This window comes from Hylobates moloch, unplaced genomic scaffold (assembly GCF_009828535.3).
Source record: "Hylobates moloch isolate HMO894 unplaced genomic scaffold, HMol_V3 SCAFFOLD_5, whole genome shotgun sequence".
Lineage (NCBI taxonomy): Eukaryota > Metazoa > Chordata > Mammalia > Primates > Hylobatidae > Hylobates > Hylobates moloch.
This window is the reverse complement of record NW_026652280.1, coordinates 106022085-106094173: the sequence shown is the minus strand read 5'-3', so window position 1 is coordinate 106094173 and position 72089 is coordinate 106022085. Positions and strand designations below refer to the sequence as shown.

General features: G+C 42.6%; 1 protein-coding gene and 1 pseudogene across 1 annotated transcript; one reads left to right on the top strand and one right to left on the bottom strand.

Moving 5' to 3' along the window:
* Window positions 1–17607: 17607 nt before the first annotated feature.
* On the top strand, window positions 17608–60560 carry LOC116468009 (putative neuroblastoma breakpoint family member 8). The gene is made up of 19 exons (XM_058439359.1): window positions 17608–17802; window positions 18570–18710; window positions 20828–21095; window positions 26752–26850; window positions 40318–41066; window positions 41336–41405; window positions 44665–44874; window positions 46649–46751; window positions 47587–47801; window positions 48851–48923; window positions 49386–49591; window positions 50898–50949; window positions 54712–54875; window positions 55904–55955; window positions 56574–56746; window positions 57467–57518; window positions 58124–58290; window positions 59004–59055; window positions 59680–60560. The coding sequence occupies exons 6-17, from the start codon at window positions 41381–41383 to the stop codon at window positions 58248–58250; spliced, it is 1452 nt and encodes a 483-aa protein (XP_058295342.1). The 5' UTR covers window positions 17608–17802; window positions 18570–18710; window positions 20828–21095; window positions 26752–26850; window positions 40318–41066; window positions 41336–41380; the 3' UTR covers window positions 58251–58290; window positions 59004–59055; window positions 59680–60560.
* Window positions 34424–37032, bottom strand: LOC116467935 (profilin-1-like; annotated as a pseudogene).
* Window positions 60561–72089: the final 11529 nt, after the last annotated feature.

Sequence of the window (72089 nt, the reverse complement as noted above, 5' to 3'; positions counted from 1 at the left end):
ATCTACCAGCCAGCGAATGACAACTGAGTATAAATACTAGGACTACAGAACTGTGATAAAAGGTTTGTCCAAGGAAACGCCCTTTTACTATTGTTGTTTTCACAGTGTAAATTGCTATTTTTGATCCAAAGTTTTCTGAAACGCAGCAGTGAGTTCCTGGAGGGTGAGTTAGGTGCTTTGGACCTGGAGGCTGAGGCCAAGGCTTGTGTGGTCGATCTGCTGCCACCATGTGGTGAGGGAGCCTGGGAGAGTCAGTCTTTTCTGGCTTCACTTTCCTCATCAGTAAGGTAGGGGCTTATTGTTCCTCTCTGAGGTCCCTTCCCGCTGTGTTTTCTCTGAGTCTGAGGAACTGAGATGGTTTTTAATGCCACCCAGGACCTGCAGCTGAGACCTGACTCTGTGTGTCTCCTGCAGGAGCCTGAGCTGAGTCCACACACTGGAAGCCCAGAACTGAGGGAACAGATCGAAGAAAGCAAGTCAGCAGGTTTAGGGGATGAGAACAACCCACAAAGGACAAGCCATTGGTAAATGAAAACCAAAGAAGGGGGGAATAAGGACAAATTGGGACAGAAGCCTCAGGAGAAATGGGCAATGCCTGTCACCATCCAAACCCTCAAGGAGCAGCACGAGCTGAGCAGTGGGGACTGAGAGAGAAATTTACTCCACAGGAGTCTCCCGCCCCTGGCCAGGGAGAGCCACAGGGTGGATCAGATCTGGTTTATAGTGAGGGGCAGCAGCAACTCCAAGAGGGGGAAGGTGCGACCATGAGCCCCGCCCCAGACCCAGGAGCCTCGACCTTGGGGCTGCCATAACAGTGGATGCTCTTCAGGTCAGTGTGGGTTAGAGGGAATAACCATGCTGGGAGAAGGACTGGAGACATCCATTCTTACATAAAAAGCTCTGCCCTAGGTCAGGTGCTAGAGTAAGTGTCCCTTGCTAATATACAAAGCAGTAATACTTATAATATTCTTCTGTACTTACAGTTGAAGGAGGTTTCCAAATGATATCTCATAAATATTTATTGGATGTTTATTTTCTTTATGCTGTGTTAAACACTTGGGATTCAGATATTAATGTCTCCCCAAAGGAACTCAAGCCCATGAGAGAAAGAACAGAAACATAGCATTTTAAGAAAATATGGAAGTTCCCCCACATTGGGGTGCTGTGGTAACCCAGAGAGTGGGAGTTTAGGTGAAGACATTGCTCCTAATGACGGGGGAACCATAAGAGGACTCATTTTCCTCCAATGTCCCACAGAGAGGGATCCTGGGGCATGAATGGTGTAAGGCAAGGGCCGGTCTAAGGAAAGGGATTTGCTGCATCCTGGGAGAAATCTCAGCATCCCCGACAGGATATTTGGGACAGGAATGCAGGTGAGAGGAGGTTTGCAATTGCTTTTATTCAATAATTGATGAACACTCTCCTGAGAACTCCCTCAGTGCTAGACCCTAAGCTGGGAACCATGAACACAGAGATTAGTAAGATAGGATCTCAGCTTTCACAGAACTCTCAGTCTAGTGACCAGCGATTCATGAGAAGTATAGTGATGGTGGGTTCATTGGAACCAGTGGTCCATGCTCCATGGAGATGACCTCAGTGGATGGCCTGGTCTCTCTTCTGTTTTTTTCAAATAGCTGAATGACCTGTCCTGGGCCTGTGACCCTGGACTTCAGCCAGATGTCAGCATCTCAAGGTACAACCAACATCTTGGCTCCATGTTGGGTCAAAACAGTTAACACAGCCAAGGTATTCAAGGTATCAGTAGCTACTGACTATGTCTTGGCCAGCTGTGAAAAGAAAGAGGTGAGTTTAACAAGTATTCTAAAATTGTCCTTGACATAGTAATCACAGATGATCTATCTTCTGTCTGGTAATACATACATACATATATACATATATATATATATATATATATATACACACACACACACATACATATATACATATATATATATACACACATACATATATGTATATATTTTGTGATGGAGTTTCGCTCTTTTTACCCAGGCTAGAGTGCAATGGCATGATCTCGGCTCACTGCAACCTCTGCCTCCCGGTTCAAGCGATTCTCCTGCCTCAGCCTCCTGAGTAGCTGGGATTACATGTGCACGCCACCATGCCCGGCTAATTTCCTATATTTTTAGTAGAGATGGGATTTCACCATGTTGGCCAGGCTGGTTTCAAACTCCTGACCTCAGGTGATCCGCCCACCTCGGCCTCCCAAAGTGCTGGGATTACAGGCATGAGCCACCATGCCCAGCCTCTGTCTGGTAATTTAAATGCTTTGGAGACTCCAAGATTCACCCACGTCCAAAATAAATTCTATATCAGTCATAGTACTAGCATTTAGAAATTGTGTGTTCTATCCTCTAATTTTAGATTAAATACCTAAGGTGGAAAGGAGTAAAGCAGCTTCCATGAATGTAGTGAGAATGTAGGGGGGCCAGGGACTAAAGTCCTGCCTTAGGATTCCCCAGCAGTTGCCAATCACAGTTTTTGTACTCTTAGAAACGACAACAACAACAACAACAACAAAATGACAACCTGGTTTGTTCCTCCGCTTACCCTGTCCAATTCTCCACACCATAACATCTCTGCTTATCGAGACAACTTGGATTCTCAATTTGTTGAGCTCAACAAATGCATCTCCTGAGCCCCTGTGAGTAAAGCATTATGCTAGTTACGGCGGGTGATACAGCGGAAGCACAGAAGAGTCCTTAGTGACAAGAGCTTCAGATTTCTGCTCCCAGCTCAGCCTGAGTTGCCGGGAGGTGAGAAAATCAGTAGCCGACACCCACAGGTGCATTCTGGTGAAAGGGTCGATGATAATGAATAGTGGTTCTGACAGGGCTGGGCTCTTAACCTCCCAAAGATGCTGGTCAAACAGGATCTGGAGGATCTCTGCACATAGTGTCTGACTGCCGACTGTCATAAGTGAATGTCACCAAGTCTTGGCCTGGATCCCCTCCCTTTGTTTCATTTCACAGATTACATGCTGACAGCAGGAAAATCAACAGAAAGACCATGAGGCTAGACTCCAAAAGACTTAGTCATGCTGCTGGGTGGGCCATGAATTTTTAAAAACACATGAAGGGCCTTCTCAGAAGTGAAGTTTTAGGAAATATAAAATACATAGTTGGGATATATTGTAGTGTACTCATAGAAAAAATATTGTATATAGCAGCATCTGATAACTTCTGGAGGAAAAAATATTTTTCACATTACTCCAATTATGGCCTTATATGTCAAAAAAAAAAAAAAAGCCCTAGAAGAACCACTAACATCCACTGGTTTTGCAGAAACAGGACACCCTTAGTGCATTTAAAGTTGGAAAAATGGCTCTGCCTTTAGGGCCATGCAATGAAACAGACTGTGTGGTAGTTGACACAGGAAGAGCAGAGTGGAGTTTATAACAATGGCCACAAGACAGTGAAGAAAATGCTTTGGGGTTTTTAAGCAGCACACGAGGTGACTCAGAGGAATGTTAGACAATTGCAGAAAAGCAACTTTAGCAAAGTTTTCGATTCAGTGGGCACTGCATACTTAGTCCATGCTCTGCATCCGTTCTTTCACAGTCTGTCCCTTCATCGACTTGGGCCTACAATGACTTTTCTGGGAGAGGAGAGGGATCAACACAACAGCATGCACACACCTGAAATAAAGAATGAATTTCTAATTTTCCGATTTTAGTCTCTGACATAACCAAAGAAGTGACCACCATAGATGTTAACTATTTTTTTTATTACTATACTTTAAGTTTTAGGGTGCATGTGCACAACCTGCAGGTTTGTTACATATGTATACATGTGCCATGTTGGTGTGCTGCACCCATTAACTCGTCATTTAACATTAGGTATATCTCCTAATGCTATCCCTCCCCCCTCCCCCCAAATGTTAACTATTAATAACATAAATGATGCTCACAAATATGGAGATCTTATAATAACGAGGTAAAACAGCTTAAAAAATAGATGGTAGAACTGTAGTCCAGGGACACTAATAGAAGTGACCCATAACATTACATCATCTCCACTTCCAACAAAAATCAGGCAAAAGAAGGAAGGAGACTGGCAACCCAATGTACAGAACTATATATAACAGGCATACTAGTTATTGGTTGGTTATAAACCAGCGGGAATAAATCCTTTTATATACTGACTCTTGGTTTATCTCACAGAGGCACAGCATGGAACAATAGAAACCAGACTGTAAGATAAATTTATTTGAGTAACTGGACTTTTGTAAACCATTAGACAGACATTTGAGAAGCCAAATTTAAAGCTGTTTATGAGCCATGTTAGCCTTTCAAGGTTGAAATTCAGGAGAGATACATAATGACAAATAAATGCTTTTGTTTTTTGGTGACACAGTGATCTGATGCATTGGGAATGTGATCTTGTGAATCACTCAGGTGAGCAAGCCTGACGTGAGTGGGCATAAAGGTCAGTAACTGAAGAGGTACCAAAATGTGCTACATGTGTTGAATGTGACCTAAAGAACTGAAGGCATTCACCCTCCCTTGAAATAATGAAGCTGACACAGCAGGGGGCTGCAAATTCCACTGCAGATCAGGGTCTTGAAGCTGACACACTGAAGAGTGGACTCCCACCTGAGACACAGAGTAGGAACTACTGTTTCCTACGGCTACTGAATATCCCACAAACTAACCTCCTCAGCATGCCATTATTAATTATTTTAAAGCTCTTAAAGGTCTCATTTTATAATAGCTCACGTCAGAAATAAGACTAATAAGGATCAGGTACCAACTCATATTTGCTGGACATATCATTGCATATTATCCCAAAGTTTCTGGCACTACATAATGCTGGAGTAGATTCGTGAATATTAAATTTTAAACTAAGGGAGAATATTGGCTTCTAAATTTTACAACTATAGTATCGCAGCTAAACACAAGTGCAAATGGGCAGCCTTATAACTGCATGAGTAATCTTAAGGAAAACTTATTGGTGAACATACAGAACATTTCACATGCATTTATCTACAAAGTACAAACCCTTCCCAACCTCAGAACTTGATATGCGTTAGGACATTCCTCTCCCTTGGGCTGGTGATAAAGCTCCAATTGAAATGAGAAAGATTCTTCATACCTGGTAAATATGCAAGTTTCCAAAGATATCGCCACTGGCAGATCAAACCTGAATCCAAAAAGCATTTGTTTCTAGCAGGATATAAGATCAATATGCAAAAATAAATTGTATTTATGCAGTTGCACGGCAGAATTTAAATGTAAAAGGAATACCATTTACAATAATGTCAAGTGTATAAAATCCATAAATATGAATATGACTGAAAATTAGAGCATATTTCACGGAGAACATAGTGCAGGCCTAATAACTGGAAAGATATTGTTTGTTCATGTGTAAGAATACTGTTGAGATGTTCATTTCCCCTAATTTGATCTATGAATTCGATGCAATCCAACTCAAAATTTCGGCATGCATCGTTGGTAGAAAATGGCAGCTGATTCTAAAATTAACATGAACTAGCATAACCAAAATGCCTGTATAACGAAGAGCAAAATTGGAGGGCTAACTCCACCTGATTTAAAGAACAATCATAGAGTTGTAATGGCCACAACAGAGCTTTGGTATGTGATCAATTAAGTGGATCAAAAGAAAATAGAGTCCAAATATAAACGAACATATATATTGAGAACAGATTTTTGACAATCTTGAAAAAGTAATGTATTTAAAAATGCATAATATTTCAACAAATGATTGAGGATTTTCTTTTCAAGCAATGGATGTGACATATTTGTAACCATATAAAAAATAAACAAGTAGAAAAAATTGAATTCATGTGTCATTTCATATATTAAAATTAGTGGTTACAAGAGGCTGGGAAGGAGATAGGGGAGAAGGAAGAAAAGATATTGGTTAATGCGTATAAAATATAGTTAAATAGAAGGAATATGTTCTAGTATTTGATAGTATATTAGGGAGACTATAATTCAAAATAATTTCTTGTATATTTTAAAATAACTAGAAGAGAGGAATTGGGATATTCCTAACACAAAGAAAAGATAAAGTTTTGAGGTGACAGATATATACTACTCACACGGATTTGATCATTATAAATTGCATACATTTATCAAAATATCATGTGTATCCCCAAAATGTGTGCAACAATTATACATCAATTAAAATAGTGAAAAGTACATCTTAGACAAATTAAGAATGATTCCAGTCCCATCGAGTATCTTTTCTGACCACAATGGTATGAAACTAAAAATTTTTTTTTTTTTTTTGAGACGGAGTCTCACTCTGTCGCCCAGGCTGGAGTGCAGTGGCGCGACCTCGGTTCACTGCATGCTCCGCCTCCCGGGTTCACGCCATTCTCCTGCCTCAGCTTCCCGAGTAGCTGGGACTACAGGCGCCTGCCACCGCGCCCGGCTAATTTTTTGTATTTTTAGTAGAGACGGGGTTTCACCGTGTTAGCCAGGATGGTCTCGATCTCCTGACCTCGTGATCTGCCCGTCTCGGCCTCCCAAAGTGCTGGGATTACAGGCGTGAGCCACCGTGCCCGGCCGAAACTAAAAATTAACTACATAAGGAAAACTGGAAAATTAAAAAACACATGGAAATTAAACAACATGCCTCCGAACAACTGATTGATCAAAGAACAAATCAAAAAGGAAATTTGAAAATACATTGAGGCAAACAAAAGTGAAAACAAACATAACAAAATCTTTGGAAACAGCAAAAACAGCTCTAAGAGTCAAGTTTATAACCATAAATGCATACGTTAAAAAAGAAGAAAGACTTCAAATAAACATTACACCTTAAGAAACCAGGAAAAAAACAACAAAATAAATCCAAATCTCACCGAAGAAAGGAAACAAAAATCAATGCAGAAGTCAATCAACTGAAGAACAGAAATACTACAGAAAAATAAACAAAACTGAGTTGTTGGTTTTTTTTTTTTCCTTTTCCTTTCTCTTTCTCTTTCACTCACAAGAGTGAAACTCAGTCAAAACAAAACAAAACAAAACACAAACTAGAGTAGCTACATTAATTTGAGACAGAGCCGACTTCAGAGGGAGGAAAATCATGGGGATAAAGAGAGTCATTACATAATGATGAAGAGGTCACTTCTCCAAGAAGATATGACAATCCTTAAATGATATGCACCTAACAACAGAGCATCTAAATATCAGGGGCAAAAGCTGATAGAACTTCAAGGACAAATAGACAGATTCACTATTACAGTGGGAGACTTCAGCATCAGTAATTGACAGATGCAGCAGGCAGGAAATCAATAAAGATATAGTGAAACTGGACACCACCATAAGTCACCTGCATCCAACCGACTTTTTAGATTACTTCATCCAACAAGAGCAGTATACATATTGTTTTTAGGGTCACATGGAATGTTTACCAAGATCCACCACATTCTGGTCCATAAAACACACTTCAACACATTTAATGGGATAGAAATCATACCAAATATGCCCTCCATTCAAATTATGGAACTGAAGTAGAAATCAACAACAGATAGCTGGAAAACCCCCAAAACTGGAGATTAGACAACACACTTCTAATAACATATGGGTCAAGAAAAAGTCTCAGGGCAAATTACATATTTTGAGCTAAATGAAAATAAACATACAACTTATAAAAAATTTCTGGGTGCAGGAAAATTGGTGCTTAGAAAGAAATTCATAGTATTCAATGCATATGGTAGCAAAGAAAAAAGATGTACAGTCAATAATCTGAACTTACATTTTGGGAAACTCAGAAAACAAGAACAAATTAAATCCAAAGTGAGTGGAAAGCAAGAAACAATAAAAATTAGAGGAGAAATCAAGGAAATTGAAAACCAGAAATCAATAGAGAAAAATCCACAAACCAAAACATAGTTCTTTAAAATAATCAATAAAATTGATAAACATCTAGCTGGTGAACCAAGAAACAATGAGAGAAGATACACATTACAAATAACAAAATGAAAAGAAGGTCCTCACTACTGATCTCATGGATATTAAAAGGATAACAGATGAAGATTATCAACAATTCTCTGCTCACGAATTTGATAACTTGAAGAATTGGACCAAGTCCCTGAAAGACACAGTCTACCAAAACTCACACAAGGAGAAATATCTCACCTAAATAGCTCTCTATCTATTAATGAAATTGAAGCAACGATTAACAACCTTCCAGAACAAAGCACCAGGTCTACATGGTTTCACTACCAAACATTTAAGGAAGAAATGATACCAATTATCTCTAGAAAATGGAAGCCGAGGGAACACGTCTTATCTCTGGTCTAGGAGGCACTTTACTCTAGCAGCAAAACCAGACAAACGGTTTTGAACCAGGATATTGAACTAGCCTGCACTGCTGACCAGCGCCTGAAACTCAGCCCTGGAAGAACTGTACAAGCAAGAAGGAAACACGGCTTAGGGGACCTGTGAAAAATCATAAATCTCCCTTAGAGACCAAGGCGCTTTTGAACCGGTGTGTGTGGAAGGTTGATGTTCACAGGTAGGAGAGAGAAAATGACATAGAGAAAAGTGTTTTCGGTTCTGCTCTTGCTTCTGACTCCATTGCTTTGGGCCAACTGCAGCTCTTACCCCTTCATGAAAGAGATTTGTCAGCGGCTCTTTTTTTTTTTTTTGAGACGGAGTCTCGCTCTGTGGCCAGGCTGGAGTGCAGTGGCGCGATCTCGGCTCACCGCAACCTCCACCTCCCGGGTTCCAGCGATTCTCCTGCCTCAGCCTCCCGAGTAGCTGGGACTACAGGCGCGAACCACCAAGCCCAGCTAATTTTTTGTATTTTTAGTAGAGACAAGGTTTCACCGTGTTGGCCAGGATGGTCTTGATCTCCTGACCTTGTGATCTCCCCTCCTCGGCCTCCCAAAGTGCTGGGATTACAGGCGTGATCCACCACGCCAGGCTCTTAATCTGCCAGTGCGGCAGCTGCGATGTGACACCTGGACCCATATAAGCTTCCCTGAGGAAAAGAGTAGATGAAAACAGGGGAGGACAAACCAGATGATCCCGGGGCTTTCCTTTTCCAGGTTTCCTCCCCAAACCTCCAGAGCTAAGGATTGTCATGGCCTCCCCAGCACGATGCTTAAAGAGACAAAGAATCCCCTAGGCTGGGTGCAGTGGCTCACGCCTATAATCCCAGCACTTTGGGAGGTCGAGGCGGGTGGATCACAAGGTCAGGAGATCGAGACCATCCTGGCTAACACGGTGAAACCTGGTCTCTACTAAAAATACAAAAGCTTAGCCGGGCGTGGTGGCAGTTGCCTGTAGTCCCAGCTACTTGGGAGGCTGAGGCAGGAGACTCCAGCCTGGGCGACAGAACGAGACTCTGTCTCAAAAAAAAAAAAAAAAAATTTAAAACTTTTAGGAAAAGCCCTAAGAACAGCTTTTGTTAAAACTGTCTTCAAGAAAATAAAAGGTGTTGGGAAAAAAATTGTTGCCTTAATGTTTTCTAAGCAAAGGCATGATCAATCAAGGAGAAATATACTTAGGTTTTTTAAAGTTAATTTTTATGTTTTAATAATTCACATACAATCTTAAGAACTCAGAGAGAAATAGAGAGATCCCTTGTACCCCTTACTCAGTTTTCTCCAATGGTAACATCTTGGTAATATTTCCAAAATGGTAATATTTGCGTATAATGCAAATGTATTGCAATGCCACAGTACCGGGAGATTGACATTGATACAAGCAAGGTGCAGAACATTTCCATCAACACCGGGATTCATCATGTTGCCTTTTTATAGCCACGACCCTGTCTCTTCAGTGCTGCTCCTCCTTCCCTCCTTAACCCCTGGCAACTACTAATCTAGTCTCCATTCCCATAATTTATTCATTTCAACGATGTTACATAAATGAAATCCTACACCTAACCTTTGGGATTACGCTTTGTCTACTCAGATAATTCTGTGAAGGTTCATCCATGTTATTGTGGGTATCAATCGTTTGTTCTTTTTTAAAAAAAAAAAAATCATTGAGGACTATTTGATGCTATGGATATAAACCACAGTTTGTCTAACCATTCACCTCATGAAAGTTGTCTGTACATTGTTTCCCCAGTTTTGGCTATTAAAATAAAGCTGCTACAAACTTTAGTACATGGGTTTTGTGTGGACATGAATTTTCTATTTCTTTGCAATAAATGCAAGGAATGCAATTCCTAGGGGGTATGGTAGTTGCACATATAGTTTTAAAATGAAAAACTATACAGATATTCTCCAGAGTGGGCTGTAACAGTTTACATTCCCATCATCAATGTATGAGTGATTCAACTTTCTCTGAATCCTTGACAGCACTTGATGTGGTCATGCTTTTATTTTGGCCATACTCATAGGCATGTAGCAATTTCTCATTTTAATTAGTAAACCACTAGTGGCTACTAATGTCCTGATTCAACATATGAATTTTAGGGGGCTGGGCACAAAGCATCTCATAATAATGTGTATTCTGGTGTGGTTGGGTGTTCTAAAATTGTCAGTTTAAGTCCTGCCGGTTGATCATGCTGTTGGGTTCTTCTATATTCTTGTTGATTTTCTGTCTGCTTGTTGTATAAATTGTTGAGAAGGGGGGACATCGAAGCGAACAGCTATATTTGTGGATTAGTCTAGCTATCTCTTTAGTATTTTCAGTTGTTGCATAGACATTTATGACTTTTGTCAGGGGAGGGGTTGGTGGATTGGTCCTTTCATCATTTTATAATGTCCCTCTCTCTCTCTGATTAGTTTCTTTGTTCTGAAATATACTATATCTGGCATTATCATAGCCAGTCTTACTTTCCTTTAGCTAATGTTTGCATGATATATCTTTTTCCATCCTTTTGATTTCAACTTGCCTGTATCATCATATTTGAAGGTAGTCTCTTTGTAGCCAGGATGTAGTTGGGTCATGTCCATTAACCTACTCTGCCAATCTCTGTCTTGTAATTGGTGTACTTAGGCCATTGATATTTAATGTGATGATTGATATGGTAGGGCTTAAGTCTGCCATTTTATTTTTCCTTTTCTGTTTGTTCTCTCTGGTTTCATGTTCTGGATATGCTTTATTTTTCTTACCTGCTGTGGTGACTTGAGCATCTTTGAGAATGGTGTTTTGCCTTATCCATAGTATTTTTTAGTATATGTGTTTGTATAGCCCTCTTGGTTTTTCCAGGTATATATATATTCATATGTCTGTGCATCTATATCTTACCACACAGTATACTGGTGTCATTGTTTCACCAGTTGAGTGAACAAGAGACAAGCAACCTCCTATGTAGGTCTCTTTACCCTTCCAGTTTATCACTGTTTCCAACATTTTCTGTATGTAGAGTTAGAACCACATCGAATGGTGCTATGATTTTTTTCTGAAACCGTCAAGCATAGTTTAGAAAACACAAGAAGAGAAAGAAGGCCTATTTTGCTCACTGTTTTTTAAAATTTTCTTTCTGACATCCCAAGTTTCCTTCTTTAATCATTTCCTTTCTGTCTAGAGAACTCCCTTTAGCCTTTCTTTTAAGGCAGAACTGCTGGTCAGAGATTCCCTTAGCTTTTCTTAATCTGAAACTGTTTTGATCTTCCCCTTAATTCCTGAAAGATGTTTCTGTTGGACAGAGGAGTCTGGGCTGACAATTATTTTCTTTCATGGCTTGAAAAGCACTGCATAACTTCTTTCTGCCTCCCTGGTTTCTGATGAGAAATCCATCATCACCAGAATTGTTTTTCCTTTCTAGGTAAGGGGTCACCTTTCTCTGTTGTTTTCCGGATATTTTCCTTGTCTTTCTTTTCCAACCTTTTATTTTTTCACGTGTCTTCCCATAGACCTCTTTGGGTTTTATCCTATTTGGGGTTCTCACAGCTTATTGAGCCTGTAGGTTTATGTCTTTTGCCAAATCTAGGAAGCTTTCAGCCATTTACTTCTTTGAGTATGTTTTCAGCCTTGTCTTCTTCCTCTTCCCCTTCCAGACACTGATAACAACATGAAAGTGAGAACTTTTGAGGTAGTTTCACAGGTCCCTGAGGTTCTGTTCACTTTCTCCCCCAGTCTATTTTTTCCCTGTTAGGATTCTGTAATTTCTGTTTTTTTCATCTGCAGTATATGGATTTGTTTGCTCCGCACCATCCATTCTGCTGCTGAGCCTATCTGCTGGACTTTTTTTATTTTAGTTGTTGTATTTTTCACTTCTAATACTTCCATTTGGTTCTCATTTATGTCTTGTATTTATTTGCTGAGTCTTTCTACTTGTCCATTTGTTTCAAGTGTGCTTATAAGTATTCATTAAATCATTTTCATCAGGCTTGCCTGCTTTAAACTCTGTCAGACAATTCCAACACCTCTCTCATCTCATTGCCAGCGTGTATTTGCTGTCTATTTTCATTTAGTATGAGATTTTCCTAGTTCTTGGTATGATGAATGATTTTCAATTGAAACTTGGACTTTTGGGTATTATGTTATCAGAGTTTCAATTTTATTGAAATCTTCTGTTTTAACTACCTTTTTTTGAGTCTATTTCTGCAGGGGAAGCAGAGTGGTGCCATCTCATTGTAGCCAGGTGTGTGTAGAAATCCAGGTTTCTCATCTGACCGACCTCTGTTGACACCCTGAGTGGACGAGCTGCTAAGGTAGGGGAGGGAGTTCCAGCAGCCCACTCCTCCTCCACTGCTACCTCCCTGGCTGGGTGGGTAGGAGTGCTTCATTATTGCTTTCCACGTGGCCTCCAGTGACACCACAGGACAAGGGTGGCCTTGTTACTGCTGGGTGGTGATGAAAGTCCCGACTCTCCACTAGGACTCCTCTGATACCAGCCTAGCAGACAGAGGGAGAGGTGCCTCATGACCATCTAATGAAGTCTGGGCTCCAAATGTAGTTTCTATTGACAGGGAGGTAAACATATTATCTCCTGGCAGGGATGATGATGACAGCCCCAGCTTCCTCCTCTAACATCTGTCATTGAAATTGTTTTTCCCCTCTAGGTAAGATGTCATCTTTCTCTGTGCTTTTGAGGTATTTTCTCTGTCTTTAGTTTCCAGCATTTTAGTCATTGCGTGTCTCATGATAAATAAAATGCTGGAACCTAAAGAACCCCCGGGCAAGGTGGGGGTTTAGCATATGTCATTATACCTGTGAAAGTGTGAAACCCGAAGCCCCTCACTGGGATTTTGCTAGCTTTTATGTTGATATAGCCACAGCTTTTTTTCCATGGTGCTTGACCTGAGGAAACTGATGATCATATATAAGTGCCTTGTCTTGCTAGACTGCCCCTTTGCTGATCCTTTGCCTAGAGAGAGCAGGATTGTATTGGGGTTTGTTGGACCTGTAGCCGTTGGTATTTCTGGGTTGCCATCTCCTTTGGCTCTACATCTAGGATGTATGGGGTGGGGGGGCATGGAGGAATCCTGGGAACTCGTCTCCTGGCTTTCTGTGGGTCTTGAGGAAGCCAGATGGCCTCCTATCTTCTCTTTGCCCTTCAGTCTTCCTATGTTTGTTTTATATACAATGCCCAAGGTTTTTAGATGTAATGAGCAGGAAGAATAGGGCAAAGTTCATCTATTCCACCTTCCCAGTATATGCCTTTGATTTCCTTGTCTTGCCTTATTGATTTGGGTAGGATAGTCATGTGAAATATCAGTGGTGAGCATGGTCTTCCTTGCTTAGTTCCCAGTCCTAGAGGGAAAGCATGTAGTCTTTCACCGTGAGGTAGGATGTTAACTGTGAATTTTTTTGTAAGTGGTCTTTATCGAGCTGACAAAGTCCTGTATTCCTATGTTTCTGATAGTTGTAAAACATTCTCTTTCTTCCTTTCTTTCTATTTTTTCTTATTTTTTTGTTTGTTTTGTTTTTTTGAGATGGAGCCTTGCTCTATCACCCAGGTTGGAGTGCAGTGGCGTGATTTCGGTTCACTGCAAATTCTGCCTCCTGGGTCCAGGCAATTCTCTGCTTCAGCCTCCTAGTAGCTGGGATAACAGGTGCCTGCCACCATGCCCAGCTAATTTTTGTATTTTTAGTAGAGACGGGGTTTCACCATGTTGGCTAGTCTGGTGTCGAACTGTTGACCTCAGGTGATCTGCCCACCTCAGCCTCCCAAAGTTCTGGGATTACAGGCATGAGCCAAAGAGCCCAGCCTCCCTTCCTTATTTCTATCATGAATAGATGTTGAATTTGTCAAATGATTTTTCTTCATTGACTGATAAACTTTTTTGTGGTCTGGTTTTGGAGTTGGGGTAATCATAGCTTTACAGAAATAGTTGAGAGGTGTTCCTTCATCTTCTATTTTCTGGAAGAGATTGTATAGAATTGATGTTAATTCGGCTGGGCGCGGTGGCTTACGCCTGTAATCCCAGCACTTTGGGAGGCCGAGGCGGGCGGATCACGAAGTCAGGGGATCGAGACCATCCTGGCTAACGTCGTGAAAACCCATCTCTACTAAAAATACAAAAAATCAGCCAGGCATGGTGGCGGGTGCCTGTTGTCCCAGCTACTTGGGAGGCTGAGGCAGGGGAATGATGTGAACCTGGAGGGCGGAGCTTGCAGTGAGCTAAGGTTGCGCCACTGCACTCCAGCCTGGGAGACAGAGCAAGACTGCCCCTCAAAAAAAAAAGAATTGATGTTAATTTTTCTTCAACCATTTGGTAGAATTCTCCAGTGAAACCATCTGGACCTGAAGCTTTCCTTTCTGGAAATTTTAAAATTGGGAATCCAATTATTTTCATAGTTACAGAGCTACTCATATGACCTATTTTGCTTTAGGTAAGTTGTGGTAGTTGATAGTTATGATGAATTTGTCCATTTCATCTGGGTTGTCAAATATATGTGTGTACAGAAATTTAAATAGTTTTTCCCTTATTATTATCCCTTTGATATCTGCAGTCTGTAACGAGTGTAGTCTCTGTTTCATCCTGATGTTCATAAGTTGTGACTTCTCTTTTTCTTTGTCAAGTTTATTGATCTTTTCAAAGAGACAGCTTTATTTTCACTAGTTTCCCCTTTTTTTTTTTTGTTTTCAATGCCATTGATTTCTGCTATTATCTTTATTATTTCCTTCCATTTGCTTTAGGTTTTTTTTTTTTTTTTGTAGATTCAGTCTCATTCCCATGGCACAGGCTGGAGTGCAGTGGTGCGATCTCAGCTCACTGCAACCTCCACCTCCCGGGTTCAAACGATTCTCCTTCCTCAGCCTCCAGAATAGCTGGGATTACAGGCGGGTGCTACCACGCCCAGCTAATTTTTTTTGTATTTTTAGTAGAGATGGGGTTTTGCCTTGTTGGCCTGGCTGGTTTTGAACTCCTCACCTCAGGTGATCCACCCACCTTGGCCTCCCAAAGTGCTTGTATTACAGGCGTGAGCCACCATGCCTGACCTGCTTTAGGTTTCTTTTACTTGCCTTTTTCTTGTTTCTTGAGGGGGGAGCTTAAGTGTATTCATTTGAGACGTCCCCTCTTTTCTTTTATCCCTTTTTAAAACTTTTGTATATAATTATTATAGGAAGTTAGGCTTGGGCCCGCAAACTATGGAAGGACAGAATATACTAGGCCGCTGCTTTAATAGCTGGTGCCTGCTTGTCGCCCACCCCCACTCCCCCACCTTAGTTGCCTTGTCTGAACCAGAGTTCAGTCTAGAATGAACATTTACTAGCCTGCAAAATAGTTCACTACATCTATTCTTATCAGCTTGCCTGACTGCCCAGGTCATAAGTCAAATACTTGAAAAGCCCCCCGAGCTGACCATGATTGCAATGCATTATGGGCTGCAACAAAATACAGGAAGACAACCCTAAAAAAAAAAAAAAAAAACCTAAAAGTCCCAACCCAAGATCCAATAGGCAACATCCGGGAATATTGTGACTCCATAGTATTCAGCCTATGAGGAAATGGGGGAGGCACTTCCACACTAGGGGATAAATTGCTTGTTGTAAGCCTACTGGGTGTGCCTGCCTACCAGACACCCGATCTTGCAAGACTGTCATTAAAAGTCGCACTTCTGCTGTTTTCCGGGTCTTTGAGTCCATTCTTTAGGTTTGGACGGGTGAGTTTATTTCTCACAATTATTTCCAGGCAGGTCTTGCGCAGTGGCTGGCTCATGCTTGTAATCCCAGCACTTTGGGAGGGTGAGGCTGGTGGATCACCTGAGGTCACGAGTTCGAGACCAGCCTGGCTAACATGGTGAAACCCCGTCTCTACTAAAAATACAAAAATTAGCTGAGCGTGGTGGTGTGGGCCTGTAGTCCCAGCTACTCAGGAGGCTGAGACAGGAGAATCACTTGAACCCAAGAGGCGGAGGTTGCGGTGAGCCGAGATTGCGCCACTGCACACGACAGTGCAAGACTCCGTTTCAAATAATAATAATAATAATAATGGCATGACCTAAAGTTATGCAAACATTTGCCTTAGATAAAATTTCAAGTTTTCAAAGTTGTTAGCTGGGTGGACGGCATGGCTTTACTTCCTATTTCTTGGTATTTCCTAATCTTGTTGAAAAAGTTTTTCTTTTTCTCAAAGGCTTATTTCAGTGGAAGCCCATCTGCAAAATCTGTTATTAATTTAAATTAGAAAATAACTACAAGTGCCATTGACATGTTGGTTATTGTTTTTGCGAGTGACCTAAGGCCACCTCTCGGGGGAGCTGGGGGTTACCTTCCCACGTCTGCGCGTCTGCACCGCATGCCCTGGCATGGAAGTCAGACTCGGGGGCGGTGCGGCAGCGCTAGGCCCGCAGTACTAAGCGCGGGGTCGCTCCGGCCCCCGAGGGGGTGTGTCTTCTGTCCCTTTAACCTGGCAGAGGCGGTTCAAGTGGCCCGGGAAATCAGCGATTTGCAGGGTCAAGGGCTGGTGCTTTGAAAGAGAGGCGGAGGGGAGAGAGGGATTTCCCGGTCTCTGCTGCACTCGGTCCACCCGCTCGGTTACCCCTTTTCTTGGCCCGCGCGAACCCGCTGTGTGGTAGAGGCGGCCAGGTACCTTTAAGGCCCCCCTGCGCCTGCGCCTGCGCTTTGGGCTCTCCCGACCCGCCAAGCGGGACCCTGAGGAGCCAGCTGGCCGCAGGCTATGGGCTGGGCGGCGGTTGAGACAGCGGCGGTATTGGGAGGGGTAGGTGAGGGTCGCCAGGCTGCCTGATTCTGAGTGAACGGGGTGCTTTTGGGAACGCGGGACGGGCGACCTGTGGCACCAGGAGCGGGCCAAGGCGCGGCGGCCGGCTGCCATCTGGATGGGAAGTTACGGTTTACAGCGAAGTCCACCCACCGTTTCCGAGGTGAGGGCGTCGCGCCAGGCCCGGCGGGCGGTGAGTCCGGGGCCTGCGGGTACACAGCTGGGTCGAGCAGCGGCTGTCGCAAGTTTTGTTGCCAGTGGCGGAGGGCGAGGCGGGGTGGGGGGTTGGGGAGGCGTGTGTTCCGGCCCCGCCGGGGCTTAAGTTCCCTGCGCTCGATTCCTCGCTTGCCGCTGCCGCCCGCAGCCCTCATCTCTTGGGCGCTGGTGAAGAAACTCGCTGGCGGGTGTTCTATGGCATCCCAGGGGGTGGAGGGACGAGCAGCTTCGGGGGCACGTCCTCGTATATCCTGTGGAGGACACTGACCCTGCACCCCACCCTCGAGGTCAGAAATCGGTTCCCTCTGGGGACCTGAGAGGCGAGACCAGTCGCGCCCCTGACTTGCAAAGTTGGGGTCTTTATTGGCCTCCGGGATTCTGCTCCTGGCGGTTTCTCCAGGCTGGTGATGGGCAAGCCAGGTGTGCCAGGTCCAGCATGCACATGAGGAGCGTTTGTAGCCATCACTGAATCACCTCATGACTAGCGGGGCAAGCCTCAAATTCAGCGCAGGATTTCCGGTAGGTTGGATTGTGGGGTTGGTGTTTTTACTCCAAAGAGTTGCTGTGATTTCCCTGTGTCTGTCTGTCTTTCTGGCTTGTTAGATCATCTCATTTGGCGTCCTTTCTCGGAAGAGTTAACCAAGACGTTTGGTGTGGTTTCCTTGCTTTCCTCCTATCTTTTGCTGCTAGAGCTGCTTTTGAAAAGAAGTCTTTGCTTGCAGTGGTATCTTTTCTTTGGGTTACAGTGTTTCAATCTGTAGCTTGCCTTTTGACTCTTTTAATGGTGCTTATTCATGAATGGAGATTCTCTAACTTTTTTTTTTTTCTCTTTGAGACAAGATCTCACTCTGTTGCCCAGGCTGGAGTGCAGTGGCACAATCCCAGCTCACCGCAACCTTGACCTCCCAAGGCTCAGGTGATCCTCCTGCCTCAGCCCCCAAGTAGCTGGGACCTACAGGGGAGCACCACCACACTCAGCTCTTTTCTGTATTTTTAGTAGAGATGGGGTTTTGCCACATTGCATAGGCTGGTCTGGAATTCCTAGGCTCAGGTGATAGACCTGCCTCGGCCTCCCAAAGTGTTGGGATTACAGGCATGAGCCACTGCACCCAGCCTGAGAGTCTTAATTTTAATGAAATTATACTTTATCAATCTTTTCCTTTATGGTTACTGCTTTTTGTGTCCTGTTTAAGAACTTAATGCCTAACCTAGGAGTATGAACACATTTTTCTGTGTTAACCTTATAGCAATTTTATTTTCGTTTTTACATTTCTTTTTTTTTTCAGACAGGGCCTCACTCTATTGCCCGGGCTAGAGTGCCATGGCAGGATCTCAGCTCACTGCAACCTCCACCTCCTGGCTCAAGCGATCCTCCCACCTCAGCCTCCTGAGTAGCTGCGACTATAGGAGTGTGCCACCATGCCTGGGTAATTTTCAGATTTTTTGTAGAGATGGGGATTCAACATGTTTCCCAGGTTGGTCTCAAACTCTTGGGCTCAAGTAATCTTCCCACTTAAGCCTCCCAGAGTGCTGGGATTACAGGCGTGAGCCACCCCACCCGGCTATGATTCACTTTTTACTACATGGGTGTGTCTGCTTGATCCAGCAGCATTTATTGAAAAGACTATCCTTTTCCTTCTGCACCGTTTGGCACTTTTTTTCCAACATTTCGGCACCGTGCAGTCATTTTTTCCAACGTTTTGGCACCATACAGTCATCCGATTTATGAAATTAGTGTGGGTCTGTTTCTGTTTCTGGACCAACCTGGGCAACATAGTGAGATCCCGTCTCTACCAAAAATAAAAATAATAAATAAATGAGTAAAATTTAAAAAATAAGTGTGTAGAGCAGATGGAGTCATACGTGATAATTTATAAATGATTGTCAGTTTCTTGGCTACATATGGGTGTTGGTAATTCAGATGTGTTGGGCGTTCAGGCAAAATGTATTAAGTGAATTATATGGTGTTCACAGTGATTGCTAGATGTTCATTGTGACTTGAATTAGATGTTATTTGAGCCTCACAGAGCTACAGTTTTGACTCTTATTTATTTATTTATCTTTTTACAATTTTTACAATCTTCCTGTCAAGGCAGTAACTCTTTTATACTTAATTGTTCTTAGGCATACGTAATTACCGGGAAAACTATGCATCGTACCTAAATAAGTGTTAAGCCATTTAAAGGGCTGACATGATGTGATATAAACAATAGTATTCTACATAATAGTTTTAGGACTACATCGAATAATTTTTTTTTTTCTTGAAACAGTTTCTCGCTCTGTTGCCCAGGCTGGAGTGGAGTGGTATGATCATGGGTCTCTGCAGCCTTGACCTCTCAGGCTCAAGCAGTCTGCCCACCTCAGCCTCCTTAGTAGCTGGGTCTACAGGCATGCATCACTATGCCCGGCTAATTTTCTATTTTTTATAGACAGGGTTTTCCTGTAGTGCCCAGACTGGTTTCAAACTCCTGGGCTCAAACGATCCTCCCACCTTGGCATCCCAAAGTGTTGGGATTACAGGCATGAGCCATCACCCCTGGCCATTTTAGTTTTAATAATTTTTATATTTTTCTAATTTAAAAGATTTACTAAAATCTCTTACAGCTATTATTTATGAATATAGTATTCATTGTTGTTATTATGATTATTTTGTATGTGTTTAATCTCATTTTCAATATAAGCTCCTGGAAATTTGAGATTTTGTCTCTTTTATTCACCACTGTATTCTCAGTACTTGACCTTGCCTGGCATGAAACAGATATTGAATAAATATTTGTTAAATGAATGAATGAATGAACATACTAATACCATATTCAACAATCTCCAAGTGTCACAGTTTTCACCATCTAACAAATAAAATAGCTTGTATAGAGCAGAGTCACAGTCAACCTGCCATAAAAGGAAATGTCAATGAAAAATAAACCTTTGTATGTGTAGCTGCTAAGATTTTGGGGCTTTTGTTACTGTAGCATAACCTAGCGAAAGCTCAGCGAGACAGCCTATAGAATATACGTGTACAGATAGACTAGATAGACCAGTAGATACGATTCCAAAGAAGCATTAACTACACCCACACACTCTTAATTCCCTAACAGAAAGAATCAAATTCTTGTTCAGTAAGATCTGCCTCAAATATTCCTTCCTTTGTGAAAACTTCCCTGGCTACTCAAGTATTTAGTCAGGACTCTATTTTTTTTCCCCCGAGGCTGGAGTTCAGTGGTGCCATCACATCTCACCTCTAATTCAAGGCTCAAGGAATCCTCCTGCCTCAGCCTTCCGAGTAGCTGAGACTACAAGTGTGCGCCACCATGCTCGGCTAATTTTTCATTTTTTGTTTTCAGAGATAGGGTCTTACTATGTTGCCGAGGCTGGTGAGGACTGTTGGTTACATATGACAGGAACCCAACCAATTCTAGTTCCCCACCGCCTTTCAACCTGCTCCTCCCTGGGTCTTCCCTGTCTCCATAAATGGCAGCTCCATCCTTCAAGTTGCCGAAGCCCCAAATCTCAATGTTAACCTTGATTTCTCTCTTTTATCTCATAGGCAATCTGAGAGCAAATCCTGTTTAGACGCAGGCGAAGGTTCCTGGTGACCCAGGCTCTCACCTTACCGTGACTTACCGTCCTCCTGAGGGTGTCTGGAGCTTCAGTGCTGTGTGCTCTTGTCCTCCACGCTGGGGGTGCCACCGACTCCCACTGTCCAGGGCTTCCAGTGGACTCTCTGAGGCACTGATGTAGAAACTTCCCCATTCGGTGCAGCAAGAGCAGCCTCACATGGTGTGGGCTGAATGAAGAGCTGCCAGATCCCACAGGTAAAAACCCTGAGGCATTGCCAGCTCGATGCAGTCAGAGAGTCCTTTTTCTATTATGACTCAGATGTGAAGGGAAGATGCCAAGGGCCCTAAACATCGCAGGGCCTTGCCTGGCATGAAATAGATATTGAATTAATATTTGCTAAATGAATGAACAAATATTCACAGCGTGTGCCACCCTCAACCTGCAGTGCCGTGGTCAGGTGGAAGTGATTTTACTTCAGGAGAGGACAGTGTTCTCTCCAGGACTTTGCCTTAGTAGCTAGATCTGCATCCCTCTCCTCGCTCTTCCCCTCTTACCCCACATTCTCTGCCCCCATTTCTGTCTCTGTTTCCACCCTGCCATCCCCTTTCACCTGCTTTCTCCTCTTCAGCTTTCATGGCTCACCCCCTCCCTGTCCACCCACATCCCCCAGGCTAAGGCCCCTGCACTGTCCTGGGTGGGGAGATGTGTGTGGTTTTAGGCAGTGCCCTCTAGATGTGTCCAGGATGGGGAAACATGGCTCAGTTGCCAGTATAATGGGTTAAAAGAGAGGCCACTTTTGAAGGCCGTTCCCATCTCCCATTCCAGAATCCTACAGGACTTAGAATTTATGGGCCACAGTGGAATTCTTGGCTCCCCAGGACCTTGTGGTGGACGCCTTCTTTCACTGAGCATTCATGGGGTGACTATTAGGTACCAGGCCCTGCTCTGGGCTAGAGGCCCCATAATGAGTAAATCTCAGGTCATTACCCCACGGAACCCACCACTGCAGGCATTGAGAGGGGGAGAAAGAAAGGGGCATGGCCTGTTTGTGTCCTTCTCACGTGGCCGCCCACCAGGTCCTGGGGGAGTGGGAGCCAGTGCAAGGAGAGGAGAGAAATCCAGTGAGAATGGCAAATGGACGACATCAGACCCAGGGGCAGAGGCCCCCACCTGCATCCGGGCAGCTTCTGGAGTGGACAAGGAGCAGCAGGGAAGGTCGTGGCCTGGTGTTCTGGGGTCCACTGTCTCATCTCATTCTTGTGGGCACCAGAACTTATCCAAAGACAAGACTCAGTGTCTATGGCAACAGTGGGCCAGAGACAGAATGTGTTTCAGAGGAGGAAGAAGGGGTTGTACCCCATGGAAACAGTATATAGTTTTACAGTAGTGCGTCTCTCTCTAAGAACTAGTTAGCGTGTTCCTGTTAATGGAAAATACTGGTGGTGTAAGTTCCCCTGGATGTTCTCATCTTCATGTAAATTTGTTCATTTCCTTCCTTCCTTCCTTCCTTCCTTCCTTCCCTACTTCCCTCCCTTCCCTACTTCCCTCCCACTCTCTTTCTCTCTCTCTTTATTCTTTCCCTCCCTCCTTCCCTTCTGCTCTCCCTCCCTTCCTTTCTACCTCCCTTCCTGCCTTCCTCCCTCCCTCCCTTCTTTTCTTCCTCCCTCCCTTCCTCCCTCCCTCCCTGCCTTCCCCCCTCCCTCCCTCCCTTCCTTCCGTCCTCCCTCCCTCCTTCCCTCTCTCCATTCTTTCATTCCTTTCTTCTCTTTCTCTTTCTCTCTCATGCGCTCTCTTTTTCTTTCCTTTTCGTTCTACTTTTTTGAATAGAGCACACTGCACTGAAATCTACATTATTCACCAAAATCTCTGGAGCTGCTTCTGTCTTGCAGGTCCTGTAGCCCTTAGCTCCTCCCAGCCTCCTCCTCCTCTGATTTTTCGGTGCCACTGGGGCAGCTGCTGAGTCTCACTGGTTCCTAGTCTTCACCAAGTTCTACCACCCAGATGGTTTGTACCTGTCCTTACCAGAAGCCTGCTCTTCTAGATGACTGAGGCTGCTTCTACCTAACTGATCTGCTATCTGTGTTCCGGGGGCACCCCAGGGTTAGAGGTAAATGGCACAGGCATTGAAATCTCCAACTGCTCTGACTCCAGGCTGGTGCACTTCAATGCCAAGTACTAACCAAACAATAACAGGATGCCACCAAAACCTTGGTATGGGGCTGCTGCATCCTAATTAAAACAAAGTAATAGACATTATTTTTTAGAACAGTTCTAGGTTTACAGAAAAATGGAGTGGATAGTACAGAGAGTTCTAGACTCCCCTGTCCTCCAGCACACAATTTCCCCTATTAGTATGTTGTATTAGTGTGCTCCATTCATTACAATTGATGAACCACTATTGATACATCATTATCAACTAAAGTCCACAGTTTACATTAGAGTTCATTCTTTGAGTTTCACAGATTATGGGTTTTGGCAATTACGTAATGTCCTAAATCCCCAATAAAGCATCATGCAAAATAGTTTCACTGCTGAAAATTCCCTGTGCTTCACCATTTCGTGCCTCCTCGTCTCCTCCACCCCTGACAACCACTCATCATTTTACTACTTCTATCTTTTTGACTTTCCAAGAATGTCCTAGAGTTGGAATTGTACAGTATGTAGGTTTCCAGACTGGCTTCTTTCTAGCATTATGTACGTTAAGTTCCTCCTCGTCTTTTCATGACTTGATAGCTTGTTTTGTAAAATCACTGAATCAGATTTCATTGTATGGCCACAACACAGTTTGTTTATTCATTCACTTGGTGAAAGACATCTTGGGTACTTCCAAGTTTTGACAATTATGATAAAATTGCTGTAAGTACTTATGTGCAGGATTTTGAATGAACTTAAGTTTTCCAAAGTGACTGTACACTTTTGATTTCTACTAGCTGTGGAGAATTCTGGTTGTTCCTCATTTTGACAGCATTTGATGTGTTCACCTTTTTACGTTTTAGCCATTCTGATAGGTTTACAGTGAGATCTCGTTGTTTTAATGTGCAATTCCCTCACAACAAATGATTTCGAGCATCTTTTTCATGTGCTTACTTGCCATCTGTATATCTTATTAATGAGGTGATCAGATCTTTCACCTATTTTTTTTTTTTTTTTTGCTTTGTGTTGTTTAGTTCTCAGAATTCTTCATATATTTTGGACAGCAGTTTTTCCATCAGATTATTTTGTAAATATTTTCTGCCAGTCTGTGGCTTGCTTTTTGCATTCTCTTAACAGTGTCTTTCACAGAGCAGAAGTTTTTAATTTTAATGAGGCTCAACTTAATTTTCTTTATTAGTAGATTGTACTTTTGGTTTTGTATCTAAGAAGCCATCATTGAACCCAAGATCCCCGAGATTTTCTCCTGTGTTATCTCCTAGATTCTTATGGTTTTGCACCTTACATTTACATGTAAGATTTATTTTATAAAGGGTATGGCATGCATACCTGGATTTATTTATTTTTTTGCATGTGGTTGTCCAGCTGTTCTAGCACCACTAGTTGGAAAGGCTATCTTTGCTGTTTTAAATTGTCTCTAAACCTCCATGGAAGATCAGTGGACTGTATGTAGGCCTGCTTCTGGGGTCTGTATTCTTTTCCATGCATCTGTTTGTGTGTGCTTTCTTTTCACCAACTTCACACTATTTGGGTTACTGTAGCTTAATGTAAGTCCTGAAGTTGGTAGTGCCAAACATCAGTTTTTTTCTGAACTTCATCATGAGAACCTGGTTGAGATCATTGTAGTAAAACTTGGAAATGTGTGAGATTCCCCCTTAGTCTGGTCTTCCAGGAGTTTTTAATGCTCTAGCCAGGCTACCCTCAGCTTCTAGTAATCTGTCAATACCATTTAAGTGCTCCTCCCACTTGCTGTCCCCAGTAGCTTCTCTTCCCTGTGAGCTGTGACTCCTTGTGTGTTAGCCTGTGTTTCTCATTTTTAGGGTGGCAGTTTTCCCTGTGACCTCAATTCTCTGGTCCACCCTAGAAGGGTTGACTTTCAGTTTGTTCAGCTTTTTTCTAGCTGTGAGGACAAGTGGTGACTGCCTAGCTCTTTCCATGTTGAAATAGAAACCCAAAAGTTTGTTTAAAGAATTACTTGTTATAAAAGTCACCCACTGTCAGTGTACAACTCAATGATGTAAGTTGATTTATCAAATTGTGCAGCCATCAGCAGAGTTCTGCTTCAGCACATTTTGTCACTTCCCAAATTCCCTTGAACCTCTTTGTAGTCATTTCCTAATCCCTGGTCCCCATGACTGGGTCTGAATAGAATAAATATTTGGAAAGCAGACTTCATTTTATTTACATTTTCCTGTGTTTGGGACTTTATATAGTGGACTATTGTGTTCGTTTTGTGACAAGTAGAGAAGAGATTGCATTCTAGGGATAGTTTTGGGGGGAACATAATAGTAGTCCTGTTTATGGCTCTCCTTGAATTGCTTCATCTGTGCTGGTGACTGGTATTTGTTACCAAAGCTTGTCTGGTGAGCACAAGAAAAGGAATTTTTTAAAATCTGCTATTAAAATCGAGATGATACATTTTCACATAATAATATGTGGAGTTAAGTAGTGAACCTTCTTTATTTTATTTTATCTTATTTTTTTTGAGATGGAGTTATTTCTCTTTTCCTCGGGCTCGAATGCAGTGGCGCCATCTCAACTCACTGCAATCTCCACCTCCTGGGTTCAAGTGATTCTCCTGCCTCAGCCTCCTGAATAGCTGGGATTACAGGCGCCTGCCACCACGCCCGGCTAATTTTCGTATTTTTAGTAGAGACAGGGTTTCTCCAGGTTGGCCAGGTTGGTCTCTCACTCTTGACCTCAAGTGATCCACCTGCCTTGGCCTCTCATCTCGAAGTGCTAGGATTACAGACATGAGCCACAGCCTGACCTGAACTGTGGGGAAAAGAAAGAGATCAGATTGTTACTGTGTCTGTGTAGAAAGAAGTAGACATAAGAGACTCCATTTTGGTCTGTACTAAGAAAAATTCTTCTGCCTTGAGATGCTGTTAATCTGTAACCCTACCCCCAACCCTGTGCTCCCTAAAACATGTGCTGTGTCTACTCAGGGTTAAATGGATTAAGGGCTGTGCAGGGTATGCTTTGTTAAACAAATGCTTGAAGCCAGCATGCTTGTTAAGAGTCATCACCACCCCCTAGTCTCAAGTACCCAGAGACACAATACACTGCGGAAGGCCGCAGGGACTTCTGCCTAGGAAAGCCAGGTATTGTCCAAGGTTTCTCCCCCTGTGGTAGTCTGAAATATGGCCTCGTGGGAAGGGAAAGACCTGACTGTCCCCCAGCCCAACACCCTTAAAGGGTCTGTGCTGAGGACGATTAGTAAAAGAGGAAGGAACGCCTCTTTGCAGTTGAGATAAGAGGAAGGCATCTGTCTCCTGCTCGTCCCTGGGCAGTATATTCCCTGGGATGTATATTCCATCTACTGAGATAGGAGAAAACCGCCTTAGGACTGGAGGTGGGACATGCTGGCAGCAATACTGCTCTTGAAAGCATTGAGATGTTTATGTATATGCACGTCAAAAGCAGAGCACTTTTTTCTTTACCTTGTTTATGATGCAGAGACATTTGTTCACGTGTTTACCTGCTGATCTTCTCTCCACTATTATCCTATTGTCCTGCCACATCCCCCTTTCCGGGAAATGCCCAATAATGATCAATAAATACTAAGGGAACTCAGAGGCCATTGCCAGTGTGGGTCCTCCGTATGCTGAACGCCGGTCCCCTGGGCCCATTTTTCTTTCTCTATACTTTGTCTCTGTGTCTCTTTCTTTTCCAAGTCTCTCATTCCACCTAACGAGAAACGCCCACAGGTGTGGAGGGGCAACCCATCCCTTCACTGAACCATTTTTATTCTTTCAGAAATGTGATTGATAACAGTAAAGCCACACTCCTCACGTGCCTGAAATACCCCTCATTGTCTTCTTCAGGTGTCAAGGGCTCTGGAACAGCCACATAAAGGTGAGGGCAATATTTTTACTGTAGTTCTTTCATTGATTGATTGATTGATTTTTTTCTCTTAGAGGGGTTAGCATATATGTATCTGAAATTGAAATTCAAGAAGAGAGACAGGCACCTGTACTAGTTTTCTCTTGCTGCGTATTATCACATTACCACAAACCAGTGGTTTGAAACCACAGAAGTCTGGAATGAAGCGGCCGGGTTCTCTGGTCAGAGTCATGTGAGGCTAAAATCCAGGAATGGGCTGGCTGTATTTTTTTCCTAGAGCTCAAGCTATTTTTCCAGGTTCACTACAGACATTGAAAGAGTTCCTATTCTTGTTTGTGGGGGACTGAGGGCCCTTTTTCTGTGCTGGCTGTCAGCGGGGAGACACTCTGACTCCAGAGGCCACCTGCTTTCCTCCTTACTTGTCTGTTCCGTCTTTCAACCAATAATAACTCATGGAGTCCTTCTCAAGCTCCCACCTTCTCTGACTTCATCTTCTCCAACCAGCCACACAAAGCTCTGTCGTGTATGGAGTGATGTGATTAGATCCAGTTCATGCGGTAACCTCACCATCTTAAAGTCATATAACTGGCATATAACATAATCACAGGAATGGTGTCTCATCACCTTAACAGGCTTTAGAGACAAGGGTGTGGCTTGTTTGGGGACCATTTCAGAAATTCTGTCTACCACAGTAGGACACTCACATTCCCCCATCTACAAAATGCTTTCACCCTCTCCCCTAAGGTTTCCAAATTTCATGTCATTAAAGCATTAGTTCAACATGAAAAATGTCATGTAGACCACATCAGATCAAAAGTTTAAAATCCCATCTAAAACATCCACACCAGGTGTGAATGAGGCTTCTGAGGGTGTCCACTAAGTACAGATCCTTGACATAATTCCCTTACCTCCGTCGACCTGTGAAACTGAACAAACAATTTATCTGCCCCTAATGTGAAATGATGGGACAGACATAGAATAACAACTACCGTGATTCTAGTTCAAAATGAGGGAACATGGAGGGGATAAAGAAGTCACTAACCCAAAATAGTTTGGAAATGGAGCTGGGCAAAATCCAGCAGGAGTTTCTTAGTTAGGATCCACAGCCTGGGACTGACCCTGTGTCCTGTGGGTCTTTGCCTCTGGGCTCTCTGCTCTGCATTTCTTGAAACCATTATTATTTGTCATTTTTCTCACGCTCTTTTGCTTATGGCTCCTACTGCACTCAAAATGTTTTTGAGATTCATCCATGTTGTTTTGTGTGTCAACAGTTTGTTCCTTTAACCATTCCATGGAATGAATGTATCACAGTTTATTGATCCATTCTTGTATTGACAGATACTTGAATGTTTCCAGTTTTTCCTATTATGAATAAAACTGCTATGAACATTCTTGTATAAATCATTTTCTGGACATGTTTTAATTTCTCTTGGATAAATGCTTAGGAATTACTGAGTCATAGACTAGGTAGTTGTTTAGTTCTGTAAGAATATGCCAGACATTTTTTTCCCAAAGTGTTTATACTATTGTACATTCCAACCATTAATGTATGAAGGTGAGAAAGCTTTTGCTACTTCCAAAGAGGCCTCTGTATATCCATGTGATTTTTTCTAACTGGAGATAGGCTGATGACTTCAGGGACATGAGCATGGGCTACCCGTCATCACCATCACCATGAAGTTGGGATTCAGGAAGGAGGTTAATCATATAAAGAATCCTGTGACCAGTATGAGCTTCTGTCAGGCCACACAGGGCACTCAAGTGAACAGGGCGTGGGGCCCTGGGGTCATGGTAAGGAAGTGTCTCTTTGGTAAAACCTTTTCCTTTGGGAGGTAAATAAATTATTTGTTCCTTCTTGGTAGCCTTTGAAGATAAGGATGGTCAAACAAAATAATATACCTGGAGAAACTCAGATCTTGCTAAGATTTACTGGTTGGGAATCTAAAGTTAATGCCAAGAAGCAGCTGCCAGTTGGGATCAAATGTGAGCCTGTGGATCAAGGTGCGTACTCAAGCACAGAGAGCTTTTTGAAAGATGCTACCAGTAGTTTTTCCAGGGCAGAGATGGGTCCTTTATTTTTCTCTCTAATCTAGCCCATATGCTTAGCTGAGAAGTTTTCTTCATATCACTTTAAATGATGATGTCCCTTGTTCAACAATTTTCTAAACATTCTTTAGATAAGAATTTTATGGGCATTCTTTATTGCATTAGGCTTAAATTTAATGCATCATAAGGTTTTATTGCAAAATATTGCCTTGTTTCCTTTTTAAGATGATACAATTATAATATGCAAGTTTGCTGTCTGTCCCCTCCCTTTATGTACATAGAAAATGAACAAACATGTGGCCATGAAACAGATGGTCATAGAATTGGTTCAGTGGTTGTGAGTGCAGCAACCCAAGACTGTCTTGTCTGAAATACCACCAGGAATGACTGGACACAGTAGACAAAGGTTTTTCAACTGGATGCCTTAGGATACATGCTTCCAAAAACAAAGTAGCCGAAAAGAAACCAGAATCACAGAATATCAGAGCCAGAGGAACATTTGGAGGTAATTCAGTACCTCCTCCTTTTCAACCTACAGGGGAAATAGTGGAACAGAAGCAGGGATGGGTCTGCCTTCTGTGCCCACAATTCATTGGAGATTGTTGTGGTGAAGAATTTCTTTTATGATGAAGGAGAAATAAACCCCCGTCAGCTTAAATTCAGGCAGGTTTATTGAGAAGGTGAAGAAGCATCTTGCAGAAGCAAAGCGTGGCTGAGGCTTGTGGGCTCTGTCTGGACAAATGAGCAGCCGACAGTGGCTGATGCTGCCCCTGACTCTGGGGCCGTGTGGTCTGTGGTTCCCTGTGAGCATCTCTTCTATTCTCTTGCATCTTCCCTCAGCCTGACAGTCTCTGTATACTCTTCAACACATAATTGAGCGAGGCTGTACCAGCCCCAATGCCACATAGCACTTTATGTCAAATTAGAAAGGCGCGAAATAAACTGGCCCGTTATAATACAGCTGTTGGAACAACAGTTGAAAATAACAATATCTTGACTCCTGGTTGAGTGCTGTATGCTGAGCTTTCTTTTCTGAATACGAGCACAGACTTGGGGATATTAGTGTCACCTAGTGTTATTAGCTAGTATTCTCCTTTTGTTTCCCCATAACATCCCCTCCTCCTTCCCACAGATCCACCCTCCACTCATTTCCATCCTGTCTTATGCCACTTGGGGCTTGTCCCTTCTAGAATGCATCCCTGGCTCCCCTGTGTGCACACTTCTAGTTAGGTTTAGCAATGGGGGCACCTGATGGAGCCTGGAAGTGAGAGGAAGGTGAGGTCAGTATTTCTTCCCTCTCCTTCCCTGCTCTGGCACTGAGTATCTGGCAATAGCTGCATCTGTCTATTACTTCAGTGGCCACTCTCCCACAGCCCCAATTCTCAGTGGGTCCCATAGCATTATTTACCTTTGTTCTTTTGGCTCCCACCAAAGAAGATCCAGAGGCATTCTCCTCACCAAGGCGTTAAGAAATGCATGGGTGAGGGGAACAGCGGTGTGCGTGTAAAGGTCCTATGGTGCCTCTCCTCTGCAGGCTGGAGGTCATGGCGGGAGATGCTGCATGGATTTGCCCTCCCTGCTGTCAGAACAACAGGGTTCTGGAAGAGTAGAGGACAGGCCATGGGACTTGGCCATCTAGAGACAAGGTGGGAGGGATTTCCTTGAGAGGCAGGGACATGTGGTGAGGTGTCTGGGAATATAATGGATGGGAAATTTACTGAGAAGTCAACTTATGTAATAATTAGAAAAGCTCTAGTTCTGAGGACAGAGACCTGATGGAGTCACCATAGTGGGAATTTATGACCTGGCATCCAGTTCAGATACCTGGAGCTTCTTGACTGAGGGGAGATTGGATCCCTTGGGGAAGAGTGAAGCCTTCAATGCTGCCACAAGTGTGATCCGCCCACCTCAGCCTCCTAAAGTGCTGGGATTACAGGCGTGAACCACCACGCCCGGCCTTTTTTATATTTAAAAAATATAATTTTATATATTATCAGGGCAAAAGAGAAAAACCGTATGATTACCTTGTCATACACAGTAAAAGCATTTGGCAAAATTGAAAACTTTTTTCATGATTTATAAAAACAAACCCCAGAAAACGTTCAGCATGATAAGAACAGAAGGCAACACTTCCAACCCCTTAAGGGCAGATTTGAAAAACCCACAGGTAACATTATATTAAATGGCGTAAAATTGAATGCTTTTCTATTAAATCAGAGAAAAAAGTAGAATACCTGTTGTTACTCTTTTAATTCAGCATTATACTAGAGCTCTAAATCAATGCAATAAAATATGAAAAATAAAGTATTGAAAAGATTGAAAAGAAAGAATTGAAGCTGTCTTTATTCACAGATAATGACTGTTTATGGTAACAATCCTAGAAATCTACAAAAATCTACCTGAACTAATCAATGAGTTTGGTAGTGTTGCAGAATGTAAGCTCTCAATATAAGTGGTCTTTTGTATTTCTGTATATTAGCAATGAGCATTTGGAAAATGAAATAAGAATATAATTTCATTTAAAGTAGGATCTAAATACATGTTGTGCTTATAAATAAATTCAACAGACTGGGCACCGTGGCTCACACCTGTAATCTCAGCACTTTGGGAGGCCGAGGTGGGCAGATCCTGAGGTCAGGAGATTGAGACCATCATGCCTAACACAGTGAAACCCCGTCTCTACTAAAAATACAAAAAAATTAGCTGGGTGTGGTGGCATGTGCCTGTAGTCCCAGGTACCTGGGAGGCTGAGGCAGGAGGATCACTTGAACCTGGGAGGCAGAGGTTACAGTGAGCCGAGATCGCATCACTGCACTCTAGCCTGGGTCACAGAGCAAGACTCTGTCTCAAAAAAAAAAAAAAAAAAAAAGGAAAGTCAACAAAATTTATGTAAGGCCAGTACACCAAAAACTACAAAAAATTGCTTTGAGAAATTATGAAAGAACTAAATTAGTGGGGAGATAGACCTTGTCATGGATCAGAAGAGTTGTTATGTTTAAAAAGTCAGTTCTTCGTAAATTGATCTCCAGATCCAATGCAATTCTAATAAAAATTCCAACCGGCATTTTGGTAGAAATTTACAAGCTGATTCTACCATTTATATGGTAATGTCAATGACCAAGAATAATCAAAGAGCAATATTATAAAAGAATAATGGTGAATGAATTCTCTACCTATTTCCAGAATTACTCTACAGCTATGAAAATCAAGATCATGTGTTTTGGTGAAAAAAAAAAAATAGAATATATATCAGTGGAAGAGAAGACAGATTCCAGAAATAGATACTCACATATATGTCTAATGATTCTTAGGACATATATATATGTATACACACCCACACACACACACAAACATATACATGTATGTGTGTGTGTATATGTGTGTGTGTATATATATATATATGTATATATATTCACCGTTTTGAAGATTGTCATCTCCAAATAGGGAACATACACATATATATATATATATATATAAATACTGCAGTCTGATAAGATAAACAGCACAATGAAACAATTTCTCGGAAGACTTGAATAGATACTTCAGAAAAGAAGATACATGAATAGTCAATTAGCATAGGAAAAGATGCTCCACTGTTTGGTCATCAGGGAGATCAGTGCAACAATGAGATACCAGTACATATCCATGAGAATGGCTAAAATTAAAAAGGCTGAAAATAGCATATGTTGGTGAGGATATAAAGCACTTGGAAGTCTTATACTTGTAGGAATGAAAAATAATACGGCTCCTTTGAAAATCTAACAGTTTCTTAAAGGTTAAACATACACAAATCAGATAGACAGTCATTCCATTCCTAGGAATTTACAGACTATGTCTGCACAATAATCTGTATGTGTGTTTCCAGACCAAACTGAGGGGCGGGCTGCTATTTCTCGTGGCTCAGTAACAAGACGCAGATGAACTCGGGAGGAAGAGAGTTTTTACTTCTGCAACTGGTTACAGGGAAATGGCCTGGGAATTATCACCAGACCAACTCAAAATTACAAAGTTTTCCTGAGCTTATGTACCTTCTAAGCTGTATGTGTACGTGGAAGTGTGCATTCATCTAAATACATAAGTGATTAACTTCTTTTAATCTATAACTAAGTCTGAGTCCTGAACTCTGGAACCTCAGTAAATTCACTTAATCTAAAGGGGTCTAGGTGCTGGGGGTCCTTATCTTGTCTCCTGCTAAATCACAGAGGTTTGGGGAGTTCCTTCAGACCTGCAATAAACTTGTTTGTGGAGGCCTGGGGAGTTTCTTCAGACCCCCAATAAAACTCGTTTAATACTAAATTAATCCTGTTAAGAATGCCTTCGTTATTTCGTCATGCTTTAAGGCCCAGGAAAAGCCTAGACAAAACTCTTGGTGGGCTTTTGTTACATTCCAGCCTTTGTATAAGGGCACTGGCTTCTTTTTTTTTTTTTTTTTTCCTCTTAATATTTAACTGAGCCACTCAGTCGGTACTGAAACAGTTGTTAGGGAGGCCTGTGTTAGTGAGACCTGGCCTGCCATGTATGGATGCCCATGATAGTTTCTTCATAGTAGCCCAAACACAGAATGATAGAAATTATAGAAAAGTACAAACATACATGGTATAGCCACACGAAGGAATACTAGTCAGCAATTACAAGGCATTACGGATGGATTTTAAAATTACGTTGATGCATGAAAGAAGGCAGACACAAAAGAACACAGGTTGATCATTTCATTTATAGAAAATGGTTAAAAATGCAAACAGACCTGAAGTGACAGCGGCTCCTTGGGGCTGAGGGTTGAAAGACTGATGAACTGCAAAGGGGTACAAGAAACTTTGGGGCATAGGGAATTTCTATCTTGGTTGTGGCAGTAGTTCGTTAGTGTATACACTTGTAAACATGCATTGAATTACACATTTTAAAGTGGTGCAGTCTGTTGTACCGAAATTATACCTTTATATAAAGTTGATTTCATCATCTTAATTTCTCCATACTAGCAATTAGCAGCTAGAAAATGAAATTCAATAAAACATAATAGAGTTTAATAGCCAGAATCATTACATGCTTAACAATACATGCAATGAAGCAGGTACAAGGCCCCTAAAAGCAATTGGTGAGAAAAATTAAAGAAGACTAAATAAATATATATCATGTTCATTGATTGGAAGACTCAATTTTGTTAGCATATTACATCAACACAATTCTGATTAATATTTCTAGTAGGAGATTTTAGAGAAATTTAAAAGCTAATTTCAAAATGTATTTGAAAATCCAAGAACCTAGAATAAGCAAGTCGGTCTTGAAGAAGCAATAAGTTGGAGGACTTACTCTGCTAGATTTCAAATCTGATTTTAAAGCTACAGTAATTCAAAAACGTAGTAATGGTGTAAGTATTCATAAATATATCAAAGTAAAAGAATACAGATTCAAACAATATGCCCACATATGTACAGTTATTTATTTTTTTTAGTAGAATCTTTTTTATTCATAAAAAATCCCTCAAAACAAAAAAGTTTTCTAACCACACACAGGAGGGGTATGGGTAGGGGAAGGTGTCTGTCAGTATATCCCTGGTCCCCAGCCCATGTGGCTTTGGCAGCAATAAGGTGTGTGGGGTAATGGCCCCTGAAATTAAAATGGTGTGTGTATGAGAAGGAAATGGGGGCAAAGCTGTGGGGAGCGGTGGAGGGGAAGGAACAAAGGAGGTCAGTACTGGGAACGCTGAAGGTGGGAGGCCATTTCATAACATTGCTTGTTGATGAAACTGCCGTGGACACCTTCTTTGCCCATCAGCAGGCCTAGCGTCTTGGCAGTCATAGTGACAATGACGTTGAAGGTGGGGGCTCCACCGATGCTCTTCATATGAAGATCCACGGTCAATTCCCCATCCTGTAGCAGTGAGTCTGGGACCACAGTATATTTCTGGCCCCCCAGTGTCAGCCCATTCATGAAAAAGCTTGACCAGTCTTTGCCAACCAGGACACCAACCTCAGCTGGCGTGATGTTGATGAAGGTTTTCCCTGGGACGGCGGCCCAGATGGAGGGCGAGTCCTTGTTGCGCACAATGGCCGCGTCCTAACAGTTCTCATTCGCCACGAGGCTGTAGATGGAGGCGTCCACTTGGCCGTTGCGTTGCTGCAGGGGCTCCTCTGGTCGCTGCTGCTGGGGCCGCCTGGGCTGGCGGGCGGGGGAGGCGGAGAGCTCGATGCAGGTGCTGTCCTCCTCGCCCCGGCTCTGCTAGCTGTGCCGCAGCCCTCGCACCGCCACTTAAAAAAAAGAAAAATAATATATATATATATGTATATATTATACATTATACTTTAAGTTCTAGGGTACGTATGCACAACGTGCAGGTTTGTTACATAGGTGTACATGTGCCATGTTGGTTTGCTGCACCTATTAACTCGTCATTTACATTAGGTATGTATCCTAATGCTATCCCTCCCCCAGCCCTCACCCCATGACAGGCCCCGGTGTGTGATGTTGCCCGCCCTGTGTCCAAGTGTTCTCATTGTTCAATTCCCACCCATGAGTGAGAACATGCTCGCATCGCCACTTCTAAATGTTTTAGAAACAAAGACACCAATGCCCCTCATTGGGGAAATGAAAGACTTTTAAATAAAACGATTTTGAGTGAAATAATATTTGTTGTTTTAAAAAGTTAATATTAACCACTCTCCATCATATATTGAAATTAAGATGTGAAAGTTAAAATTGGAAACCTTGTAAAGGAAAAATAGGAAATAGTTTCATGAACTTGACATAGGAAAATATTTCTTAGACTAGATACTGTAGCACTCGCCACAATAAGAAATCAAGCGAATTGCACTTTATTTTTAAAAAGTTTCTGCTTATTATGTTGTAGTTTAACAACTTAAACGCTATCTGTAGACCAGGAATAATTATTTGCTATATAATATAGCAAAAAGTATGTATATATAAATGGGCTCATTCAAAATATATAAAGAACTCCTATAGATTACAAAGAAAATCACAAACAGCCCAGTATATCAATGAATATAAAAATTTGAGAAGATATTTTCCATAAGAAGATATCTAAATGAACATTAGGCATGAGAAAACCAAATTAGGATATCACTACACACCTGGTATAGTTTAAAAGACTGAAAATAGTAAGTGTGGGAATGTAGAGCAACTGGAAATGGCCTACATCTTTCATAGAAATGTAAAACAATACAAATACTTTGCAGAACTCTGTCCATTTTCTACCCGTTCACCAAGCAACTCCATCCCTAGCTATAGATACCCAGGAAAATAAGTATCTTCACAGAAATAATTGTATGGGAATATTCATAGTTACTTATGCACAGTAGTCATCAAACCTATCTCCCATCAGTAAAATAGATATTAAATTGTGTGATAATCATACAATCAATAGGATATTACTTGGCCAAAACAAAATGATACAAGGGAAAAACACAATCAAACAAATTAGTGGCATATATACCCACCTGAGTAAAGAGAAGTCAAAACAAGAGAACATACTAAATGATTCTATTTTTTTATTTTTTTGAGACGGACTCTCACTCTGACCCCCAGGCTGGAGTGCAGTGGCACGATCTTGGCTCCGCCTCCCAGGCTGAAGAAATTTTCCCTGCCTCAGCCTCCCAGGTAGCTGGGATTACAGGCACCTGCCACCACGCCTGACCAATTTTTGTATTTGCAGTAGAGACAGGGTTTTGCCATGTTGGCCAGGCCGGTCTTGAACTGCTGACCTCATGTGATCTGCCCGCCTCAGCCTCGAAAAGTCTTGGGATTACAGGCGTGAGCCACCAGGCCCAGCCAAAATGATTCCATTTTTATGAAGCACATGAATAAGCAAAATTAATCTATGGTGGCTGCTATAGTTTAAATACTGGTCCCCTCCAAATCACATGTTTAAATGTGGTCCCCAGTATTGGAGGTGGGGATTAATGGGAGGTGTTTGGGTCATGGGAGTGGGTCCCTCATGAATAGATTAATCCCCACCCTGGGAGAAGGTAATGAGTTACTTCCTGTAGGAGCTGGTTATTAAAAAGTGACTCTCATCTTTACTCTCTTTTGCTTCCTCTCTCACCATATGATCTCTGCCCCCACTGGTTCCTTTTCACCTTCTGCTGCAAGTGGAAGCAGCCTCAGGCCCTCATTAGGAGCAGATGCGGGTGCCATGCTTCTTGTGCAGCCTGCAGAACTCTAAGCAAAATGCACCTCTTTTCTTTATAAATTACCCAGCCTCTGGTATTCCTTTCCAGCAACACAAAGGGACTAAGGCAGTGACAACATTCAGAATATACTCTTCATTTGAGGGATGAGTATTGACTGGCGAGGACCACATCAGAACTTTGTGGCATGGCGGAAAATGTCCTCTGTCTTTAACTGGGTGTTATTATACAATGTATAGTTATATTAAAATTTCTTAAGCTGTACCTTCAGGTTTTTTTGCAGTATACACTATGCAAATTATACCTCAGTGAAGAACTGTTAGCACACAATAAAGAAAACAAACACTCAAAAATGTGAAAATTGACAGCAAATAGGTAGCAAATATTTAGTATATAAATAAGAGGGATCTGTTGAGAAGAAACCAAAAGCAATGGAATAGAACAAAGACAAAAAAGTATAATAAAGTTTTAAGTTTCAAAGTTTGAAATGATATTAAAGTGGCACACAGTTTCCTCGGGAAAATCAAGTGAGAACCACAAACTCTGAGACTAATTCCAGCAAAAGTATGTAAATCAGTTTGATCTAATGGTACACGGTTAGATTTGAAGGCCAAAAGGAACTGGTTTCTAATTCTTATTCCTCTGCTCGCTAGTGTTTTATGACCTAGGAAAATTTTGCAATCTTTCTGAGTTTGTTTTCTCATCAGGAGCAGGATAATATCTAAGTAACAGAATAGTTCATAGATTTTTTTTTTTTTTTTTTGAGATGGAGTCTCGCTCTGTCACCCAGGCTGGAGTGCAGTGGCTCAATCTCGGCTCACTGCAAGCTCTGCCTCCTGGGTTCACAGCATTCTCCTGCCTCAGCCTCCTCAGTAGCTGAGACTACAGGCGCCCGCCACCACACCCAGCTAATTTTTTGTATTTTTAGTAGAGATGGGGTTTCACCGTGTTAGCCAGGATGGTCTCGATCTCCTGACCTCATGATCCGCCCGCCTTGGCCTCCCAAAGTGCTGAGATTACAGGTGTGAGCCACCGTGTCCAGCCAGTTCATAGATTTAAATATGATTGCATGGCAGTGGACATGAACCACTAATTGTTAAGAATATATTTACACTGAGCTCTCCTTTATCCACATTAAAATTGTAGACAAACAACAATTGACAAAGAATAGACAAAAAGTTCTAACATAAATATTCTTCCTTTGTTTCTAGAAAGAAGTCACACATACAGTAAAAATAGAGAGAACCTAGTTCATTTTGAACAATCTTCCCCAAACCCTGAAACAGGTCTACTTTCTAACACCAGAAATGTCTTGAATGAGTCCAACCCCTGCAGTCCCCTCTGTCTGGAATAGACTGAGGAAGTTTGTTCCAGCCTTAGAACAGCATGGGCTGGCAAGCGTTCTCAGAGAGTCTCTCGACTTCAACTCTAAAGGCCCTAAGGAATATGTGCAACTGGGTCGGGTTAAGGCCAAGCTGAACCACATGACCAGGGCTCTCACCACCGCCAAAGTCAGTGGAAGGATATCAGTCCCTCCCCAGAGCTCTGTTACAGGCCATGGGATGCTCCATGGAGGGGTGGTGAGCATATGAATAACAATCAGCAGAAACATCAGTAATGGACTGGAGGCGTAAATAAACAGTGTCTGCCCTCCAGTAAAACTCAGGAAAGTTCTCATTCAAAAAGCGATGTCTTGAAGAAAACATAGGTACGAATCTTTGTGACTTTGGATTAGATATTTTTTAAGTAGGCACAAACAACCCAAAAATAGATAGATAAATGGACTTCACTAAAATAAAAAACTTATATGCTTCAAAGGATACTGTCAAGGAAGTGAAAAGATAATCCACATAATGGGAGAATGATTTCCAAATTATATATTTGACACGGGTCTAGTGCCTAGAGTATATAAGGAATTCATATAACTGAGCAATAAACGACAAACAACCAAATTTAACAATGGGAAAAAATCTGTGAGTAGAGGGTTCTCTAAAGCAAACACACAAATGGCCAAGAAGCACATGCAAAGATGTTCAATGTTTTTCATCATTAGGAAAATGTAAATTTAAACCAAAATGAGATACCACTTCACACCCACTAGTATGACTTAAGAAAAAAATAAAGACAACACAGGTTTGGAAAGTTATGGAGAATATGGAATTCTCATATATTACCAGTGGGAACGTAAAATGGCGTAGCCACTGAAGTTGGTAAACAGTGTGTGAGTTCCTTAAAAAGTTAAACATAAAAGAAAGTTAAACATAAAGTGACATATGATGCAGCAATTGCACTCCTAGGTTTATAACCAAGAAAATGAAAAACATGTTCACTCAAAAACATGTACAAAGCTGTTCATAGCAGCATTATTCATAATAGTTAAAAAGTGGAAACATATTAAACCACCATCAGTTGATGAATAAACAAAATGTGGTATAACCATATGGTGGAATATTATTTGGCCATAAAGAAGTTGAAGTACTGATGCAGGCTAAAACGGATGAAACTTGAGAACAATATGCTGAGAAGCAGATGCAAAATGCCACACTTTGTTATTCCATATAGAGGAAGTGCCCAGAACAAGTACATCTATATATAGAGAAAGTAGATTAGTGGTTGTCAGAGACCGCAAGAAGGGGGAAATTGGAGAGTGACTGCCCATAGGTACAGGCATGCTTTTTGGCATTATGAAAATATTCTGGAATTAGGTAGTGGTGATGGATGCAGAACTTTTGGAATATGGTAAAAGACACTGAAATATATGCTTAAAAATGGTGATTTTTGTGATACGTGAATTATACTATAGAAATAATAATAACAAGAGTAATAAAGCAAGGTGTCTTTCCACATCTCCATGTCTTGTATTTTCATTAAAAATAAAAAAGCATTTCAGGGCCAGGCTCAGTGGTTTACTCCTGTAATCCCAGCACTTTTGGAGGCCTAGGTGGGAGGATCGCTTGACGCCAGTAGTTCAAAACCAGCCTGAGCAACATAGCAAGACCTTGTCTCTACGAAAAATAAAAAATTAGCCAGAAATGGTGATGTGTGCCTAGAGTTCCAACTACTTGGAAAGCTGAGGCAGGAGGATCGCTTGAGCCCAGGCATTCGAGGTTGCAGTGATCTATTTTCACCACAGCACTCTAGCCTGGGTGACAGAACAAGACCCTATCTCAAAAAAAAAAAAAAAAAAAAGCATCTCACTTTAATAGTAAGTGGCCAGAATATGATGCTGGCAGCATGTTGTGAGGAAATGTATTAGATGAAAGAAGTTAAATTCCAGTTCTCCTTTTTTCAGAAATGAGGTATAGGGGAGAGAAACATGTACTTGGAAAGAACTGTCCCAGCTGAATTGGAAAATGTGGGAAGGGGATCGGGAAGAGGCTGCTTCACCTGAGATCTGGCTCCAGGACTTACAGCAAGGGGAACTTGAGCAAGTTACAGACTCTCTGTGCCTCAGTTTCTTCATCAGGAAAACAGAAAGAATCATCCTATAAACTATAAGGTCGATGGTATCAGCGAGTCCCCAAATTGACTGCACATCTGAGTCATGTTAACAAACACATTCCAGGCCCCACCTGAGCCCTCTGAATCGGAATCCCTGCAAGGAGGAGGATGAACTTGTATTTGCACTGACTTTCCCAGCTGTTTCTTACTCTGATCAACTTGGGGGTAAGACCCATTGAGCTGCATCACGTCATTCTAAAGCCAAAACACAACAGCAGAACAAGAATATTTTCAATGCAGTCTCTAAAGCAGAGGAGAAACTGTTGAGGGAACCTAGAAGTAAAGGAGATCTGGCTTGCTGGGCTCCATTTAAACTTTATTTTGAGTACAGCAGAGACACGAGCTCTTCGGGACACATGCCTGAGGCAGTGACAGTCCAACTTTGGAAGAGTGGAAGCCCTAGTTTCACATTCAAGCACGCTCTGAGTAGAAATTAAGTTTACCTCTTCTTGCACAGCAACATGGCCAATCTTTCCTAAGCTGCTCAGCTTACAAGAAAAGGAATCATACTGCTAAGAATTCAAACTTCAGCAGTCATGGGTAAGTAAGGAAGTCTTATAAACCTATTCTATCGACCTAACCAGAAACCCGAAATTTAGCAAGTTCTTTCACTTTCAGGACAGTAGTGTTCACTAGATCAGAGGCATTGAGACATGAAGAACAGACCCTTAAAGAGGGAAAGTATTGCCTTCAGTTTGAGGACATCACTGGAACATTGGGGAAGTGGGAACACAGCTGTTCACTCTACAGTATGGGTTGCCTTTGTGTCTGGAATGTGTCTGATGTCCTGATCCCTTTGCCCATTTCAGGGAGACTTGGGAGGACCCCGAATCACTGATGGAATTGGACAGTGCATGGAGATGGCTCAGCAGGACGAGGGTAAATGCAGGGGAAGTCCAGGTCATACTGAGAGACAATGAGTGGTGCTGATGGGGACAAAGATAAAATCAAAAGTTTGTGCTTCATCTTCAAAAACTCAAACTGATAACAAACTTGGCCTTATGAGAAATAATAAGTATTTTTCTATTTACATGAGAATTTAATCTCAAAACAGAAATCAGAAAAATATTAAGTCCAGGGCATAAAACCTAAACCATTGCTCACATTTATTCTTTCTAAATAGAGCAAAGTGTAAAATCTTCTCCATAAAACATACATTGTGGTTATGAAAAGGCAAAAGTCTTAGAATCATTGGTATTCCATAGAAGAGTGAATTAAACACAGCCAAGGGAAGACCCAGGTCTCATACTTCTCTTGTATATTCCAAAGTTCCAGGGAAATTCCAGGTGATAGAGGTTATTTCCCATACTGTTAAAGCAAGGTTGCAGACACTTCTGAATTTTGGTCCCAGTACTCTAGAAGGGCACAGCTCTGTCCTGCAAAATAATACAGGAATGAATACTCTTCCTGTGACTCATTCTGGTCATTCTTCCAGCATCACAAAAACCAAAAATGGAAATATGGCCAAATACATGATTAGCTATCCCTCATCTTCAGGTTTCTTACCTGTTACTTATGGATAATAGCATTATCTTAAGGATTATGATGAAGATACAATGTCCAAATATAAACACAGTTTTGAGCAAAATGCCTTGTATGAATAGGTCAATGAATAATTACTAAATAATTATGTGAATATTTACTGGATTACATGGATCCTATGAATAATTACTGAATAATTATTGTGATTGCTTTTATTGGCAGTGCTGAAAACTCATCCCTTTGTGACCTCAAGTAACCCATGTAACTTTGTGAACCTGCAGATTTTTCATTTAGAAACTTGACAGATTTTCATTCTGACACAGAATGTCAGGTCTCCCAGACCCCAGAAAATACATTGACTTAAAGCCTTTGATACATCTCAAAGCAGTATCCTTACCGTGTCATTGGAAGATGGTGTGGGCTGCAGAGAGGGATGCTTTCAAATGGGATTGACCAGTCCTCCTTCCTTCACTTCCACATGAATGCTGGGCAGCCCAGGGTCAACCCACTGCACCCTCAACTCAGGCAAGTCCAGCAGCCAATCTTAGGAGACCTGGGCTACAGAACAGTCTCCCAAGTTCCAGGCTTACAAAACCTAGGTGGGGATGAAAGCTGAGAAAGTGAAGAGGTGGTTCGTGGGATCACTCTTTCCTACTCGTTCCTCTCACCTCAAACTCACCTTCTACTGCACAGCAGCACTGAGGATCACCAACTAACCCTGACCATAACCTTGATCTTGCCATGTTCTGTTAGTGGAATGCAACCAAAAATCAATGGTGTTAGGTCATCTCAACAAAATATGTATCAAACCATATTCCATAAGAACTGCTCGTGGCCCTGTTCTTTTCAGTATATGGGAAAACAAAGTGGAAACAACAAAATAGCATCAGGTTTACAAAACTTCCCAAGAAGTTTTCTTGGTGTTTCGTACCTCTAGGCTGAGGAAGATAAACTCTGAAGACAGGCTCTATACACAGAAATTGGTTTGAATAAAAAACTACAATGGGTTTCTAAACGCACATATCAGGGAGTTTTTTTGTCCTATTCAGCTCATGTCATGCCTTTGTCTGCCAGTCCCCAGTATCAAGTTACTGGAACCCATGCAAGTGTGACAATCTCATAGTCACCTGAGTGTAGGAGGTGCACAGGAAGTATCTGTCAGGCCTCCTAGCTTTGATTCAGTATCTCTTGTCATCTGTGATTCAGTCTTCTGTCCCTGAACAATGTCCATGGAGTTTCTATGCCTGTTTAAGGAAGCTGGCAGCCTTGCCTTTGTATTTGGAAATATTGTTCCCAGCTTCACTGCTCTCAACTTTAATCTTGATCTCCTTTAAGTCAGCTTGCTTAGCTGCACAGTCACCCTGAAATCAGGACAGAAACTTTTCTTCTTTACTTTGCTGATATATTTCCATAAAGCAAGGCTGGACCCCGGTTCTCCACCCCATCAATGCAATGGCTGATCCAATATTTCTTTGTAGATTTTTTGTTTTTTTTTTTGTTTTTTTTTGTGATGGAGTCTTGCTCTGTCACCCAGGCTGGGGTGCAGTGGCACCATCTTGGCTTGGTGCAACCTCTGCCTCCCAGATTCAAGTTATTCTTCTGCCTCAGCCTTCTGAGTTGCTGGGACCACAGGTGCACAACATCACATCTGGCTAATTTTTGTATTTTTGTAGAGACAGGGTTTCCCCATATTGGCCAGGCTAGTCCTGAACTCATGACTTCAAATGATTCACCTGTCTTGGCCTCCCAAATCACAGATTCTTTTTAAAGCAAGAATTGTTCACATTTATCTATCAGTAGAGTTTCATGTATAGATGCCTCTAAACATTTAATGTCCATGTTACCTGGTGATATAAATCTGTATTGCAGCAACACTCCTAGAAAATTGTTTGACTAATTTTTGGAGATATTTTGGGGAAAATTTTTGCTTAACTTTGACTCAGGCAGGGAATATGGCATTATGGTCTACACGTAGAGGGAGATTTTGGCCTGTGGGTCTGGAAAGCAGGGTCATCTACTTCTCACCAGACTTAATCTAGGGCACCCTAGAATATTCCTGTCAGAATCCATGTTCTTGCATTGAGAATAATTATGTCCTTGTGCTATGACTGGACAGTGATTTGGTGATATGTGAAGTGTGAATTGCTTAATGTGACCTGCTTCTCTGAATTTAAACAGTGAGGAATATGCTTAGATGTATTGGGAAAGAGATGGGTCTGTGGCATTGTCACAAGGGTACACGAATACTGAGAGTGAATGCTGAAGGAATGATCCCCATTGGTGGTGACCCTCAAGTGAGACCAGGGTGCCTGTGTTTCAGCAAAGCCTGGGCAGTTGGAATGAAGGGCTCCTAAGATTCCATGACACCTCCACCTTCTAATTCCGTTATTGCAACCGCAGACGGTTACCTGGCACGCTGGCCACAATCTACCTCACTCTTATCAGAGTCTGAGCTACTGGCATTGCCTTCAGCTCTGAGTTCAGGCACCTCGAACCTTGTTTTTGTGGTTAAGGATCCTAAAGTGCTGTGGGGAGTGATCATGTTTTTCTCAACAGTAAGTTAAGAATTTCAGTTATGGACATCCCTCAGTCCTGATTATATCTATTTGATTTCACAGTTTTTAACCCATCATATGTTTGGGTTTCTCCTCCCCAGTCCCTGCCTCCACCTCTTCTGCCACAAATGTCAGCATGGTGGTATCTGCCAGCCCTTGGTCCGGTGAGAAGGCAGAGATGAACATTCTAGAAATCAACGAGAAATTGCGCCCCCAGCTGGCAGAGAACAAACAGCAGTTCAGAAACCTCAAAGAGAAATTTATTGTAACTCAAGTAGCCTGCTTCCTGGCCAACTGGCAGAAGAAATACAGTAAGATCTATAGTCTCACCGTCATGAAAGTAATGAATGATGTCCTGTCTTCTGTCTGAGACACTAAATGCTGTCTCCATCAAAAATAATTTCATCCTTCCCATACTTCTAGGAAAACAGAAATGGGTATTTTAACATTTTGTTAAAGTTGGAAGACAGAGGTACCAAAGTATTTAGCAACTTTCCATGTTTGCAGTCAGGTGGGGGTGGGACTAGAGTTAAACTCCCAGTTATTGATTTCTGACCCAGGCACAGAACGACCTGTTTTCTCCAAGAGGCTCAATCATGTTTTCAAGAATCCTCTCTGTACCATGTAAGATCCTGCAGACAAATAACATCTAGTCTGTTGTTCTAAATGTCTGAGACTAGTGAACTTTTATTCAGTTCAAGCTTCTGTTGAGGCCCAATAGGCAAAGCTCTGTTCTAGTGACTCTGAGGGAATCTTGGTGATAGCACCCAGTACTCGCTCTAAGGGGCTTCAAGAGGAGTCTGCTCCTAATAGAACCTGTGCTATCTGTAAGTGACATAATCAAGAGCAGGGAGTAGGGGTCATGCACGGTGGCTGACTCCTGTAATCCCAGCCCTTTGGGAGGCTGAGGCGGGCAGAGCACGAGGTCAGGAGTTTGAGACCAGCCTGGGCAACATGGAGAATCTCCGTCTCCACTAAAAATACAAAAAGTAGATGGAGGTGGTGGCAGGTGACTGTAATCCCCAGTAATCGGGAGGCTGAGGCAGGAGAATCCTTTGAACCCTGGAGGTAGAGGTTGCAGTGAGCCAATATTGCACTATTGCACTTCAGCCTGGGCGACAGGGCAAGGCTGGTCAAATAATAATAATTAATGATAAATGAAAATAAAAATAAAAAGCAGAGAGTATCTTGGTGAGAGAGAAGTCGTGCTTCCTGGGGCACAGGCTCTTGTTCCTAAAGAGGAAGAGAGATCACACCCAAGAATGTGTGGAAGCAGCAGTGCAGTGTGCAGAGCAGGGACCCTGGGCCTGTCTCCTGGGCTCCATCCAAGTTGCTTGTCTTGTCTGTCCCTCAGTTTCCTCATCTGTTCAGAGGGTACTACAATAACACCTACCTCTGTAAATTGCTGCAGTGAATTGCATGAGCTATTTCCTGTCAATCTCCTAGAACATTTATTGTCTCAGAGTAAACACTACCTATTAGTTCTTCATTCTGCTGTTTCTAAATTAACACAAACTTTATTAGCATTTGGGCATATTTCCTTCATGGCCTTATGGTCTTATGTCTCACACTTTATGCTTCAGATATGATTCTTAAAACCATATCTGAATATATGATTTAAAAATCAAATATTTTTAAAGTCCTTGACATATTTGTCCTTGAAATACCCAGTAAAAGGGAAACCATCAGTCCCATAGTCCTAGGGGCCTTCCCGACTGTACAAGAAATCACTACTTCATGCCCTAAGCAGTGTTTCAGAGGAGAGGTTGCAAGGCTTGGGAAAGTGGCCCCGCATTCAGAGTCAGACCTCAGGGGCTGTGAATTCTGACTCCACTTTGTTGTGGTTGAATCATCTTGTCAACTTCCTCGATGTGCCCTTGAGGTTCTCTTTCTTCCTCTTTAAATTTTGGAGGATCAGATTCCAGAAAGTCAGGAGACTGAAGAGTAAAGATGTGGAAATCCCTGCCTAGAGCCTGTTACTGGGGACAGTTTTGTCCTTGGGATGGATGTGGCTCCTGCCCTGTAGGCAATGACCACAGCAGCATGTCCAGCCTTCCGCTGAGGCAGGCGTGTCTCTTTTCTCAGAGTATGAAGAGTGCAAAGAGCTCCTAAAATCTATGCTGAGGAATGAGCTACAGTTCAAGAAGGAGAAGCTTGCAGAGCAGCTCAAGCAAGCTGAGGAGGTCAGGTGAGGGGGCCCCGGGGGGGCAGGCAGGTGGGCAGGTGTGTAAATCTCTGAAGTACAGCAGCTTGGCGGGGAGACGTAAGAGCTAAGCTGGGCCAGGGGAAGGGCAGGAATTGCCATGGCAGGCTCACAACACACAAATATTTATCCAACAGAGAACAAGGATAATAATAAGTTATGGGTTGCAGTTGCTTCTCAGAGCCTTGTTTTCTCTTTTTCAAACAAGTAATTGTTGAGGTGAAATTTACATAACACAAAATTAACCAAAGGAGTATGAACCACCCAGCAGCATGCCGTATTCTCAAAATGGTGTGCCATCACCACCGCACTTACCTTTAGTGAGAATCACCTCCTGACTGACTGCGGCTTCTCATTCTTCCACTCAATCAATGTTGCCTTCTCGACCCTCTCCTTCTTTTCTTCTTTCGTCTTTTCAGTTCACCACATCTGCACCTGGCCTCATTTCTATACATGACTTTGTATCTAGTGGTCGGAAGATGCACTATGTGTATTTTCACATGGAAATGTCCATGGCCAGAGTGAGGAACTGAAAGGATGTCTTTTTGAAACGGAATTAGGAAGATACCTACTTTTGTTTACAGAAGAGAAAGATGAATGGAACATCATTGAGGATCTTACAGGAGCCGTCTCTGATATAGAGGAAGCCTGTAAACCATTTTCTATTCTTTCACTTGGCCACAGATATTCCTTTAAACATGTGCTGACCTTCTGCTTGGAGGTCTCCTTGAGGACATTGTCTCAGAAATCTCTGTTGCAATATTAGAACAGATCAGTCATCCCTTTCCACTGTTAAATTTTCTCTACTGTCTCACCTTAGGCAATATAAAGTCCTGGTTCACTCTCAGGAACGAGAGCTGACCCAGTTAAGGGAGAAGTTACAGGAAGGGAGAGATGCCTCCTGCTCATTGAATCAGCGTCTCCAGGCCCTCCTCACTCCGGATGAGCCAGACAAGTCCCAGGGGCAGGACCTCCAAGAACGGCTGGCTGAGGGGTGTAGACTGGCAAAGCACCTTGTCCAAAAGCTCAGCCCAGGTAAGGTGGCCATAGGCCCTGATGACCCAGAACCTCAGGCTTATGAGAGACTCCAGACCTCCATACTTTCACAATGACAGTTGTATCAGTGGGGTTTTTTTCCACTAAGCTTACGTGGCCATGACATGACCAGGACTTCCTGGGTAAGAACAGAGATGGGAAACCCATGGGGTTGGAGGTCACAGTATTGCAAGTGTCCCTCCTTCCTTGATGGAAGGTGGTCTTTGGAGCAAGAGGCAGCATCTATCTAGTTTTAAAGGACAGGAAGGAGGCTGTGATGGGAGCGGGCTTGTTAGAGTGAAAAGAGCTCTGGACTAAGAATGAAGGTTCCCAGGTTGTCTTTTCAGCAATGTTCTTAGTAACTGTCAGTGAGTGAGTGATTTGTCCTTCCTGAGTTTCTCTCTCTCCATCTGCAAAGGCAGACAAATTGTCTCTTGCAAGGGTCTGAAGCATCCAAATATGGGTACACTTATGAGTGCTTTCCAAAATGAGATGAAGACCCTTGCCACGTGGTGTTGGAGAAGGCACTTGATGTGGGGGCATTTGGTGGTAGGAAGTGCTTCAGACTGGAGCACTCCCCATGGAGAGAATGTCCCTGAATAACACAGCAGAAGCCACTTGGAGGCTTGAAATCTCCTGATGAATTGAGGATTGTGGGACAAGTTTGTCCTCTCCTAAGAGAAAGAATTAGGTTTGAAATGCGAACTGTGACAGGACACCAAGCCTGTGCCTGGGAATCAGATCTGTGGTGGGATGGGGGAGACAGCTGCCGAAGTCCAGAGAGAGGCTGCACAAGCCTCCAGTGATATGGGGAGCAAAAGGTCTTTTCAATATTTGGCCACATCTTGATGGTGGCCCTCCAGATCAGAAATGCATTGCCTGATGGATCAGGAAACCATGCCAGGGCATTTTGTTAAATATAAAACAGGATAGCTTTCAGTTGAACGGTGACCCATGCCTCAATGTTCATGTCTCTGTGCACATTGGGCTGACTGTGCTTGCAGAGTGTGAAGTGGGAAATAACTGAAGGAACACTTCTGTATTTACAGAAAATGACAAAGATGAGGATGAAGATGTTCAAGTTGAGGAGGCTGAGAAAGTGCAGAAATCATCTGCCCCCAGGTAACACTGAATACTCAGGAGCAAGTAATGGGTGGTAACATACGAAAAGTCTAGGAGGCACACCCTCTCTGGCATCTATGATGGGCCTAAAGCCTGCATTCCTTTGGCCACAGTATGTGAAATTCTGCCCAACTTAGATGCAGATTGTGGCAGCTGTCATGTTTCTCTATGTGTGCCGAGTGTCATGTCTGCACCATACAGGGATAGCTGAGTCTTCATCCTCCTCAGCTCCTATCTGTCCAGTGCAATGAACACCAGCTGCTCTCTTCCTCTCTGGCTCCCATGGCAGCCATGCTCTGTTGCAGAGAGAAGAGGATTGCATGTTCCCTCTTAATGGGAACCTCCTGTTTGCTTTCTGGGACCACTCTCTTAATGCCTCCTGTCAAAACCAGCTAGGACTCCCTGGGGTCCAATCCCTCTATGTTTAATCTTCTGTCATCTCTGTCCCACCTGGCTCATCAGGGAGGTGCAGAAGGCTGAAGAAAAGGAAGTCCCTGAGGACTCACTGGAGGAATGTGCTGTCACTTATTCAAAGAGCCACGGCCCTTATGACTCCAACCAGCCACACAGGAAAACCAAAATCACATTTGAGGAGGACAAAGTCGACTCAACTCTCATTGACTCATCCTCTCATGTTGAATGGGAGGATGCTGTACAAATTATCCCAGGTAGGTTCTGTTTTCCTTGTGTCTCATACCTCTCTCTAGGCTGAGGAAGATAAACTCTGAAGACAGACTCCATACACACAAATTGGTTTGAATAAAAAACGATGACGGGTTTCTAAACAGATATCAAGGAGGTTTTTTGTCCTTCTCAGTTCATGTCATGCCTTTGTCTGCCAGTCCCCAGTATCAAGTTATTGGACCCCATGCAAGTGTGACAATCTCATAGTCACCTGAGTGCAGGAGGTGCACAGGAAGTATCTGTCAGGCCTCCTAGCTTGGATTCAATATCTCTTGTCATCTGTGATTAAGTCATCTGTCCCTGAACAATGTCCATGGAGTTTCTATGCCTGTTTAAGGAAGCTGGCAGCCTTGCCTTTGTATTTGGAAATATTGTTCCCCAGGCTTCACTGCTCTCAGCTTTAATCTGGATCTCCTTTAAGTCAGCTTGCTTAGCTGCACAGTCACCCTGAAATCAGGATGGAAAGTTTTCTTCTTTACTTTACTGATGTATTTCCATAAAGCAAGGCTGGACCCTGGTTCTCCACCCTGTCAATGCAATGGCTGATCCAATGTTTCTTTGTAGCATCATAGATTTTTTTTTTTTTTTTTTTTTGCGATGGGGTTTTGTTTTTCCCCCCCGGCTGGGGGGTTGCAGCACCCTGGCTTGGTGCAACCTCTACCTCCCAGATTCAAGTGATTCTCCTGCCTCAGCCTCCTGAGTTGCTGGGATCACAGGTGCACAACATCACATCTGGCTAATTTTTGTATTTTTAGTAGAGATAGCATTTCCCCATATTGGCCAGGCTAGTCCTGAACTCATGACCTCAAATGATTCACCTGTCTTGGCCTCCGAAATCACAGATTCTTTTTAAAGCAAGAGTTGTTCAAATTTATTCAAGCAAGAGTTGTTCAAATTTATCTATCAGTCGAGTTTCATGTATAGATGCCTCTAAACATTTAATGTCCATGTTACCTGGTGATATAAGTCCATATTGCAGCAACACTCTTAGAAAATTGTTTGACCAATTTTTGGAGATTTTTTGGGGAAAAATTTTGCTTAACTTTGACTCAGGCAGGGAATATGGCATTATAGTCTACACGTAGAGGGAGATTTTGGCTTGTGGGTCTGGAAAGCAGGGTCATCTACTTCTCACCAGACTTAACCTAGGGCACCCTAAAATATTCCTGTCAGAATCCATATTTTTGCACTGAGAATAGTTATGTCCTTGTGCTATGACTGGACAGTGATTTGGTCATATGTGAAGTATGAATTGCTTAATGTGACCTGCTTCTCTGAATTTATTTACAGAAAATGAAAGTGATGATGAGGAAGAGGAAGAAAAAGGGCCAGTGTCTCCCAGGTAATGTGGAATTGTTGGCTGTTAATTCAGTAGTGACATCTGGAGATTGTAGATTTAGGGAAAATGAGGAAGTGATGAATAGAACTATTTCTTCCATTCACCCAGCTACTCAAAAAACCAGCTCCTGGATTCATTGATTTTTTGAAGGGTTTTTTGCGTCTCTATCTCCTTTAGTTCTGCTCTGATATTACTTATTTCTTGTCTTCTGCTAGCTTTTGAATTTGTTTGCCTTGCTTCTCTAGTTCTTTTAATTGTGATGTTAGGGTGTCGATTTTAGATCTTTTCTGCTTTCTCTTGTGGGCATTTAGTGCTATAATTTTCCCTCTACACACCGCTTTAAATGTGTCCCAGAGATTCTGGTACGGCGTGTCTTTGTTCTCATTGGTTTCAAAGAACATCTTTGTTTCTGCCTTCATTTCATTATTTACCCAGCTGTCATTCAGAAGCAGGTTGTTCAGTTTCCATGTAGTTGTGTGGTTTTGAGTGAGTTTCTTAATCCTGAGTTCTAATTTGATTGCACTCTGCTCTGAGAGACAGTTTGTTGTGATTTCTATTATTTTACGTTTGCTGACTAGTGCTTTACCTCCAACTATGTGGTCAATTTTGGAATAAGTGTGATGTGATGCTGAGAAGAATGTATATTCTGTTGATTTGGGGTGGAGAGTTCTGTAGATGTCTTTTAGGTCCACTTGGTCCAGAGCTGAGTTCAAGTCCTGGATATCCTTGTTAAGCTTCTGTCTCACTGATATGTCTACTACTGACAGTGGGATGTTAAAGTCTCCCATTATGATTGCGTGGGAGTCTAAATCTCTTTGTAGGTCTCTCAGCACTTGCTTTATGAATCTGGGTGCTCTTGTATTGGGTGCATATATATTTAGGATAGTTAGCTCTTCTTGTTGAATTGATCCCTTTACCATCATGTAATGGCCCTCTTTGTCTCTTTTGATCTTTGTTGGTTTAAAGTCTGTTTTATCAGAGACTAGGATTGCAACCCCTGCAGTTTTTTTGCTTTCCATTTGCTTTGTGGATCTTCCTGCATCCATTTATTTTGAGCCTATATGTGTCTCTGCACGTGAGATGGGTTTCCTGAACACAGCACAGTGATGGGTCTCGACTCTATCCAATTTGCCACTCTGTGTTTTTTAAGTGGGGCATTTAGCCACTTTACATTTAAGGTTAATATTGTTATGTGTGAATTTGATCCTGTCATTATGATGTTGGCTGGTTATTTCACCCATTAGTTGATGCAGTTTCTTCCTTCCATCGATGGTCTTTACAGTTTGGCATGTTTTTGCAGTGGCTGGTACTGGTTATTCCTTTCCATGTTTAGTGCTTCCTTCAGGAGCTCTTGTAAGGCAGGCCTGGTGGTGATAAAATCTCTCAGCATTTGCTGGTCTGTAAAGTATTTTATTTCTCCTTCTCTTATGAAGCTTCATTTGGCTGGATATGAAATTCTGCATTGAAAATTCTTTTCTTTAAGAATGTTGAAGGTGCTGGAGAGGATGTGGAGAAATAGGAACACTTTTACACTGTTGGTGGGACTGTAAACTAGTTCAACCATTGTGGAAGGCAGTGTGGCAATTCCTCAGGGATCTAGAACTAGAAATACCATTTGACCCAGCAATCCCATTACTGGGTATATACCCAAAGGATTATAAATCATGCTGCTAGACAGACACATGCACATGTATGTTTATTGCGGCACTATTCACAATAGCAAAGACTTGGAACCAAGCCAAATATCCAACAATGATAGACTGGATTAAGAAAATGTGGCACATATACACCATGGAATACTATGCAGCTATAAAAAATGATGAGTTCATGTCCTTTGTAGGGACATGGATGAAGCTGGAAACCATCATTCTCAGCAAACTATGGCAAGGACAAAAAACCAAATACCGCATGTTCTCACTCACAGGTGGGAATTGAACAATGAGAACACATGGACACAGGAAGGGGAACATCACACACCAGGGCCTGTTGTGGGGTGGGGGTAGGGGAAGGGGTAGCATTAAGAGATATACCTAATGTTAAATGATGAGTTAATGGGTGCAGCATACAAACATGGCACGTGTATACGTATGTAACTAACCTGCACCTTGTGCACATGTACCCTAAGACTTAAAGTATAAAAAAACCATATATATATATATGCAAAAAATAATAAACGAAAACTATACATATGGAAAAAAAAAAGAATGTTGAATATTGCTCCCACTCTCTTCTGGCTTGTAGGGTTTCTGCTGAGAGATCTGCTGCTAGTCTGATGGGCTTCCCTTTGTGGGTAATCCGACCTTTCTCTCTGGCTGCCCTTAGCATTTTTTCCTTCATTTCAACCTTGGTGAATCTGACAATTATGTGTCTTGGGGTTGCTCTTCTCGAGGAGTATCTTTGTGGTGTTCTCTGTGTTTCCTGAATTTGAATGTTGGCCTGCCTTGCTAGGTTGGGGAAGTTCTCCCGGATAATACCCTGAAGAATGTTTCCCAGCTTGGTTTCATTCTCCCTGTCACTTTCAGGTACACCAGTGAAATGTAGATTGGCCTTTTCACATAGTCCCATATTTATTGGAGGCTTGTTCATTTCTTTTTACTCTTTTTTCTCTAAACTTCTCTTCTTGCTTCATTTCATTAATTTGATCTTGAATCACTGATACTCTTTCTTCCACTTGATTGTATTGGCTACTGAAGCTTCTGCATGTGTCACGTAGTTCTCATGCCATGGTTTTCAGCTCCATCAGGTCATTTAAGGTCTTCTATACACTGTTCATTCTAGTTAGCCATTTGTCTAATCTTTTTTCAAGGTTTTTAGCTTCCTTGCAATGAGTTCGCACATCCTGCTTTAGCTCAGAGAAGTTTGTTATTATCGACTTTCTGAAGCCTACTTCTGTCAGCTAGTCAAAGTCATTCTCCATCCTGCTTTGTTCCGTTGCTGTCGAGGAGCTGCGATCCTTTGGAGGAGAAGGAGTGCCCTGGTTTTTGGAATTTTCAGCTTTTGTGCTCTGGTTTCTCCCCATCTTTGTGGTTTTATCTACCTTTGGTCTTTGATGATGGTGACCTACAGATGGGGTTTTGGTGTGGATGTCCTTTTTGTTGATGTTGATGCTATTCCTTTCTGTTTGTTAGTTTTCCTTCTAACAGTCAGGTCCCTCAGCTGCAGGTCTGTTGGAGTTTGCTGGAAGTCCACTCCAGATCCTCAAACAGGCATTTCTTGATGTCGCCTATTCTCTCCCATGTGTTTAAATCCAGGGAGAGATGTATATATGCTTTCTTCCCGTTTGTTGGTAGTATGTTTGCTAGTATTTGTGCAAGAAAAGAAATTGAAAAAGTAAACATATTATATCAAAATATTGGAAAAATGGGGCCCTTAATGCACAAGATCTGTGTCTGCACTGCGTCAAGAGCTCTCTTCACTTGAATGCTGCATGTAAAATTCAACGCAATTTATGCAAAGTAGTTGAAGCCCTGTGTTAGTTCTCTGTGCTGCAAGTCATGATGGTAGTTTAGAGGGAGAGTCTGGGTGCCCTGAGTTGGCTCATCTGTGCAAATGTACTGAGCACATGCTGCCCATTTTTGCTCTGTCCCCAGAGCAGTCACCCTCCACCCTGCATTTAGAATGACAGTTTTATTTCTCTTGAAGGAAAAATGCCTTTGGTTTCTGTGACCACTCCATTCTGTCTCCCATCAGATCATCTGGGAGGTTTTGTTGTCTAATCTCTGTTGGTTAAATCTTCTGTCATCCCTGTCCTGCCTGGCTCATCAGGAATCTGCAGGAGTCTGAAGAGGAGGAAGCCCCCCAGGAGTCCTGGGATGAAGGTTATTCGACTCTCTCAATTCCTCTTGACATGTTGGCCTCGTACCAGTCTTACAGGAGCACCTTTCACTCATTAGAGGAACAGCAAGTAGGCTTGGCTGTTGACATAGGCAGTGAGTACTCCATTGTGAAGGTGATAAAGTTCATGTCCCAGGTAGATCCCATAGTCTTTGGGCCTTGTGCCCCTTGTTGGGCTAAGAATTGCCATCACTGTGGGCTGAAACTATATATCAATGTAGATTTCAATCACTCTGGAGTCGAGTCTGAATCACAGGCATGGGGTGGGTCAGTGAGCTTTGCTCTCTTCCTAATCTCAGGCCATGGCTCTGCCACCCTGGACTGACTGTCAGGACATTGAACTCAAGGCAGGTGTGGCAAACTCACACCAAGCTATGCAGCACATGCCCAGGAGTTGTCTATTAGATCAGCTCATCTGAATTAAATGTCTCTTGCCAGCTACAAAGTTCCTTATGAGTTTTGTTCCCAAAGCATGTGTGTGTGGTTCTTTACCTGCCCAAGGCCAGTGTCACCCTTGTCTACCTCTCAGTGAAAAATGTAACCCAGGTTTCACTGAATTTATCCCCAGTCTTCTAAGTTCGCTCGTTTTAGCTCATCTGTCCGTCATGTTGCTGGTATGTTTTCTAGATAAATGGCTGACTTTTCACCCACAAAAGCCATAATAGCTGATGCTTCTGTGTAGAACCAAGTTTCATTTTGACTCAAGAGCTGGTACATTGCACCCCTTCATCAAATCTCAGTGTCCACAATCTCATAAACTATCAAATCCTGGGTATTTGATGAGAGCAGCCTGAATATTGCAGTATCTCTCCTATGAGGTGTTAGAACTATTTGCCTAAAATCTATTGGGGAAAACATTGCTCATTTGTGTACACAAACCTAGGACAGAGCACGTTGGGAAGATAACGTTCCAAAACAGGGGAATTTTGCCCAAGGCTTATGAAAGGAACCAAGTCAGTTCTCTCAAGACTTGACCTCAGGCCTCCTGGAATATTTCTCTCAAAGTCTCCTGTACTCACACTGACAAGACTGATGTCCCTGTGTTAGGATTGGACAGAGGAATGTTTCTGTGTGCAAGGAAGAACTGCTTAATGTAAGAGGCCCCATCTGAATTTATTTGCAGGACATCGGTGGGATCAAGTGAAAAAGGAGGACCAAGAGGCAACAGGTCCCAGGTGAGTCTGAGAAATTGTGGACAGTTAATTTGATGTTGACAACTGGAGATGCCAAGTCCAGGGAAAACAGTACATGCTGAAAATAATGATTTCCTCTTGTCAGACAAGTCTGAATTATGCCTACTAACATTGCTTTTGGTTCTCATTGCAGTAAATGTTTAGGTTTCCATTTCTTCCTACCCTTATCATTTACTAACCTAGTGAAGTTCGACCATACCTCAAAAGCTGTATTCTCGTGGTGACTGCAGCGAAACTTGAGCACATTTTATGCAAAATTATTGCGCTCACTCTTTTCATGATCACTGTTCACTGTGTGTCCTGAGGGCACAAATACAGAATGTCCTTTGACTCTCTCATCAGTGTGTCTCCTGGCCAATTCACTGAGCTCATTGTGTGTGTGTGTGTGTGTGTGTGTGTGTGTGTGTGTGTGTGTCTTTCTCTTTCATCCTTTTCTACCTGGCCCTGGTCTCTCCCAACATAAAGGCAATAATTTGTTACCTCATTAATGGATCTGTCCTTTTTCTTTTCAAACACTTCCTTATGTTACCCATGAAATCTAGCTGGGGCTGTGTGGTTTCTGATTCCCCCTGGCTTATTTACTTTTTCCCACTTTTCCAGGCTCAGCAGGGAGCTGCTGGATGAGAAAGAGCCTGAAGTCTTGCAGGACTCACTGGAGAGATGTTATTCGACTCCTTCAGGTTATCTTGAACTGACTGACTCATGCCAGCCATTCAGAAGTGCCTTTTACTTATTGGAGCAACAGCGTGTTGGCTTGGCTCTTGATGTAGATGGTGAGTACCTTTCTATGAAGGTGATAAGGATCCACTGAGTCTGCTGGATAGGGTCATATTCCTACTGCAAGTGGCCCTGACTGAGCTGAGAGATGTCATTGCCACAGGGAGGGCCTATAGGCACATGTAGGTTGAATGAAACTCTAGTTCCACTTGGAAGCCCAGACAAGGGATGGGTCAGTGAGCAAGGCTCTCTTCATAGTCTCAGGCCATGCCTGTGGCACCCTAATCCTACTCTCAAGATGTTGGATCCAGGCAGATGTGACAAATTCACACAACTCTGATTTTGTCTCAATTTTGTAGATTTTGTAGATTTCATCCTTCACTCTAATTTCAGCGTCTAAAATCTTCGCTACCATGAACAATCTGAGTATTTGATGAGACAGGGCTGAATATTGCAGTTTTTCTCCTAGAAACCATTTGGGAGCATTTGCTTTAAATTGATTGGAAAAATATGGCATAACCCTTTGCACAAACTTGGGACAAATGATATTGGGATAGCGATCTACCAGAATAGGGACACTTTACCCACAGTTTCTGGGACAAAAACCAAGGAATCTCTATCATGATCAGCCTTCGGGCTTCCTGAAGAACATCTCTCACAGTGTCCTATTCTCATGCTGAGGAGCCTGAGGTCCCTGTGTGAGGATTAGACACTGGATTGTTATGTGTGTAGGAGAACCAGCTTAATTTGTCTGTCCATGTCTGAACTTATTGCAGAAATTGAAAAGTACCAAGAAGTGGAAGAAGACCAAGACCCATCATGCCCCAGGTAACTGAGCAATTATGGAATCTTAATTCTGTGTTGATACCTGGAGATGCCAGGTCCAGGGAAAACAAGAGTGTGTTCAATTTCGTGTTTTCAACGAAGGTTGAATTACTCCTGCTGACATTGCTGTTGGTTTTCATTGCAGTAGATGTTTAGGTTTCCATTTCTTCCTCCCCTTATCATTTACTAACCTACTATAGATTGACCATACCTCAAAGGCTGTATGGCAACTGCAATGGAATCTTGAGCAAGTTTATGGAAAATTATTGAGCCCACTCTTTTCATGATCACTGTTCACTGTGTGTCCCGAGGGCACTAACTCAGAGTGTCCTTTGACACCTTCATCAGTGTGTCACCTGGCCAATTCGCTGAGCTCACTTTCTCCTCTCTCTCTCTCTCTCCCCCTCTCCCTGTCTTTCTCTTTCATTCTTTTCTACCTGGTCCTGGTCTATGCCAACATAAAGGCAATAATTTGTTACCTCATTAATGGATCTGTCTTTTTTCTTTTTCAACACTTCCTTATGTTACCCGTGAAATCTAGCTGGGGCTGTGTGGTTTCTGATTCCCCCTGGCTTATTCTTGACTTTTTCCTACTTTTCCAGGCTCAGCAGGGAGCTGCTGGATGAGAAAGAGCCTGAAGTCTTGCAGGACTCACTGGAGAGATGTTATTCGACTCCTTCAGGTTATCTTGAACTGCCTGACTTACACCAGCCCTACAGAAGTTCCATTTACTGATTGGAGGAGTGGCACCTTGGCTTGGCTCTTGATGTGGACAGTGAGTACCTTACTATGAAGGTAATAAGGCTCCACCTGGTCTTCCAGATAGAGGTGATATTCCTGTTCTAAGCGGCCCTTACTGACCCGAGAGATGTCATTGCCGCAGGCAGGACCTATGGGCGCATGTAGTTTGTAATGAAACTGTAGTCTCAGTTGGAAGCCCAGACATGAAATGGGTCAGTGAGCATGGCTCTATTCCTAGTCTCCAGCCATGCCTGTGGCAACCTGAGCCCACTCTCAGCACATTGGACCCAGGCAGATGTAAAAAATTCACAGAACTATGATTTGGACTCAAGGGTTTGTAGGTTTCCTCCTTCATTCTAATTTCAGTGTCTAAAATTCTTGCATCCATGAACGAGCTGGGCATTTGATGAGACAGGGCTGAATACTGCAGTTTTCCTCCTAGAAGTCATCTAGGGCATTTTCTTTGAATTGATGGGAACAATAAGGCATAACTGTTTGCGCAAACTTGGGATAAATGATTTTGGGATAATGATCTACCAGAATAGGGATATTTCACCCTCGGTTCTGAGATGCAAACCAAAGAATCTCTATCATGACCGGCTTTCAGGCCTCCTGAAGTATATCTCTCACGTTGTCCTGTTCTCATGCTGAGGAGCCTGAGATCCCTGTGTGGGGATTAGACAGTGGGCTGTTATGGGTGTAGGTGAGTTGGCTTATTTTGTCTGTCCCTGTCTGAATTTATTGCAGGAATTAAAAAGGACCAAGAAGAGGAAGAAGACCAAGGCCCCCCATGCCCCAGGTAACTTTGAGCAATTGTGAACAGCTACTTCTGTGTTGACACCTGGAGACTCCTGGTTCAGGGAAAACAGAGTGGGCTCACATTATCGATTACATCTTTTCAACCAAGCCTGAGTTACTCCTACTAATATTGCTGTTGGTTTTCATTGCAGTAGATATTTAGGTTTCCCTTTCTTCTTCCCCTTATCATTTACTAACGTACCATAGGTTGACCATACCTCAAAAGCTGTACTCTCTTGGCAACTGCATCGAATTTTTAGCATATTTTATGGAAAACTATTGAGCTCACTCTTTGCATGATCACTGTTTGCTGTGTGTCATGAGGGCACTAATTCAGAGTGTCCTTTTACTCCCTTATCAGTGTGTCACCCGGCCAATTCACTAGCTCACTTTCTCTCTCTCTCTCTGTCTCTGTCTCTGTCTCTCTCTCTCTGTCTTTCTCTTTCATTGTTTTCTACCTGGCCCTGTTCTATCCCAACATAAAGGCAATAATTTTTTTACCTCATTAATGGATCTATCCTTTTTCTTTTTTAACCACTTCCTTATGTTACTCCTGAAATCTAGTTGGGGCTCTGTGGTGTCTGGTTTTCCCTGGCTGCTTCTTTAGTTTTGTCTCCTCTTCCAGGCTCAACAGCATGCTGATGGAAGTGGAAGAGCCTGAAGTCTTGCAGGACTCACTGGATAGATGTTATTCGACTCCTTCAATGTACTTTGAACTACCTGACTCATTCCAGCACTACAGAAGTGCATTTTACTGATTTGAGGAACAGCACATCAGCTTGGCCCTTGATGTGGACAATAGGTTTTTTACTTTGACGGTGATAAGGCTCCACCTGGTCTTCCAGATGGAAGTCATATTCCCACACTAAGCAGCCCTTACTAAGCTGAGAGATGTCATTCCTGCAGGCAGGACCTATAGGCACATGTAGGTTTGAATGAAACTGTAGTTCCATTTGGAAGCCCAGACATAGGATGGGTCAGTGGGCATGGCTCTATTCCTAGTCTCAGACCATGCCAGTGGCAACCTGTGCTCAGTCTGAAGACATTGGACCCAAGTTAGGTGTGACACGTTCACGTAACTATGCAGCACATGCCGGGAGTGATCTGTGAGACATTCTAATTTGAACCACGTATCTCTGGGTAGCTACAGAGTTCCTCAGGGAATTCATTTGGCAGGCATGTCTCTGAGCTTCTATACCTGCTCAGGGTCAGTGTCATCTTTGTGTTTAGCTCATCCAAAGGTGTTACCCTGGTTTCAATGAACCTAACCTCATTCTTTATATCTTCAGTGTTGGCTTGTTTTAGCTGATCCATCTGTAACACAGGAGGGATCCTTGGCTAAGGATTGTATTTCAGAACCACCGACTGCTCTTGACAATTGTTAACCCACTAGGCTCCTTTGGTTAGAGAAGCCACAGTCCTTCAGCCTCCAATTGGTATCAATACTTAGGAAGACCACAGCTAGATGGACAAACAGCATTGAGAGGCCTTAGCCCTGCTCCTCTCAATTCCATCCTGTAGAGAACAGGAGTCAGGAGCCGCTGGCAGGAGACAGCATGTCACATGGGACTCTGCCGGTGCAGAATATGAACAATGCCATGTTCTTGCGGAAAATGCTTAGCCTGAGTTTCATAGGAGGTAATCACCAGACAACCGCAGAATGTAGAACACTGAGCAGGACAACTGACCTGTCTCCTTCACATAGTCCATGTCACCACGAATCACACAACAAAAAGGAGAAGAGATATTTTGGGTTCAAAAAAAAGTAAAAAGATAATGTAGCTACATTTCTTTAGTTATTTTGAACCCCAAATATTTCCTCATCTTTTTGTTGTTGTCATTGATAGTGGTGACATGGACTTGTTTGTAGAGGACAGATCAGCTGTCTGGCTCAATGATCTACATTCTAAAGTTGTCTGAAAATGTCTTCATGATTAAATTCAGCCTAAACGTTTTTCCGGGAACATTGCAGAGTCAATGCTGTGAGTTTCCAACCTCAGTCCATCTGCAGGCACAGAAGGTCTAGTTTGTCCATCACCATTATGATATCAGGACTGGTTACTTGATTAAGGAGGGGTCTAGGAGATCTGCCCCTTTTAGAGACACCTTACTTATAATGAAGTATTTGGGAAAGTGGTTTCCAAAAGTATAAATATCCTGTATTCTAATGATCATCCTCTAAACATTTTATCATTTATTAATCATCCCTGCCTGTGTCTATTATTATATTCATATCTCTACACTGGAAATTTTCTGTCTCAATTTTTACTGTGCCTTTGTTTTTGCTAGTGTCTGTTGTTGCAAAAAAAGAAAAAAAAAAACATTCTCTACCTGAGTTTTTTGTCCAAAGTTAATTTTAATCTATACAATTAAAAACTCTTGCCTATCACTCTGGACTGTTGGATTGCTTTTTACATTCAGTGTTATAATCTTTGATTATGCTGATGGATTTTGGTGGGTACTGATGCGAATTAATAAAACCATTTCATTTCCCTGTTTATTTCTAATCTCTTCCACATTGTAAGCTATGTTTACCATATGTAGCAGAATGTATTTACTACATTTCATGGTTCTAGTCATTTGTATTCTTCGTGAGTGTGTGTGTGTGTGTGTGTGTGTGCCTTTGGCATTTAGGAAGGGTTGTAGAGCTCATGTTTAATATTGCACTAAAAATGTTTTTGATAGTTTTCCTCCCTTTAACTAGACACACTTCTAATATTTGGTTTATACGTTTTAAATTATAACTTTCAGCATCAAATATTTCCATACAACAGTCAATTACATGATGTGTTTTCTTTTTCCTACCTTCTTTACCTGCCACTTCTCATAATAGTATTTGAACCTAAGCATATACCAGGGACATTCTGTGATTATCTTCTTGCCCCCACCTTGGTTTTTGGTTTAGATCCACAATGAAATATATTAATACTCATGAGCTATTCAAAAGTGAATGTCACAGTCATCACTTGCTGAGTGGTACTCATCCTTAACAGACTCCTCATGAGGGAATCAGGTCTCGCTGAGTTTAGCATGTTTAATAATCTTTCTCACGGTCTTCATACATGGATGGCATTACTGGATATAAGGTGCTTGCCCAAAATGATTTTTCTTGAGTTTTTAGGAGATATTGTCTTCCTTGGGGGACATATATGGTGTTTGCTCTCATTGTGGGATTCTATTTTGTTCTACCAGGACCTCTAATTTCTGCCAGTTACTTCATTCATTTGTTCTCTTCCCCACGAGTCTCCAGAGGATGCTTCCATGGTCCACGCCTCCCCATCTCCCAGCAATTCTGCATTTCCAAGATTGGCACCTCTGGTCCTCTGCATGGTGAAGCCCCTTCCTTTCAATTCCCCAGTAGCCAGTGCTCTAATCCACCAGGTCTCAGGCATGATCTGTGTTTCTCCACACTCGCTTTCTGAGGAGAGTTTTACCTGGGTTCTATCATGAACAGGCCCTCCTTGCTGTCCTGGCCTCTATTTGCATAGTGTTTCCTGCTCCCTCTGCTGTCGTGTGGCTCCCAGACCCGGCTATGGGCCGGGCGCGGTGGCTCACGCCTGTAATCCCAGCACTTTGGGAGGCCGAGGCGGGCGGATCACGAGGTCAGGAGATCGAGACCATCCTGGCTAACACAGTGAAACTCCGTCTCTACTAAAAATACAAAAAATTAGCCGGGCGAGGTGGTGGGCGCCTGTAGTCCCAGCTACTCGGGAGGCTGAGGCAGGAGAATGGCGTGAACCCTGGGGGGTGGAGCCTGCAGTGAGCCGAGATCGTGCCACTGCACTCCAGCCTGGGCGACAGCGAGACTCTGTCTCAAAAAAAAAAAAAAAAAAAATCACCTGAGAGCCACAGTGTTCCCTAGCCTTGGTGTGTAGGGGCAGGATTATGGGTGGGATTTTTGAGTCTCTTAGTTAACCCCTAGTGCTTTGAAGTGTATGTTGAGAAATTCAGCTGTTATTGTCCTAGGTGGACTTGCTCTCTCCTATCCTCCTACTTCAAATGCAGAACTTCAATCGTGTACAAAAGAAGACTGAATCAGGTAATAGAACACACCCTTATTCATTGGCTGGCTTCACCGATCATCTCATGGCTGAACTTTTAAAAATACAATCTTAGCCACATACCTATGGAATGTGTATGTGTGTGTATATATATATACATGAATTTGCTTCTGAGATTATGGAGGCTGAAATTCCCAAGATGGAAGGAAAGCTGGATACCCAGGAAAGAATTTGTTTCCCATTAGGCCTCTTAATTCTCTCCTGGCCTTTGATTGATTGCATGAGGCCCACCCCTATTAAGGAGGGCAATCTGCTTCACTTAGTCTGCCCATCCCAATGTTAATCGTATCCGAAACACTCTCTGGAGCACAACTAGAATCATGTTTGGCCAAATGTCCTGGCACCGTGGTGCTCGGTCACAGTGACAAGTACAAGTAACTATCACACATGCCCTTTGTCATATTGGTGATTTCCACTGTTTTTCTCCCAATGTGCAGCTTATATTTGTTCTCTTAATACTGTCTTGAGCAAAAACTTTCAACTTTTATAAAGTTGAATTTATCAGTGTTTTCTTTAATGGTTTGTGTTTATTGATAACAAAGAACACTTTGCCTAACTCTGTGTCATGAAGATTTTGTCTTATATTTTCTGCTATACTTTTTCTAGTTTTATAGTTTATATTTAGTGGCATAATCCATTTTGAGTTAGTTTTTGAGTTAGTACTGAGGTTCAGGTGAATTTTTTTCCTTTGGGGAAATGCATGTCCAGTTGTTTCTACACCATTTGTTGAAAAGGGAATGCCTTCTCCGCTGAATCATATTTGGACCTTTGTCAATCCATTGGGTGGTTGAGACTGGTGAGAGGACTGTCCTGGTGTTCGGACAGAGAGACAGGGCATGAAGTAGGGTGGTCCTTATGGGAAAAATTAAGGAAGACACATTTTTCCATGAGGAATAGGAAGTTCCCAAGCACAATTGGGGTACCCTCTACTAGCATGTTGTAGCACACTCATCTCTGCTCTACTTGTCCTGCTGCAAAAGCTTGGGTGTGCATAGACACTGAGGTCGAGTGGTATCTTTGGGCACTTTTGAGCATTGACACCAAAATTCCACCATCAAATCTTAGAATATCAAGCAGCTAGGTGGATCACCTGAGGTCAGGAGTTCACAACCAGCCTGACTAGCATGGTGAAACCCCACCTCTACTAAATACAAAAAAATTAGCAGGCATGGTGGTGCATGCCTGTAACCTGAGCTACTTGGGAGGCTGAGACAGGAGAATCGCTTGTGTACCTGGGAGGCAGAGGTTGCAGTGAGCTGAGATCACACCATTGCACTCCAGCCTGGGCAATGAGAGCAAAACTCCATCCCCCCGCCAAGAAAAATAAATAAAAATAAAAGAATATCAAGCAGCCAAAGAAGCAGGAAAACATGACACATAATGAAGAATCTAATAATCTAGTTGAAATTGACACACATGTTGGAAATAGAAGAAAAGGACATTAGAGCATTTACTATAATTTTATTTTAATTAAATGGGGAGGTTGAAGATTTTTTAAATATCAAATTCTGTAGATAAAAACTATGATTTACAGTCTGAAATGGAAGAAGGCAGTGGATTAAACATTGCAGAAGAGAAGATTATTGAACTAGAAGGAATAGAAGTTGAAACTATCATAAATGAAACACACAGTAACAAATGACTTGAAAACATAAAACGACCATCAGCATCAAAACTTTAAACCCCCTAGTATAGGGCTAAATGGAATCCCTGAAGGGTGTGTAGTGGAGAAGAGAGACAAAGATATTTAAAACATACTGGATGAAAGATTTAGAAGCTCTATGGAAGCCATAAAGTTCAAATATTACAGAAATATGATTATTCTAAGAACAAGAAGCATGAAGAAAACTTCACCAAGGAACACCTTAATCAAATCCATCAAAACCAGTGATAGGGAGGAAATCCTAAAAGGAATAAAAGGGGAAAGAACATGTTACATACAGAGCACTAAATATAAGGATGGCATAAGATTTCTGATACACACAAGAAGTTTGCAATAAAGTACTTAAAAAGAGAAAAATTGTCACCTACAATTCCACACCTGGCCAAATTATCTTTCAAAAATAAACATGAGAAAAAATATTTTTGAACAGAAAACAAAATGATCTCAATTTGCAGATGGTGTGATCCTATGTATAGAAAATCCTAAATAATACAAATGCAAACACACATACAGGCACACAGAGACCAGACACACACAAACACACACACTACTAGAGTTAATAAGTGAATTCAGCAAACTTCCAGCAAACAATCACTTGTGTTACCAATGAACAATCTGAGAAGAAAATTGACACAATGATTTCATTTATAATAGCATCTGTAAGAATAATATGCCTGGGAATAAATTTGTTCAAGAATGTGCAGTACTTGTACACAGACAACTACAGAACATTGTTCGAGGAGATCAAGGAAGACCTAAATCAATGGAAAGACATCTTGTGTCCATGGGTTGGAAGTTGTAACATGGTTAAGATAAAAAATACAACTCAAAGCAATCCACAGATTCAATATAATCCTATCAAAAAGTGGCCTTTTTTACAGGAATGCCTAAGAAGAACTTCGTATTCCTAAAAAATAGCAGGTGTCCCCCCAAAACAAAAGCAATCTTGAAATGTAAGAAGGAACATTCTCTATTCCAAAGGTCTTTAACTGCTCTCAGCAATACTTGGTAGTCTTCAATATACAGGCTTTCACATCTTTTTTTCTACCTTTGTTTCTAGACACGATCTCACTCTTTCACTCAGGCTGGAGTACAGTGGCATGATCACAACTCACTGCAGCATGGAATTCTCAGGCCTATGACATCCTAGGGCCTCATCCACTGAGTATCTGGGACTACAGGCTCATACAACCACACCGGGATAATTTTTCTGATTTTCAGTAGACTTGAGTTCTCACTATGTTGCCTAGGCTAGTTTCAAGCTTCTGAGCTCAAGGGACTCTCCTGCCACAGCCTTCCAAAGTGCTGGGATTTGAAGCCGAGCCTGGCTCACTTTCACATCTTTTCTATGTAGTTTATATTTCTTGATGCTATTGTGAGCCTGGCTGGCTTTCACATGTTTGCTATGTAGTTTATATTTCTTGATGTTATTGTAAATGTTTATTAAAGGAATCTATAAAAATTTTTGTATTAAAATTATATATTTAAGGAATTACATATATTATATGTATTTAAGAAATACAACCTGAGGACTACATATACATATACATATACATATACATATACATATACATATACATATACATATACATATACATAATGAACTAATGCCTACTAGGTGAGGGGCTGCCTTGTGAGCAAACCCAAGGTCCCTGGCTCATGAAGCCTTTGTCTAGGAGGATGGAGGGATCAGCAAGTTGGGCACACAGCAGGTTCTGTCTTTGGTGTGGGCACCTGCCCACTCGGGTCTCTGGCAATACTAACCAGGCTTCATGATGGGTGAGGTGAGCTAGGAATGGGAACGTGGATAACCTCAGATCCAGAGACTGCAGTTGTCACCTGGGGACCTGGCGTAGGTGTGGAGGAGTCTCCCACTGATTTGTCCCTGGGTCAATGCCCCAACATGCACAAGGACAGGACTCTCAGCCTCAATGTTTTAGCAGCCCCCAGTCTTCTAAAGAGGGTTTGTGGTGAGGAAGAATGTTCAACAAAACAGAAGAGTTATGGATACTCTAGCTTGGCAACACAGAATACTTCCTTGTGATACTAAATGGCAATATTTGACAATTACGGATGACACAATTGAGCAACAGCTTTCACTGTTCAACAAGCAGTGTCTCTGGAACACGAGGTTAGTGCTGTCGGATGTTGACTGAAAAGTCAGTGGTTTGAGCCCATCCAGTCGCATTAATGTTTCCAGCTGACGTGACCTTCCATCTGGAGTCTCTTCCTTGGACCAAATATCTCTTAAAGCTTCTCTTCTTCTTGTCTCTGGTCTATTTTCCAAGGTGCCTCTTTGTTGCTTGGGGCAAAAACAGTCCATTTTTAATCCACACCCAATAAACATCTACCCTTACTTATCCTGGTTTTTAGGGTTTTGAGTTTGTTTGTTTGTTTTCTCAGCTTCTCATATTTGGAATACTGGAAATTCCTAAAGTGGAGAATGACAGAAACTGAATCACACCTATGGTGAAGCCACAGGCTCTGGATGAAAAACCTAATCTGCCGGGGTTTGAAGTTAAACACATTAATCTTCTGTGCCTCCATTTCTAGCTGTCCAATGGGCTAAATCAGAACACTTAGGTTGTCCAGTGTTTAAATGAGAAGTGCAGGAAAAGCGTGGAGCCAATGTCTGTTATGTAGTAATTGGTCAACACGCATGAGCTCCTATCAGCGTCATGGCCACCAGCATTTCCATCAGGCTTTGATCTTTGAAATGTCCTTCCTGATATGAAAGGATCATTCCTCAAACATTCTCTAACCGATGGCCATGAAATTGCTGCAATGTGTATTATTATTGCAAATACAACTGCAGGGAACAGACTGACACAGGTATCTGTCGTGCATTGCTTGTCTATTTCTCTGTAGACACCCGGAGATGGAATTGTCAGACCAAAGTATTTATACATTTCTGATTTTGCTAATTTCTGTCTAAATTACTGTGAAAAGAAGATATAACAAGTCTTACTTTTGATATTTTATGGGAATTCTTTTTTTCTCCATCTTCTGGCCAAAACTGGGAAGTACTTGCCTACCGTTTCCTCCAAACGTACTTTTGCCAACATTTCTGTAGTCATACAGTGAGATCACATTGTATGCATGACATCAAACTCAAATCCTTAAATGAAAAGAGGGATTAACATGACTGTATAAAAATTTATCTTCAAAATACAATGAATGCAAATATGTATGTGTATATAAATACATATATACACACAAACATACATGGGAAAGGAATTTTTTTATTTGAATACTTTATCAAAGTTATATACGCTTGAAAATTTGTTTAATAAAACAGCAGTCCCCTTGCGTACTCCCAGAGTTTCATCACATAGAAGCAGTTATTTAGTTATTTATCTCCTTATGTCTAAATAGATATTATTACTTTTTGATTTTCAAGTTTAGGCACTACCTCTCCTTCACATACTTGCTCATCACCACCCCCAAACATGCCTCTCACCACCTTACCCTCTAACATGTTTGTGTCCTCATTTGCTGGGTCAATTACTATATTGTTATAACTTGTATATTTTATTCAGACTTCAGTCACATTGGATATACATAGCAGGAATGAAAGGCCAGTATCTTGAAGGACTCTCTCTCAAGTGGATAAGCTTCAGAGATTTTTGTAATCTTTGGTCACCCTCCCCGTCTTTTTCCTATTCCAGGTAAGTACTGGATCTGATGGGCCCAGCTCAGGTCAGGCACTCTCTCCTTGAGCAGGGGAGAGCAGGACATCTTCATGTGTAGTACCAGGAAGACACTGTCCAAAGAGGGACAGGTAGCTCTAAGACAGAAGTCAATCTGGGGTATGGGTAGGCAAAACAAGGACATGAAAAAAACCGAGTCTGTTCTGTGAGGGGAGCATGCAGTAGAGAGTGGATTCAGAGTGGGAGGGGAGAGTTTCGAGAGATATGGGCCATGGATATCCCTCTGTGGGCTGGAGCCACACAAGACTCTTGGGGTCTCTCAGGGGCAGAGCTGAGGAGAATCTGCCCTCCCCAACCTGGAAGACTGGTGAGGGGACTGTCCTGCTCACCAGACAGAAACGGGGTCTGGGCCAGGGCAGTTCTGGTGGGAAAGAAAGAACAGGACATCTTCTCCTTAAGGAAAGGTCCTGAGTCAGGTCTTGGTAGGGAGGGAGGTTACCTTGGGCATTGGCAGCTGAAGATGTTTGGCCAGATGAGGGCACTGAAATCTATGTCCTATAAACTTGTAGTTCTAGTAAAAGAATGACTGCAGTAAAGGGTCTTTAGGAAGAGGAGGTGGAAGACCTGATTTGGGTTGGGGGCTCCAAGAAGAATGTCTGCATTGCTGTGCAGAAGCCTGCTGCACAACCTCCCTGGTCCCCTTGCTCAGTCTCCTGGCCAGACCCCTGTGAGCCCTGGAAGTGCACAGTCAGCTCAGCCAAGGCATCTCCAGCCAGGACTCATCCCTGGGCATTTCTGTGGCCTTGGGTGCCCTGGCCTCCTCCAGGCCCTGTCTTGCAGGCAATCATCCTGCAAGGGAAGGGGGAAAGGAGGCTACTTGACAGTTAATGCTGAGCAGCTCCACAAGGTCCTGACTTAGCTTCCAGTCACTTGCAAACCTATATACCCCCATCTCATCCCCCAAACAATGAAAAGAAACTTTGCAGGACTCGTGCCAGACAAATAGGGTGGGAACATTCTGTAGAGCCAAGTTCTCAGGACATCAATAAGAGATGGAAACCACCTGCTGGAAGGTGCCACAGTGGGAAATGGGGACAGGGAGCAGTCACTGAACTGTCAGGGTGAATCCTGGCTCCTGGCCCTCACACACCCTTTTTCCCCCTCCCTCCTTCTCTCCTCCCTCTTGTCTGCTCTTTCCCCTCTCTCCCCTGCATCCCTTGGGTACCTTCCATGGGCCCTCATCCTTCCTTTTCAGAGGCTCCAAAGTGAGCCCTCAAAACACTTGGTAACCTTGGACATCTCCAAAACTGGAGAGATTTGGCCACACCATTTTTATGAGCTAGGAAGGTCCTCCAGATCTCTTGCCTAAATTTTTCTGCTGATGAGAAGAGAACAAGAGTTTCCATCTGATCTGGTCCTAAGGCAACTTCTCCTTGGAGTAAAGTCTGGGCAGGAAGAAGGGGATTGCCCAGGGCCCCGGACTTGCCCCTCCAAGCTGCTCTGCTCCTCTCCCCTTCACTGCCAGAGAGCTGGTCAGGGATCAGGAACCTCTGTTCTTCACAGATGCTGGGATCCCAGGCTCAAATCTAAATATTGGCTGATGTAGGAGGCTAAGGGAGGCAATTCCCTGGGGAGAGGTGTCAGGATTTGGGACAAGAGCAGCATCTAGGCCGTCCACAGAGACCCCAAGGACAGGAATCCACTGGTAGCCGGTTGGAGGGGATCCCATGAAAACAAAATGAAATGTGCGCATTAGTACTGGACCCAAGATCAGGAGATGAAAAACTGCACTGTCCTAAGGGATGAAGGAATTAGGGAATCCCGGAAGTAAAGTTTTTCATATAGGTCATTTCTTCCAAAGAGACACAGGGCAATGGCCCAATGACGTGAACAAAAGAAAACTCGGGGTCTAGGATTGAGGGGAGGCAGCCTTTTTGGTAGAGACTTGTCACCTGGAGGCCAAGGGTCACTCTGAGAGGGGAGGGGTCTTGCTGGTCGCTGGGTCCGGGACTCCATTTGCACACAGCCAGTGGCCTGGAGGGTCTGTGACCATGATTTGGACAATTTCCCCCATTCTGCTTAGGGAGCAATAGAGAGGAACATCACTGGAATTATACAGAAAGGTCCCACTGAGACTTGAACCCTGATCACTGTATTCAGAGTCCAAAGTGCTCACCATCACACCATGGAACCTCACACTAGCTTATAACTGGAGGTAACTGAGTTCATACTTAGCAGCCATAGTTCCCACGCACCTGTGTTAAAGCATTTCTTCTGCTCCCTCAAGCAACACTGAGGAAGGTGGACTTGCGAGAGAGGAGTCATCCTCTTTCTTTCTCTCTGCCTTCTCCTTTGATCAACTTTTATCATTTCATTTGCACCTCAGAAAATGAGGCAAAATCCAGTTTGGGCTTAGGGCCAGGGAAGAGCCCTTGAGGCCTCCCTCATGGAAAACATGCTCTCTCAGTTTACCAGAGTTTCCTGTACCATGGGGTACCTGAAATTCCTGCAAACAGTAGTGTTATATTCTTTTTGCCTTCCCTCTTTTCCCTTTGCCCAGGGAGGCCAGATGATTGTCAGAACAGGACTTGGGACTTCCTGGGTGCCTTTCCCCCTTCCTCCATGTAATAAATAATGGCTGACACCAAGCAAGGGGGATTGGGAGGCAGGGAATCTTTCATTTTCTTCTTCATATACTTCTATGCAATTGTTTGGTTGGTTTTGGCAAGATTTTCTCACCAGAAATGGAGATTTGTTGGATTTAAAATAAAAAGTGATCAGCCATTTTTTACATTTCTATAAAACACTCAAACTAGGCCATACTCCCCTGCAGTGCCTCAAAATCAACCATATACTGTCCAGGTCAGGAGGCAGGGCCCTGACACTTAAGCACAGTGTGTTTTCTCAGAATTGGCCAAGTTGATGCCATTCCAATTCCGCAATATACCACAACCCATTAATTGCAATTTTTAAAAGTGTACATGTATTTTTACCAAAACCCCAGGGGTTCCGTGTTCTCAGCACACAGAAAGCCAATCATTGAGACATTGAGTATTGCTGATGAAGAAGGCTTTAATCAGGTGCTGCAGCTGAGTAGATGGGAAATGAGTCTCAAATCTGTCTCCCTGATCAACTAAAGTTAGAGGTTTATATAGCATGGAAGAAATGTAACTGTGTGTGGGAAAAGAGGAACTAGGGAGGGGTGAGGAAGCACTCATGATGAGTGAGGGGTCTGGCATCTCATTGTCTGGAGGCTGTGATTGGCTGAGTTTCAGGTCTATGATGCTTTTTGAGAGGCCTGAGAGTCCTTTCCTGAAGAAGGAACTCAGATAAAACAAATATAAGTTTGTTTTATAGAATGGCTTGACCTCAGGAGTTTGAAACCAGCCTGGGCAATATGGTGAAACACTGTCTCTATCAAAATACAAAAAAAAAAAAAGAGGGTTGCTTCCAAGATGCCTGAACAGGAACAGCTCTGGTCTACAGCATCCACCAAGATAGATGCAGAACACAGGTGATTTCTGCATTTCCAACTGAGGCACCTGGTTCATCTCACTGGGACTCATTGGACAGTGGGTGCAGCCCATGGAGGATGAGCCAAAGCAGGGTGGGGTGTCGCCACACCTGGGAAGTGCAAGGGGTTGGTGGATTTCTTTTTCCT

Bases quoted from the DNA above. Each gene is read 5' to 3' on its own strand.
- LOC116468009 (XM_058439359.1), top strand. From the start codon at position 41,381: ATGGAGATGGCTCAGCAGGACGAGG. The intron at 44,875-46,648 runs GTAAGATCTATA...CTCTTTTCTCAG, and splicing joins CAACTGGCAGAAGAAATACA to AGTATGAAGAGTGCAAAGAG. The intron at 57,519-58,123 runs GTAACTGAGCAA...TTCCAGGCTCAG, and splicing joins CAAGACCCATCATGCCCCAG to CAGGGAGCTGCTGGATGAGA.